This window comes from Hordeum vulgare, chromosome 2H, assembly GCF_904849725.1.
Source record: "Hordeum vulgare subsp. vulgare chromosome 2H, MorexV3_pseudomolecules_assembly, whole genome shotgun sequence".
Classification (NCBI taxonomy): Eukaryota; Viridiplantae; Streptophyta; class Magnoliopsida; order Poales; family Poaceae; genus Hordeum; species Hordeum vulgare.
The window spans coordinates 629,232,860-629,304,948 of NC_058519.1; the positions used below are offsets into that span (position 1 = coordinate 629,232,860).

The following is a 72,089-nucleotide window of genomic DNA, read 5'->3' on the forward strand; positions in this document are numbered from 1 at the left end:
GCATTACATCTCTGGTACTCCCATAAATGTTGAGACCAATATCATCAATGTCATAACTCGAGAGGAGTACATAAGGGATGTTTATCAGCCTGTTTCAGACCCTGAAAATGAAGAGGTATGTGTTTCGGTAAGAAATTGGACTCCGATGCTTTTCCAATAGGAAATTTCCTCCGTTTTGGAATTTTTGGAAAATTAGAAAAATAAAAAGCAGCCCGGAGAGCGTACGAGGCAGCCACAAGCCCTGCCACCGCCCCCTACCCCCTGGTGGCGGAGGGCAAGCTTGTGGGCACCTCGTGTGCCTCCCGGACTCCATTTTCTTGCGGAGCACTCCTTCTGGTACAGAAAAAATTAATATATACTCGCCCGAAGTTTTTGATCTCCGTATCGCGCAATTTTCCTCTGTTTTCGTTTTGAGCTTGTTGTCTGCCGCGGATTTAGGTCAAGATGTCTTCTCAAGATTCATAAGAAGAGATCTATGTGGCCGATGATCGTGCTAACTCTAGGATTAATGGGGACTTGGAACCATACGGCTGGACCACTCATGAGGAAGAGGACTATGAGCCCAAAGGGAAGGAACGAACGAGTTCCGATGAAGAGGAGGCTCCTCTACCTCAACCTGCAATCACCCATGTGGAGTTCAAGAAGTCAAGCCTCCCCAACTCCAGGAGGAAGCCTAAGACCATATTTATCCCCTCTCGTTTCTTGCAGGAGAGTAAGCAGGAACTTTGCCATAGAGTGTTGAAGCTTGAGGAGGAAAATGACGATCTGAGGGAGCAGAACTTTTTGCTCAAGTGGAAATTAGACAAGGTCAAGACTGCTTCGACAACTTCACCACTATCACCACCAAAGGAAGACAACTAAGCATTGGTATGGGCAATCCCCTTGGCTTCTGCCAAGCTTGGGAGAGTTTCCGTGGTATCGTATCACCTTTATATCTTTTGCTTTTACCTTTGTTTTAGTTCTTTCTTTTTCAGTTTTTATTTCTTCTCTTAGAGGAATAATTCTTTAGTTTTTAGTTTGAGTCTTTTGCTTTTGTCTCTCCCCCGATGTATTCGAGCTCACGAGCTATATAATAAAGAGTATCTTTTGCTTTGTGCCATGATCAAAAGTATGAAAAGAACGATAGCATGAAAGATGATGAGGCGATCTTATAGAAAGTGATAACTTCACTTATGACACGTATGATGATTGAAACTTGTTGAGAATAAATTAACATAGACCTCACTCATCGTTACAGTTAATAAGAAGTAATAAGGAAAGAGAGGTTCACATATAAATATATCATCTTAGACACTTTTTACAATTGTGAGCACTCACCAAACTATTACATGCTTAGGAGTAGATGTTGGACAAGGAAGACAACATAATGAATTGTGTTTGCTTGGTTCCAAACAATGTTATATGATTAGAGATCCCTTAGCATGTGACGATTGCTTCCACCTCATATTAGCCAAAACTCCCGCACCAAGTAGAGATACTACTGTTGGGTAACGTAGCATAAATTCAAAATTTTCCTACGCATATTCAGATCTTCCTATGGAGAGACCAGCAACGAGAGAGGGGTAAGAGCATCTTCATACCTTTGAAGATTGCTAAGCGGAAGCGTTGCTAGAACGCGGTTGATGGAGTCGTACTCGCAGCGATTCTGATCTAGTGCCGAACTACGGCACCTCCGCGTTCAACACACGTGCAGCCCGGTGACGTCTCCCGCACCTTGATCCAACAAGGAGGAGGGAGAGGTTGGGGAAGAACTCCAGCAACACGAAGGCGTGGTGTCGATGGAGAGACGAGGTCTCCTGGCAGGGCTTCGCCAAGCACCGGCAGAGAGGAGGAGGAAGAAGGGCGGGGCTGCGCCGAGAGAGAGGGAAAACCGTGTGTCTCAATGGCCAAAAGTGCCCGATATATATAGGGGGAGGGGAGAGGGGGTGCCACCCCTAGGGTTCCCACCCTAGGGGGTGCGGCAGCCCCCCCAGATGGGAGGTGCGGCAGCCAGAGGGGGGAGGAGGGGGTGGCGCACCATCTGGTGGGCCTTAGGCCCACCTGGCCTAGGGTTTGCCCCCCTTTTCTCCCCCTTGCGCTATGGGCTGAGTGGGAGGCTCACCAGCCCACCTAGGGGCTGGTTCCCACCCCCACTTAGCCCACCTTATCTCCCGGGGTCGTTGCCCCCCTTCGATGGTCCCCCGGGGCCACCTCCGGTGGTCCCGGTGGTCCCGGTACGTTACCGGTGACGCCCGAAACACTTCCGGTGTCCGAAACCATCCGTCCTATATATCAATCTTTACCTCCGGACTATTCCGGAACTCCTCGTGACATCCGGGATCTCATCCGGGACTCCGAACAACTTTCGGTAACCTCGTATAACAATTCCCTATAACCCTAGCGTCATCGAACCTTAAGTGTGTAGACCCTACGGGTTCGGGAGACAGGCAGACATGACCGAGACACCTCTCTGGCCAATAACCATCAGCGGGGTCTGGATACCCATGGTGGCTCCCACTTGCTCCACGATGATCTCATCGGATGAACCACGATGTCAAGGATTCAAACAATCCCGTATACGATTCCCTTTGTCTGTCGGTATAGAACTTGCCCGAGATTCGATCGTCGGTATACCTATACCTTGTTCAATCTCATTACCGGTAAGTCTCTTTACTCGTTCCGTAGCACGTCATCGTGTGACTAACTCCTTAGTCACATTGAGCTCATGATGATGTTCTACTGAGTGCGCCCAGAGATACCTCTCCGTCACACGGAGTGACAAATCCCGATCTCGATTCGTACCAACCCAACAGACACTTTCGGAGGTACCCGTAGTGCACCTTTATAGTCACCCAGTTACGTTGTGACGTTTGATACACCCAAAGCACTCCTACGGTATCCGGGAGTTGCACAATCTCACGGTCGAAGGAAAAGATACTTGACATTAGAAAAGCTTTAGCATACGAACAATACGATCTAGTGCTATGCTTAGGATTGGGTCTTGTCCATCACATCATTCTCCTAATGATATGATCCCGTTATCAATGACATCTAATGCCCATGATCAGGAAACCATGATCATCTATTGACTAACGAGCTAGCCAACTAGAGGCTTGCTAGGGACACATTGTGATCTATTTATTCACACATGTATCATTGTTTCCTGTTAATACAATTATAGCATGAACAATAGACGATTATCATGAACAAGGAAATATGATAATAACCATTTTATTATTGCCTCTAGGGCATATTTCCAACAGTCTCCCACTTGCACTAGAGTCAGTAATCTAGTTACATTGTGATGTATCGAACACCCATAGCATTATGGTGTTGATCATGTTTTGCTCGTGGAAGAGGTTTAGTCAACGGGTCTGCAATATTCAGATCCGTGTGTACTTTACAAATATCTATCACTCCACTCTGGACATGGTCCTGGATGGAGTTGTAGCGGCGCTTGATGTGCTTCGTCTTCTGGTGAAACCTGGGCTCCTTGGCTATGGCAATGGCTCCAGTGTTATCATAGAAGAGTGTCATAGGACCCGACGCACTTGGAACCACTCCAAGGTCGGTGATGAGCTCCTTCATCCAAATTCCTTCATGAGCCGCTTCTGAAGCAGCTATGTACTCCGCTTCACATGTAGATGCTGCCACGACTTCTTGCTTGCTGCTGCACCAGCTCACTGCCCCACCATTCAACACATATACGTATCCGGTCTGTGACTTAGAGTCATCCGGATCTGTGTCAAAGCTAGCGTTGACGTAACCCTTTACGACGAGCTCTTCGTCACCTCCATAAATGAGAAACATTTCCTTAGTCCTTTTCAGGTACTTAAGGATATTCTTGACCGCTGTCCAGTGTTCTGTACCGGGATCACTTTGGTACCTCCCTACCAAACTTATGGCAAGGTTTATATCAGGTCTGGTACACAGCATGACATACATTAGAGAGCCCACGGCTGAAGCGTAGGGGACATAACTCATCTTCTCTCTATCTGCTGCCGTGGTCAGCGACTGAGTCTTACTCAATCTCATACCTTGCAAAACTGGCAAGAACCCTTTCTTTGAGTTTTCCATATTGAACTTCTTCAATATCTTGTCAAGGTATGTACTTTGCGAAAGACCTATGAGGCGTCTCGATCTATCTCTATAGATCTTGATGCCTAATATGTATGCAGCTTCTACAAGGTCCTTCATTGAAAAACTCTTGTTCAAATAGGCCTTTATGCTCTCCAACATCTCTATATCATTCCCCATCAATAATATGTCATCCACATATAGTATGAGAAAAGCTACAGAGCTCCCACTCACTTTCTTGTACAGACAGGCTTCTCCGTAAACCTGTATGAACCCAAACGCTTTAATCACCTCATTAAAGCGAATGTTCCAACTCCGAGATGCTTGCACCAGCCCATAGATGGAGCGATGGATCTTGCACACTTTGTTAGCACCCTTAGGGTCGACAAAACCTTCTGGTTGCATCATATACAACTCTTCCTTAAGGTTCCCGTTAAGGAACGCTGTTTTGACGTCCATTTGCCAAATTTCATAATCATAAAAGGCGGCAATTGCTAACATGATTCGGACTGATTTCAGCTTCGCTACGGGAGAGAAAGTCTCTTCGTAGTCAACTCCTTGAATTTGTCGAATACCCTTTGCGACAAGTCGAGCTTTGTAAACGGTTACATTACCGTTTGCATCAGTCTTCTTCTTGAAGATCCATTTATTTTCTATGGCTCACCGGTCATCGGGCAAGTCCACCAAAGTCCATACTTTGTTCTCATACATGGATCCTATCTCGGATTTCATAGCCTCAAGCCATTTGTTGGAATCCGGGCCCGCCATCGCTTCTTCATAGTTCGAAGGTTCACCGTTGTCTAACAACATGATTTCCATCACAGGGTTGGCGTACCACTCTGGTGCGGAGCGTGCCCTTGTGGACCTTCGTGGTTCAGTAGTAACTTGATCCGAAGCTTCATGATCATCATCATTAACTTCTTCTACAGTTGGTGTAGGCGCCACAGGAACAACTTCCCGCGCTGCGCTACTATCCTGTTCGAGAGGGGGTGTAATTACCTCATCAAGTTCTACCTTCCTCCCACTTACTTCTTTCGAGAGAAACTCTTTCTCTAGAAAGGATCCGTTCTTGGCAACAAAGGTTTTACCTTCAGATCTAAGATAGAAGGTATACCCAATAGTTTCCTTAGGGTATCCTATGAATACGCATTTCTCCGCTTTGGGTTCGAGCTTTTCTGGTTGACGTTTCTTCACATAAGCATCGCAACCCCAAACTTTAAGAAACGACAACTTAGGTTTCTTGCCAAACCATAGTTCATACGGTGTCGTCTCAACGGATTTAGACGGTGCCCTATTTAAAGTGAATGCTGCAGTTTCTAATGCGTATCCCCAAAATGATAGCGGTAAGTCGGTAAGAGACATCATAGATCGTACCATATCTAATAAAGTGCGATTACGACGTTCAGACACTCTGTTGCGTTGCAGTGCGCCAGGCGGCGTTAGTTGTGAAACGATTCCACACTTCCTTAGGTGTGTGCCAAACTCATGACTCAAATATTCTCCTCCACGATCAGATCGTAGACATTTAACTTTTCTGTCACGTTGATTCTCAACCTCACTCTGAAATTCCTTGAACTTTTCAAACGTCTCAGATTTGTGCTTCATCAAGTAGATATACCCATACCTACTCAAATCATCGGTGAGGGTGAGAACATAACGATAACCACCGCGAGCTTCAACGTTCATTGGACCACACACATCAGTATGTATTATTTCCAATAAGTCGGTTGCTCTCTCCATTATTCCAGAGAATGGAGTCTTAGTCATCTTGCCCATGAGGCACGGTTCGCATGTGTCAAATGATTCAAAGTCAAGAGACTCTAATAGTCCATCAGTATGGAGCTTCTTCATGCGCTTAATGCCGATATGACCAAGGCGGCAGTGCCACAAGTATGTGGGACTATCATTATCAACTTTACATCTTTTGGTACTCACACTATGAATATGTGTAACATCACGATCGAGATTCATCAAGAATAAACCATTCACCAGCGGAGCATGACCATAAAACATATTACCCATATAAATAGAACAACCATTATTCTCTGACTTAAATGAGTAGCCGTCTCGCATTAAGCAAGACCCTGATACAATGTTCATGCTTAAAGATGGTACTAAATAACAATTATTAAGGTTTAAAACTAATCCCGATGGTAGACGTAGAGGTAGCGTGCCGACGACGATCACATCGACCTTTGAACCATTCCCGACACGCATCGTCACCTCGTCCTTGGCCAGTCTCCGCTTATTCCGCAGTTCCTGCTTTGAGTTGCAAATGTGAGCAACAACACCGGTATCAAATACCCAGGAGCTACTACGAGCGCTGGTAAGGTACACATCAATAACATGTATATCACATATACCTTTAACGTTGCCGGCCTTCTAGTCCACTAAGTATTTGGGGCAATTCCGCTTCCAGTGACCCTTTCCCTTGCAATAGAAGCACTCAGTCTCAGGCTTGGGTCCGTTCTTTTTCTTCTTCCCGGCATCTGGCTTACCAGGAGCGGCAACAGCTTTGCCGTCTTTCTTGAAGTTCTTCTTACCCTTGCCTTTCTTGAAACTAGTGGTCTTGTTGACCATCAACACTTGATGCTCTTTCTTGATTTGTACTTCTGCAGACTTGAGCATCGAGTACAACTCGGGAATGGTCTTCTCCATCCCTTGCATGTTGTAGTTAAGCACAAAGCCTTTGTAGCTTGGTGGGAGAGATTGGAGGATTCTGTCAATTATAGCATCATTCGGAAGTTCGACTCCAAGCGAAGTGAGACGACCGTGTAACCCAGACATTTTGAGTATGTGCTCACTGACAGAACTGTTCTCCTCCATCTTACAGCTAAAGAACTTGTCGGAGACTTCATATCTCTCGATACGGGCATGAGCTTGAAAAACTACCTTCAGCTCCTGGAACATCTCATATGCCCCGTGTTGCTCAAAACGCCTTTGGAGCCCCGTTTCTAAACTGTATAACATGCCACACCTAACCAGAGAGTAGTCATCACTCCGCGTTTGCCAGACGTTCAGAATGTCCTGGGCTGCTGCGGGAGCGGGAGGGTCACCTAGCGGCGCATCAAGGACATAAGCCTTTTTAGCTGCTTCAAGGATGAGCTTCAAGTTGCGAACCCAGTCCGCATAGTTGCTACCATCATCTTTCAGCTTGTTTTTCTCTAGGAATGCGTTGAAATTGAGGTTGACGTTGGACATCTACAATATTTATAAAGATAACTTTTTGGACTAAGTTCATGACAATTAAGTTCATTTAATCAAATTAAGTATGAACTCCCGCTTAAATCGACATCCCTCCAGGCATCTAAGTGATACATGATCCATGTTGACTAACCTGTGTCCGATCATCACGTGAGACGGACTAGTCACCATGGTGAGCAACTTCATGTTGATCGTATTCAACCATACGACTCATGTTCGACCTTTCGGTCTCTTGTATTCGAGGTCATGTATGTACATGCTAAGCTCGTCGAGTCAACCTAGGTGTTTCGCGTGTGTAAATCTGGCTTACACCCGTTGTATGCGAACGTTAGAATCTATCACACCCGATCATCACGTGGTGCTTCGAGACAACGAACCTTCGCAATGGTGCACACTTAGGGGAATACGTTCTCGAAATTTTGAGAGGGATCATCTTATTATGCTACCGTCGTTCTAAGCAATAAGATGAAAAACATGATAAACATCACAATGCAATCATATAGTGACATGATATGGCCATTATCATCTTTGCTCTTTCGATCTCCATCTTCAGGCATCGCATGATCATCATCGTCACCGGCGTGACACCATGATCTCCATCATCGTGTCTCCGTGAAGTCGTCACGCCAACTACTACTATCACTACTACTATAGCTAACCGTTAGCAATGAAGTAAAAGTAGTAAGCACATGGCGTTGCATCTCATACAATAAATTAAGACAGCTCCTATGGCTCCTGCCGGTTGTCATAATCATCGACATGCAAGTCGTGAAACCTATTACAATAATATGATCATCTCATACATCATACATGCAACATCACAACTTTGGCCATATCACATCACATGTCAAACCCTACAAAAACAAGTTAGACGTCCTCTAATTGTTGTTGCAAGTTTTACGTGGATGATTTGGGTTTCTAGCAAGAACGCCTTCTTACCTACGTGACAGCCACAACGATGATATGACAAAGCTATTTACCCTTCATAAGGACCCTTTTCATCAAATCCAATCCGACTAGAGTAGGAGAGACAGACACCCACTAGCCACCTTTATGCACGGTGTGCATGTCTGTCGGTGGAACCAGTCTCACGTAAGCGTACGTGTAAAGTCGGTCCGGGCCGCTTCATCCCACAATACCGCCGGAAAAGAATAAGACTAGTAGCGGCAAGCAAATTGACAAATCATCGCCCACAACTTTTGTGTTCTACTCGTGCATAGAATCTACGCATAGAAAACCTGGCTCGGATGCCACTGTTGGGTAACGCAGCATAAATTCAAAATTTTCCTACGCATATTCAGATCTTCCTATGGAGAGACCAGCAACGAGAGAGGGGTAAGAGCATCTTCATACCTTTGAAGATCGCTAAGCGGAAGCGTTGCTAGAACGCGGTTGATGGAGTCGTACTCGCAGCGATTCCGATCTAGTGCCGAACTACGGCACCTCCGCGTTCAACACACGTGCAGCCCGGTGACGTCTCCCGCACCTTGATCCAGCAAGGAGGAGGGAGAGGTTGGGGAAGAACTCCAGCAGCACGACAGCGTGGTGTCGATGGAGAGACGAGGTCTCCCGGCAGGGCTTCGCCAAGCACCGGCAGAGAGGAGGAGGAAGAAGGGCGGGGCTGCGCCGAGAGAGAGGGAAAACCATGTGTCTCAATGGCCAAAAGTGCCCGATATATATAGGGGGAGGGGAGAGGGGGTGCCACCCCTAGGGTTCCCAACCTAGGGGGTGCGGCAGCCCCCCCAGATGGGAGGTGCGGCGGCCAGACGGGGGAGGAGGGGGTGGCGCACCATTTGGTGGGCCTTAGGCCCACCTGGCCTAGGGTTTGCCCCCCCTTTTCTCTCCCTTGTGCTATGGGCTGAGTGGGGAGGCGCACCAGCCCACCTAGGGGCTGGTTCCCACCCCCACTTGGCCCACCTTATCTCCCGAGGTCGTTGCCCCCCTTCGGTGGTCCCCCGGGGCCACCTCCGGTGGTCCCGGTGGTCCCGGTACGTTACCGGTGACGCCCGAAACACTTCCGGTGTCCGAAACCATCCGTCCTATATATCAATCTTTACCTCCGGACTATTTCGGAACTCCTCGTGATGTCCGGGATCTCATCCGGGACTCCGAACAACTTTCGGTAACCTCGTATAACAATTCCCTATAACCCTAGCGTCATCGAACCTTAAGTGTGTAGACCCTACGGGTTCGGGAGACAGGCAGACATGACCGAGACACCTCTCTGGCCAATAACCATCAGCGGGGTCTGGATACCCATGGTGGCTCCCACTTGCTCCACGATGATCTCATCGGATGAACCACGATGTCAAGGATTCAAACAATCCCGTATACGATTCCCTTTGTTTGTCGGTATAGAACTTGCCCGAGATTCGATCGTCGCTATACCTATACCTTGTTCAATCTCGTTACCGGTAAGTCTCTTTACTCGTTCCGTAGCACGTCATCGTGTGACTAACTCCTTAGTCACATTGAGCTCATGATTATGTTCTACTGAGTGCGCCCAGAGATACCTCTCCGTCACACGGAGTGACAAATCCCGATCTCAATTCGTACCAACCCAACACACACTTTCGGAGGTACCCGTAGTGCACCTTTATAGTCACTCAGTTACGTTGTGACGTTTGATACACCCAAAGCACTCCTACAGTATCCGGGAGTTGCACAATCTCACGGTCGAAGGAAAAGATACTTGACATTAGAAAAGCTTTAGCATACGAACAATACGATCTAGTGCTATGCTTAGGATTGGGTCTTGTCCATCACATCATTCTCCTAATGATGTGATCCCATTATCAATGACATCTAATGCCCATGATCAGGAAACCATGATCATCTATTGACTAACGAGCTAGCCAACTAGAGGCTTGCTAGGGACACATTGTGATCTATTTATTCACACATGTATCACTATTTCCTGTTAATACAATTATAGCATGAACAATAGACGATTATCATGAACAAGGAAATATGATAATAACCATTTTATTATTGCCTCTAGGGCATATTTCCAACAACTACTTGTGCATCCATAAACCTTCAACCCAGTTTTGCCATGAGAGTCCACCATACCTACCTATGGATTGAATAAGATCCTTCAAGTAAGTTGTCATCGGTGCAAGCAATAAAAATGGCTCTCTAATATGTATGATCTATTAGTGTGTGGAAAATAAGCTTTGTACGAACCTGTGATGAGGAAGACATAAAAGCGACAGACTGCATAATAAATTTCTTTATCACATGAGGCAATATAAAGTGACGTTCCTCCGCACTAAGAGGACACGCATTCAAACCTCAAAAGCGCATGACAACCTCTGCTTCCCTCTGCGAAGGGCCTATCTTGTACCTTTACTTTTTGCCCTTGTAAGAGTCATGGTGATCTTCACCAATTCCATATTTTTGCCTTTGTCTTGGCTACCGTCACATGCTTGGGAAAGATCTATATTCATATATCAACTTGGAGTTGAGTACTTATGCTTTATTGTTGTTGACTTTACCCTTGAGGTAAATTGTTGGGAGGCAAAAACTATAAGCCCCTATCTTCCTCTATGTCCAGCTGAAACTTTGACACCATGAGTACCACGTGAGTTGTAACAATTGTGGAAAACAAAGAGATGATTGAGTATGTGGGTTTGCCTTACAAGCTCTTATTTGACTCTTTCTGATGTTGTGATAAATTGCAATTGCTTCAATGACTATGGATTATTGTTGGTTACTTCTCGGTAAGGTTTTTTCTTCACGCTTTGCTTTGTGAAGGAATTGTTACTTTCCCATAAGAATCTTTATGATGTATTGTTGTTCTATGTGTGATCACGATGCCCTCATGTATGTATTATGTTTTATCGACACCTTCGTCCCTCAACATGTGGACATGTCTATGGCACTTGGTTTTCGCTTGAGGACAAGCGAGGTCTAAGTTTGGGGGAGTTGATACGTCCATTTTGCATCATGCTTTCATCTTGCTATTTATTGCTTTATGGGCTGTTATATTACTAGTGGTACCATATTTATGCCTTTTCTCTCTTATTTTGCAAGGTTTATTTGAAGAGGGAGAATTCAGGCAGCTGGAATTCTGGACTGGAAAAGGAGCAAATCTTAGTCCACTATTCTGCACATCTCCAAATGTCGTGAAAAGTTACGTGGATTTTTTTGGGATTATATAAAAAATACTGGGCGAAAGAAGTACCGGAGGGGGGCTGCCAGGGCGCCACAAGCCCTGCCACCGCCACCACCCTCCTGGTGGCTAAGTGGAGGCTTGTGGGCTCCCTGGCGGCCCACTAGCCCCCCTCTTTTTCTATATGAAGGGTCTTGGTACAGAAAAGATCATTCGGGAGCTTTTTCGTGGTTTCGCCGCCATCACGAGGCGGAACTTGAGCAGATCCAATCTAGAGCTCCGGCAGGACGATCCTGCCGGGGAAACTTCCCTCCCGGAGGGGGAAATCGTCGCCATCGTCATCACCAACACTCCTCTTGTCGGAGGGGAGGCATCTTCATCAACATCTTCATCAGCACCATCTCCGCGCCAATCCCTAGTTCATCTCTTGTAACCAATCTCCGTCTCGCGACTCCAATTGGTACTTGTAAGGTTGCTAGTAGTGTTGATTACTCTTTGTAGTTGATGCTAGTTGGATTACTTGGTGGAAGAGTTTATGTTCAGATCCTTGATTCTATTCATTACACCTCTGATCATGATTATGATTATGTTTTGTGAGTAGTTACTTTTGTTCCTGAGGACATGGGATAAGTCATGTTAATAATAGTCATGTGAATTTGATATTCGTTCGGTATTTTGATATGTTGTATGTTGTTTTTCCTCTAGTGGTGTTATGTGAACGTCGACTACATAACACTTCACCATATTTGGGCCTAGAGTAAGGCATTGGGGAGTAGTAAGTAGATGATGGGTTGCTGGATTGACAGAAGCTTAAACCCCAGTCTATGCGTTGCTTCGTGAGGTGCTGATTTGGATCCACTAGTTTAATGCTATGGTTAGACTTTGTCTTAATTCTTCTTTTGTAGTTGCGGATGCTTGCGAGAGAGGTTAATCATAAGTGGGATGCTTGTCCAAGTAAGGGCAGTACCCAAGCGCCGGTCCACCCACATATCAAACTATCAAAGTAACGAACGCGAATCATATGAACAAGATAAAACTAGCATTACAGAAATTCCCGTGTGTCCTCGGGAGCGTTTTTCCTCCTATAAGACTTTGTTCAGGCTTGTCCCTTGCTACAAAAGGGATTGGGCCACTTGCTGCACCGTGCTACTACTTGTTACTTGTTACTTTTTGCTTGCTACGTTTCACCTCGCTACACCATCACTTGTTACCGCTACTTTCAGTGCTTGTAGTTATTACTTTGCTGAAATCCGTTTATCAGAGCCTTCTGCTCCTCGTTGGGTTCGACACTCTTACTTATCGAAAGGACTACTTGTGGGTCATCACAGTGCTCCAGGGATACTCACAATACAGTGCCTCACAGAAATCTCTGAACAAAACGGTGGTTTCTACCACTTTAGGATAGAAAATCAAGAAATCACATACGGTTTAGTTCCATGTAGCTCTCTAGTTTCCATTCTAATCGCCAGCCGAAAAGCAAGTGCATGATCAATCCTATTCGTTTGAAATAAGATAAAGGGCGCAGTTAAGCCTAAAATTTCAGATAAATTGCGCTAATTCACGCCAACGGTGGTCAAATACAACCTAATTTACGGATCTCCTAATCAATTTGAGAGGAAATGATGCTTACCAGGTGGAATTCATGAATTACCAGCCTCTGATTCGACCCAATCATCTCCATGGTCGATGGGCCGGACGGGGCGCCCCCCCGACATCGCTTCCTAATCCTAGATGGGATAGAGGGTAGATGCAGTAGAGGCGGCACGACGGTGGCAGAGGGGGCGGCGCGGAAGCGACTGCATCTGATTCAGGTGAGTGTCAGTTTCGCGGCCCCACTAGTTACCACGTAACGGTCAAAATGTCACTACAAGGAATATGCTAATACACGACGCTATTTTTTCGTCGCTACATCGTCATGGTTTTTAATTTACGACGATCTCACGACGAAAAACCAAGCGTCGAAAACGGAGCGTCAGAAATGAACAGCAGCGATGTTTTGATCAAAATCGTCGTAACTTTTACAACGATTCCTGGATTCTCGTAACCTTTACGACGATCCTAAATCGTCATTGGCAATCTAACTCAGTCCTACGTGGCAGTCCTACGTGGCAAAATTACGACGAAATCAAAACATCATAGTTGAAATCAGCCCAACCCATTTCAATTGATCACATGGGCTGGTTTTATTTTCTTTGGGCTTTTTCTTATTGGGCCTTGGCCTATTTACATACATTTCTAGTATTTGTTTCGATTTTTTTATCATTATAATTTGGGCCCTGGCCTTTTAGTGCCCAAATACATTTGGTCCAGTTTCAGTTTTGGCCCTTTATCATTTTTGAATTCAGCAACTTTTTGTTCGAAAACTTGGTTTCATTTCTATTTGTTGGGCCTTTTTCAACCCAATTATTTGTCCAATATTAAATCCAACACTATTTCATATTCAAATCAAGAAAACTCCAAGTCAAATTAAAATCATCCATCATATAACATCACATAATACATCTCTCAAGTTTACATAACACAATAACTCATCTCATGAATACATTTCCTTACACAGGGAAATAGCAAGAACAAGCAGAATTGACCAATAAAACAATGACACATCTGCTAACAATAGAGTTCATTCCACTCTCCTATGAGACATAGCTTCAGAAATTTTTATGTTGTGTTGATTTGAATGTCCCAAGTATGCATCATCGACATCTTCTCACCACTTTCCTAGCAAGAGAAAAAGAGATAAAACAAAAAACATTAGACCATAACATTACACAAGAGCATAGATCAGTAACTTCAAATCATAAAATATATCCATTATACTAGATGTCAGATTTGTATAAAAGTTGCTAGTTATAAAAAAATATGGAGCTACCAAATTAGCAGAAAATTAGCTCACACTAAATTTGCCTTTGTGGAGCATATGAAATATGAAATTGCAGTGAGTTTCTATCAAGGATGCTTGCAGTAATTGTAACTGTTCTGGAGGTGATAACAGCACAATGTTTCGGTTAGAAAATTCAACTCTAATTATGCAGCCATCTAGTCACATGTTACACTATCCATTTACAGATGCAGTAAGAGCAGAGGAGGTGTAATACAGCAGCAGCTATCTATCTATTTTCCATAAGCAATACCAGCCAATGACATAGCTCACACTGAAACAGATTTAGTGCATGATGTACTATGTAACAACATCATCTAATAAGCAAAACATATGCACATCACGCCCATGCCCCAATCCCCAACACTAGTCATGTAATGGTAGGATCTAGTCCTGTAATAGTCAGACAACAAGATATCAATTGTGAATGGTCGTGTCATCTACAAACTACCACTTTAATTGCATCCCTTAGAATCCTGACAATACAGCCCATCATTACTCTTATATACAAAGAAAAATCCTAAGAAACTGATTTCATAATGTCCATCCATGATTTTATATATAACACAAACATTGTAGAAAAGGTACACAACAGATAGAGCACCACGACCCAGATATGACTAGCAGCCATATGCCAACTTACAGGTGCGCGTCGAAGCGGGAGCCATATTCAGACTACACACTGTCATTCATTTTGCAAATCTGTTACCACTTACCATTCGGCAGATGAGACGCCATTGCTGTTAATCCTTCTTCCCGAACATGGCGACGTCGGGCTCCTATAATTTTATCGTTCCCCTCCTAACCTGTAAGAGGAAAAATGGCAGCTATAGTTAGAGCAGAGCAGGTGCTGCAATCACCATACAATTTGAAAGGAGTGAGCACATAGACACAAATTCATTCAACACAAGAGCACCTAAATGGGAGCATACAGAGAACCAATGTGCCGGCTGACCAATTATATCAGATGTGTAGATATAAATACACAACAGAAGTTGCATCAGTGAAGAAGGGATTCCAAACATGTGTTTTGACCCTGATTTGGCTATAATCTTAGCATTCATGTGTTCCTTTGAATCAACCACCCAAAATTCTCATGCTTTCGCAATCCTCTGTTTTGCACGTGCAACCATGTATTATTTATGTGTTTCTTTTTCTAGCCCTACAGTTTTGGAGCAAAGAAATTCCATGAACACAAGAACTGAATGAATGTGCAAGTGTTGCGCTAATTTGCCTCTATTCCCATAGTGTTAAAAAAGGCCTTACATTTTGAGACAAAGTACACCATCAGAACACCCGCTCACACCGGGTCAGCAATGCCAAACAGTAGGCCATCAGAACATCCTGAACCATTTATTTAGTAAAACAGTCATCAGCACACTTCTTGCATTTTACATTTAGTGAAAAAAAGGACAGAGTCTATTTCACAGGACAATGGTGCATTGTGGTAGTAAAATCAGCAAGCAGGATGACTGATAAACTAGCATGAACTTACTAAATAAATTAGCAAAAGAGATAACTGATAGGAAGTTTGTCAGATCTAAAATGGTGAAGATTTTCAGGTTCAGGCATCAAACAATTGACAAGAAACTGAACGCAAGGCACCCTGATCCATAAGTCAGCAAAGCGCATTATTGCTGGAGGTATGATTCACACATTAGCATGAACACTGGACAGGAGTGAGATGTACGAATCTTACCTCCGATGAACAACCTGGAGCCTAAGGAGAAGACGGCGCTCAGGAGATAAACAAGTCAACGTCAGGAGCCGTACACAAATATTTATGTTTTTAGTTTTTACATAGTAAAAGTTTGTATATATGCTACAACTAGTACTAAGTTTAGCAAACAGATTTATCACTTCTAGCAATGCGTGAAGAAATTGCCACGGCACCAGAACCCCAGTCAGACGGAGCACCCATATACTATCTGTACAACTGACATTCAGATTTTAGAGGGCAGGTGCAACACAACAGCAAGTGCTATATATACCTTCACATCGGGGTCCCTAAGGTTGGCGTGCAGCCACTCGGCGGACACGACAGGCTCGGTCCGCGGCACCGCATGGACGGCGCCCGACGACGCGACGGCGGCCTCCGACACGACCGACGAGGTGGCATTGAAGCGCGTGGAGATCCCGAACCGCGTCATCGACGGCGACAGCGAAGCCCCACACCCGGTGGGCTCGGCCGCACGCGCCCATCCGATACTGCCCTGCAAAGTTTCGAAGAGACGAGCAGCGTCAGGCCTGGCGGATCGTATGTCAAAATGCCAAGCTATCATTTGCTTTTATACAACTAAAATCCTAGTGTACTGAAGCTGCAAAGGCACTGAGTCACACCATCATACAGCACGACAGCACATGTACTGAATTGCAATCAATAATTTATTCTTATTCAGCTAAAATCCCAATGTACTACTGAAGCTGCAAAGACCATGAATCACATCAAACCTATGGCAATTTCATTTCCCTACTGGTTAAACCTAATGCTGTAATTACACTCAAAGAGTTCCAGGCTGTAAAAATTGGGACTTGATCATGCGAATCCGACTGCACTTTGTTGTTTCGACAACACCCACTACTGAATCCCAGATTTAATTTACCTAGTACTTAGCATTTCTCAAGCGTAGCTAGCCGTGACAAGTTACAACAAACTGAGCCGGGCCAGATCGATCAGATCTAGGCGAGAGGAGCAAGGAGAGGGAGCGCACGTACCGGCGCCACTCGCGGAGGAGGATTCCATCATGGGCCCCCATCTGGGAAGGGTCGGGGAGGACGGGGTCGGAGTCGGTGAAGAGGCCGTCGTCGTCCTCGTGGTGCATGCCGTTGCCGTTGGAGTCGAGCATGTCGAGGCGTGCGCGGCGGCGGAGTAGTGGCGGAAGGCGTAGGGGCCGAGGGAGGCCGGGAAGTCGTCGCCGCCGCTCCCGGAGACGTGGATGTCGGCCGCCGGGGCTCCGCCGTCTGCGAAGCTGAGGAAGGGGTCGTCGTGGAAGGGCGCGGCGGCCGGGGAGGAAGCCGGTGAGTCGAAGGCGGTCGCCATGGACGGGCGATGGGGTCAGGATCGGGCCGGCCCTGGCTGCACGGAGGCCCTGGCTGCACGGAGGCGCCCGCGGAGGAGGATCTACGGCCTCGGGAACTCCGCCGGGGCGCCATAGGAGGGGGCTCCCTGTCGTCACGCGCCCAGCCGTCCACGGCGCCGTCGTCCTGGGCCTGGTGCGAGGGGACGGGCGCGGCGTCCTGCTCCATCCCCGCGAGCTAAGGCGAGCAAGAAACTCGGCGAGGGTGAGGAGGACGACGAGGTCGGCGATGGGTGGGAGCGGCAAGGCCAGGACTGGATCGGGAGGGGGCGGGGACGGGGAGGAGGTGGCGGCGGCGAGGAGATGGGGACGAGGGTGCGATGGGGGGAGGGGTCTGAGCTAGGGTTTGTGTTGCCGGTGTTTTTTTTTTCTGTAGATACATCGATGGATGGATGTGAGATCGTAAGGTGGATGGATGGATGGATGGATGGGCGCCATGTCATCAATCCGTGGAAAGAGTTTTGATTGGTTCGAAAAAACAATGAATTAAAATAGTTTTCAGGTACTAAAAATAAAGGAATTTTGTGAAGCGTCTATCAAATTTTTTTTACAAAAGGGCATTGTTTGATGTGATTTTGTGCTTATCTTTTGCTGAAATTTTAAATAAGATGGGTCATTGCCCTTCTTCCAGCTTATCTTTAGCTAGCTTTTGTTTGATTTGGCAGGGTTGTTTGCATGCTTGTTAGGATTATGTGGGTATGTATAATTTTTGAAAGGCCAGGACTCCATCACCACATGGAGCTCGTCGAGATACCGCCCACTTGGTCATGGAGGTCGACGGCACCAAGGGCTCCATCACCACCACGCTCCTCTTGGTCTGGAGCGGAGTGGTCAGCACAACAAGGCGGGTTCACGAGCCACAGCAACGAGAGACACTGCTGCGAGCCATGACGAGCAGCCGGGATACGAACGAATAGAGAAACGGGAACGGTCAAACATGAAGCTAGCTAATTACATAGGTTACTGTAGCTATATTATCGGCTCTCGTGGAAAAGACAAATTTTCGTTGAATCAGCTGGAAGCGTCTCAAATTTGAACTACAGCTATATTATAGTTTGATCTCTATTTTTTCGAAAAATCATTTCTAGGAACACAAGTATCTACTTAATCAGAGAAACATCAAAATATTTTCAAGATTCAACCACTAGGTAGGAACGGTCATACCCGCTGTTTTGACCACATTTTGAAATGGCCATGAAAAAATCAAAAAAAATCAAAAAAATGGAAAACCTTTGCATTGTGTCATTATATGTGACAGAGTTACCAGGAAAAATAATAAACTTGTAATACGACAATTATTTTAAAAAAGTGTTCTTAAAAATGAGCTATCATGTGTGAAGATCTATGGCTTTCAAGCCAAAATATCAATCTTATGGCCACATTAATGACATAGTTTGTTGAAATGATATAATATTATGCACAAGGATGCATATTGGAATGACAAACAATATTGATTAAGGAAGTTTTCATTTTCCTGGTATGTAAAAATCATTTTCCATTTTTCAAGTGTCCAAAATGAACTTTTTTGTGAAGGACCTACCATATATTTGTTTCAAAATTGGACCTAATCATTTTTCTAAAATACTAGGCCATATTTAATGTATAATTGACAAAATGGTTGGGTGTTAAAGGCTTTTATCGATCTCTCCTAAAAAAGACAAATTTTTGTTGAATCAGGTGAAAGCGGGTCAAATTTAAACTGCATCTACATTATAGTTTGCTCTATATTTTTGCTAAAAACAATTTATAGGTACACAAGTATCTATTTAATCGTAGAAACATCAAAACATTTCCAAGATTCAACCACTAGGTATGAACGGTCATACCCGCTATTTTGACCGCGTTTTCAAAATGGCCATGGAAAATTCGAAACAAATTCAAAAAAATGGAAACCATTGCATTGTGTCATTATATGTGACAAAGTTACCAGGAAAAATAATAAACTTGTAATACGACAATTATTTTAAACAAGTGTTCTTACAAATGAGCTATCATGTGTGAAGATTCATGACTTCTAAGCCAAATGATCAATCTTATAGCCACATTCATGACATAGTTTGTTGAAATGATATAATATTACAAGGGTGCATATCGGAATGCTAAACAATGTTGATTAAGGAAGTTTTCATTTTACTTGTATGAAAAAATCATTTTCCATTTTTCAAGTGATCAAAATGAGTTGTTTTGTGAAGGACCTACCATATATTTGTTTTAAAATTGGACCAAATAATTTTTATAAAATACTAGTCCATATTTAATGTACAATTGACAAAATGGTTGGGTGTTAAAAGATTTTATCCACCTCTCGTGAAAAAGACAAATTTATGTCGATTCAGCTCGAAGCGGGTCAAATTTGAACTGCAGCTGCGTTATAGTTTGCTCTTTATTTTTCCCAAAAATCATTTATAGGTATATAAGTATCTATTTAATCATAAATACATGGTGTGGTGCCTTGACGTCGAGGTTTGCATGGTGGTCGAGGGCCCCAACTCCAGAGTGCGTGAACTTGCACGCCAGTCGCATGGTCACCGCCTAACCGTTGCATTGCCACGTGTTCTAGGTGGAATAGTCATGTCTGGTGGGTTGGACAATCCCTCGATAGGTGTTAGCAAGAATAATACAATAGAATAATCTCATGAGGAGACTGAACTAAGCACAAACATGAATTAGCAGCCAAGTGTTTGATTAGCGGTGCGGGTAATTCACATAGACAATGGGCCTAAATTTTGGCTGAGGATGATCATCTACTAAGGAGACTCTCTTGGCAAATTTTTAACTCAAATGGATGAATCTAAGTGGCACTTGCTTTGCAAAGTAACACACTGTGCAGAAATATGGATGTTGAAGCTAGGATCAAATGAATGAATGGATTGACCTGAAATTTGGTGTATAATGTTAATTTCGGCATATGAAGGCACTGTATAAAAATTATACCATTTGGACATGCCAAAGTGACACTTCCTTCACAATGTGCCAATCTGGACAGAAAATGGTAATTAAAACTGGGCTCACATAGATGATTGGATTGAGCTTAAATTTGGAGGAGGATGATAATTTGGGCACATTAAGGTACTGTAAAAAAATTCATAAAATTTGGATAAACAAAAATTGTACTTCCTTCACAATGCTCTCTACTGAATAGAATATTGGGAAAATATTGAGAGAAACTGGCTGAATTATATGAGCTAAAATTTAGTGCAGTGAGGTTATATGGTCAGTATCATCCCGTGGTAAATTTTGCATCAACTATAAAGCAATATAAAACATAGTTGCTTCACAAAATGAAAATATTACCAAAAACAAAGATTGGATGATGAGCTCACATGAATTGTTAGATGTGGCTAAAATTTTATGGAGAGCTACGTTTTGGGCACATAGATGATGTGGAAAAAATTCAACTCATCAGGATATTCCTATCTAGTACTTCCTTCACAAAGCTGTTAGGTGAACACAAACTTTGGAAATTTGCTGAGAAAGACTTACTAGGCAAATCGTTACGAAAGTTTTCATGAGGCAATGATTTGGATAGGAAAGAGTGCCCAAACAATATGAGAGTAATCAAAGAAATAGAAATAGCACTTCCTTCACAAAGTGCTATTCTGAACAGAATAGGAAAATGAATATTTTTGAATTATTTTCGAACTATGGAAGGGAGGGTTTTCACATATTTGAGGAATATATAGTCCAAAGTATTTATGAGAATTTTTCGAGAATTTTCGGAATGATAGAATAGTAGGTTGCTTCACAAACTAGGATCAGGTGGGATAGAATGGACCCACGAGTGACATGTCAACATAGTTAGAACATGTTACGACATTTTTACAATCGTCGTAAAAGTTATGACGATCTCATCTTATGCGGTTACGACGTTTTGACTCACATCGTCGTAATTTATATGTAGATTTGATCCCCTCAAACGGTTTACGACGATCTCGGATGAAATCGTCATAGATTTATGACGAATTCATCAACGACATTTTAAAAAACATCACATATGAGCATATTTCTTGTAGTGTGTGTACTCCGCCCTATGAGGCCCCACTCGTCGGAGTTAACGGTCAAGCCATTGACCCGACGTCAAGGTCCGCTGTGACCAGTTCTGAGGGTTTCGGGAAAGGGAGTGGGGGAAAGGGAGCAAAAGTTAAGAGCGTGGGGGTGAATGAGTAGAACTAACAAACGAGGGGCACAGAAATAAAAAACCCTAATTAAAATTATGACATCAGCCTAATGTAAGCATGACATCAGCAGTCAACAGGTTTGTTGACTGGTTAATATGACCAGTGGGCCCACACGTCATAGGCACATTTATTATTAGGGTTAACTAACTAAATATTAATCATGTTAATTTAGGGGAGGAGCCATGTGCCATTCTGTCTAAAACAATTAATTAATCAAATTAATTAACAGTTTCAATAACTAATCTATTTAATCTTAAACAATATATTAACTAATCAATTAGTTCACTAATTAATTAATTAATTAATTTAAATGCTTATTTATTTATTGAATATTTTATACATATTTTTCTAATCCCTCTCTTTCTTATTGCATTTTAGAGGGGGGGGGGTCCTCGGCCCCCTCTATCATTCACACGGGAAGGGGGCATTTGCCCCAAATCAAATAATTATAGGGGGGCCTTGTTTACAGAGAAAAAATGCCAAGGAGCGAGGTGACGACCCGTGGCCGGAGGCAATGGCGGCCACACCCACCGGTGGCAGGACGAGCCGCGGTCGGCGCGGTGGCCACCGGCGAGCGTGGGCCGAGCGAGGTGAGGGAGGCGCGAAGCGACACATCGAGCAGGGGGCTCTGCTGTGGCAACAAAAGTCCTTCCCTGGCGCTTAGGAATTCTTCTTGTTACTTCTCTGGTTTGCGTCGGTTTTCTCTTGAAGAGGAAAGGGTGATGCAGCACAGGAGCAGTAAGTATTTCCCTCAGTTTGAGAACCAAGGCATCGATCCAGAAGGAGGGCCTCGTCAAGTCCAAAGTACCTGCGCAAACACAAACAAGCTTGCACCCAACGCTTCAAAGGGGTTGTCAATCCCTTCAAGATTGTTTGCAAAGTGAGATCTGAAAGCGGAAAGAGCAACGAAGTAAAAAGTGTAAGGCTGAAAATATGGTGTGGAGTAGACCCTGGGGGCCATAGTGTTCACTGGAGGCTTCTCTCAAAATAGCCAGTATTACGGTGGGTGAACAAATTACTGTCGAGCAATTGATAGAACCGCGCAAAGTCATGACGATATCTAAGGCAATGATCATACATATAGGCATCACGTCCGAGACAAGTAGACCGATACTTTCTGCATCTACTACTATTACTCCACACATCGACCGCTATCCGGCATGCATCTAGTGTATTGAGTTCATGACGAACAGAGTAACACTTTAAGCAAGATGACATGATGTAGAGGGATAATCTCAAACCAATGATGAAAACCCCATATTTTTACCCTTGATGGCAACAACACGATGCATGCCTCGCTACCCCTTCTGTCACTGGGTGAGGTCACCGCACGGTATGAACCCAAAACCAAGCACTTTTCCCATTGCAAGAATCATAGATCTAGATGGCCAGACAAAACCCACAACTCGAAGAGAATTACAAGGATATGAAATCATGCATAAGAGAGATCAAAAGAAACTCAAATAAGACTCATAGATAATATGATCATAAATCCACAATTCATCGGATCTCGACAAACACACCGCAAAAGAAGATTACATTGGATAGATCTCCATGAAGATCATGGAGAACTTTGTATTGAAGATTCAAGAGAGAGAAGAAGCCATCTAGTTACTAGCTATGGACCCGTAGGTCTATGGTGAACTACTCACGCATCATCGGAGAGGTCATGGTGTTGATGAAGAATCCCTCCGTGTCCGAATCCCCCCTCCGGCAGGGCACCAGAACGTGCCCCAGATGGGATCTTGCGGAGACAGAAGCTTGCGGCGGCGGAAAAGTACTTTCGATGGTCTCCTAATTTTTTTGGGAATTTTTGGGAATATATAGGCGCAACCCCTAGGCCAGGGGACGCTCAGGGGGCCCACAAGCCTGGATGGCGCGGCCCCCCTGGCCGCGGGGTGGGGGCTTGTGGGGCCCCTGGGGCATCCCTGCCTTGGCTCCCAAGCTCCCCGATCTTCTTCCGTTCCAGAAAAAATCTTTTCGGGGATATTCTTCCGTTTGGACTCCGTTTCAAAATCTCCTCTGAAAGGGGTCAAAAACATGAAAAAAACAAGAACTGGCACTTGGCACTGAGTTAATAAGTTAGTCCCAAAAAATAAATAAAAGGCATGTAAAACATCCAAAGTTTGACAAGATAATAGCATGAAACCATCAAAAATTATAGATACGTTGGAGACGTATCAGGCTCGCGTGGGGCTGTCGGAGGGGCGAGGCTGCGAGCGTGGTGCGGCGCCGGTTTAGGGCGGTGTGGCGGGGCCACGGTGGCTGGAGGTGCGCGGGGCCGGAGCGAGGCCGACAGTGGCAGTGCGGTGGAGGCCGCCGACGGCGGGGCCTCGGTGCGGGGCGTTCGCCGGAGTTGGGGGAGAGAGAGGAGGGAACGAGGGGCCGAAGCCCGGAGCTCACCAGCATTGCTGGGGATTGGGGCGGCGAGGCTCAGTGGAGAAGGTGGGGAAGAGATGAGGGAGGTCAGCGGGGACGGCCGACGATGTTAGGCGGCGGTTGTTGTTGCCAGTGGGGTGGCGCAGTTGCCACCGGATCTGGTCGGCGAGTGGAGCCGCCAGAGAGGGGAGGACTCGGTGCGGGGGAGGCAGATAGGGAGTGGGGTGGTGGGTTAGGGTTTGGTGGGGGGGTTAAATACCCCGAGGGGTATGGTGGGCCGGTGGGGTGGTTGGGCTGGCTGGACCGGCCTAGTGGGGGGGGGAGGGTCTTTCCCCCCTTTTTCTTGTATAATTTTATTATTTTACTTTTATCTTTTGTTCAATTTTATTTTTAGTGCCTAAAATTACTTTATAAAAATATAGGACTTGCCTAACAATTTTTATGGTAATTTTATAACATCCCACAATTATTTTGGGGAGGTTTAAAATTTATTTAATTATAGTAAAATGCGACAGGTCATTTAATAATCATTTTGGTCCCAGTTTTAATTATTTTGAGGCACTAAAGTACTTGGAAAAATATTGGTTTCAAGTTTTTAAATACCTAGGAATTTATTGCCACCCAAACAAGATTTTTAATTTAAAAATTGCAAAAAATTTAAATTCACTTTTGAAATGAATTTGAGTCGCAAAAAGATTTTTGAATCGGAGTTTGATTCCAACTGTGATCATAATAGATTAGCAAAGGCACTAGCTTAATCTTGACCATCAGTGTAGTTTAACTACAATGATTGTTGTAGCATACTCCTGGGATGTCACAATGACCGAGATGAATCTAGCGCTCAAAGAGTAGAGTGTCGAGCTCAAAAAAAAGAAGGCCATGTTCGAGAAGAGTAAGGTTCTTCTCAAAGAAAAGAAGGTGAAGATCACAGTCCATGCGGGGGACGCCAAGATTTTCTCCTTGAATTTGGAATCATGGGATGCCGACGCACGAATGAATGTGCAAGACGTCCGCTACATGATGTTGCATCGGCAAAGATGAGTTGGAGGCAGTGGACAAGAAGGAGGAGGCGGCGTAGAAGGAGGCAGTGGGTGCCTACACGACGGCGATGACACCTTGAGCTTGGAGGCTCGGATTACCGGTTCGGTAGGGAAGATTTTATTTGCACATACTATCAAACTAATATTCTTTTGTGATCGGGCATGTAAAGACAATACTTGCATAGGCCGGCGAGTGGATGGGAACTTCACTCAACTCCCCTCCCCCGCATGTGCGCGCCTCGAGCATATGTAAGCTTTTCCACCAGACAACGAACCAGGCATGATCCGTGCATCCACGAGGCACATCCACATTTTACTTGTATTGGCCCAGATTAGGTCGTACATACACCATTGCCCTGTTGGAATTATGCCCTAGAGGCAATAATAAATATAGTTATTATTATAATTCCTGTATCAAGATAATAGTTTATTATCCATGCTATAATTGTAATGAATGAAGACTCATTTACATGTGTGGATACATAGACAAAAACACCGTCCCTAGCTTGCCTCTAGTTGGCTAGCCAGTTGATCGATGATAGTCAGTGTCTTCTGATTATGAACAAGGTGTTGTTGCTTGATAACTGGATCACGTCATTGGGAGAATCACGTGATGGACTAGACCCAAACTAATAGACGTAGCATGTTGATCGTGTCATTTTGTTGCTACTGTTTTCTGCGTGTCAAGTATTTATTCCTATGACCATGAGATCATATAACTCACTGACACCGGAGTAATGCTTTATGTGTATCAAACGTCGCAACGTAACTGGGTGACTATAAAGATGCTCTACAGGTATCTCCGAAGGTGTTAGTTGAGTTAGAATGGATCAAGACTGGGATTTGTCACTCCGTGTGACGGAGAGGTATCTCGGGGCCCACTCGGTAATACAACATCACACACAAGCCTTGCAAGCAATGTAACTTAGTATAAGTTGCGGGATCTTGTATTACGGAACGAGTAAAGAGACTTGCCGGTAAACGAGATTGAAATAGGTATGCGGATACTGACGATCGAATCTCGGGCAAGTAACATACCGAAGGACAAAGGGAATGACATACGGGATTACACGAATCCTTGGCACTGAGGTTCAAACGATAAGATCTTCGTAGAATATGTAGGATCCAATATGGGCATCCAGGTCCCGCTATTGGATATTGACCGAGGAGTCTCTCGGGTCATGTCTACATAGTTCTCGAACCCGCAGGGTCTGCACACTTAAGGTTCGACGTTGTTTTATGCGTATTTGAGTTATATGGTTGGTTACCGAATGTTGTTCGGAGTCCCGGATGAGATCACAGACGTCACGAGGGTTTCCGGAATGGTCCGGAAACGAAGATTGATATATAGGATGACCTCATTTGATTACCAGAAGGTTTTCGGAGTTACCGGGAATGACGAATGGGTTCCGGGAGTTCACCGGGGGGGCAACCCACCCCGGGGAAGCCCATAGGCCTTGGGGGAGACACACCAGCCCTTAGTGGGCTGGTGGGACAGCCCACAAGTGCCCTATGCGCCAAGGAGAAGAAAATCAAGAGAGAAAGAAAAAAAAGGAGGAGGTGGGAAGGAAGGGGGACTCCCTCCCACCAAACCTAGTCCAACTCGGTTTGGGGGGGGGAGAGTCCTCCCCCTTGGACTCAGCCGACCCCCTTGGGGCTCCTTGAGCCCCAAGGCAAGGCCCCCTCCCTCCCACCTATATATACGGAGGTTTTAGGGCTGATTTGAGACGACTTTTCCACGGCAGCCCGACCACATACCTCCACGGTTTTTCCTCTAGATCGCGTTTCTGCGGAGCTCGGGTGGAGCCCTGCTGAGACAAGGTCATCACCAACCTCCGGAGCGCCGTCACGCTGCCGGAGAACTCTTCTACCTCTCCATCTCTCTTGCTGGATCAAGAAGGCCGAGATCATCGTCGAGCTGTACGTGTGCTGAACGCGGAGGTGCCGTCCGTTCGGTACTAGATCGTGGGACTGATCGCGGGATTGTTCGCGGGGCGGATCGAGGGACGTGAGGACGTTCCACTACATCAACCGCGTTCTCTAACGCTTCTGCTGTACGGTCTACAAGGGTACGTAGATCACTCATCCCCTCTCGTAGATGGACATCACCATGATAGGTCTTCGTGCGCGTAGGAAAAATTTTGTTTTCCTTGCGACGTTCCCCAACATGCCCTTCCCCGAACCGTCCTAGGCTCCGGGAACCCCACCACTACACATGTGTCGAGAGTTGTGGCAAGAGGGGAACGACCACTGCCCTGACACTACCCTTCTAGGAATCATCGGTGCCACACTTCCAAAGAAGGGCAGGACGCGTGCATGCGACGAAGGAGCACATAGTTGTAGGCTTGTAGAGGCCATCGCTGCACATCACATGCCACAACGGATCCTTCCTGAAATGGGCCAAGGGAACCACCGCTACAAGGCAACGCCGACGTGCCATCGTCGATCGGGGCACCCACCATCGAATCTAAGAGCCATATTCCACCACAGTCAAGGATCACTATAGTCGGCTGCACACGCTTTGCTCGAAGATGGATGGAAAGAAGAGGGTGTAGGGGTGGTACCAGCTTAGGGCTGGGGGTACCACCCGAGTCACCCACTCGGGAGCGCTGCGGGGGCTTTTTTGTGAGTAGCGCTGTTTCTTAGCCTCTGAATATAATGAATGAGGAAGTGACGACGTAGTCTCATATTTTAATTTTACGCGTAGATCATTAATTATCCTTTAATTATATCTGCACCAATTCAACAAAAAGTGAAATCTACCATAACAAACACGCAACATATCTGAGAAAATGCATTAGAACAGCAGGTATCCAATTCGGCTCTGGGAGCATTTGCGCGTACAAAAAAATAGTTTTACAAAAAGAAACACGAAAGTCTAAAATTGGGAGGGGCATTAGAAAGCGGCCGTGCATGCTTTAATCGGCCCGATTTATTAGCGAATGCAAGTTAGGTTTTAAGGTGCTCATAGGATGAGTCATGGGCCTCGAGGGGTCGTATTAGGAATGGGCGCCTGGCTCGCCGCCCGAGGCAACGTGTAGACTAGCCAACAGGGATAGGTGGCGATATATCCCTGATCTTCCGCGCATATATAAGCAAGCCTTCCCGTTCTCTCCTCCTCTCCATCTCCCTCCTCTCTCTCTCCCTCTCACCATCTCTCCAACGAGAGGCAGAGGAAATACAGTGTGTGAGGCCGCCGGCGACTGGACGGCGGCGGCCGGCGGAGGTCGATGGATCGGTCGAAGGAGTGGTGGCAGAAGGCGGTGGCCGTGCCGGTGAGGCGCGCGTGGGTCGTCGTCGCCGCCGCCGCCGCCGCGCGCCTGCGTCGCAAGAAACATGGTAAGACTGACTATTCCTTCGTCACCTCGCCGGTTCGTACCATACATCTTCTCGTCTATTAGACATGGCTGCTCCTGCTTGTGCTTTGACTGTTCCCTTCGTTCAGAGGACGCAAATGGCAACGCTAGCTTGATATCGATCTGTTAATTAGGTAACGAATCGCTGATGGAGTGATAACTCGATCGATTATACCATATGATTCGTATGTATGCATGAGATGAAAAGTCAAAGGTCTGGATATTGATCAAATCATGCAAGCACCTGTTCGTCCTTGGTGTCGAGCACACACGTGATCCTGACGTCTGAACTGATCGTGTGTACGCGTCCAGGATAGCGCAGCTATTACCAGAAGAGAGAAGAGAGAGAGAGAGATATCAGCGTCTCGACTCACGAGGCGTTGGTGGCCGTCGTTTAGTTTGTGCGCAACAGGACACGCCATGCAATCCTCCGTATAAATATCAGATATACTACTCCTATATGCATGCATGCCTCTGCCTTGAAGTTTGTGGCATTAAATTTTTATAAGAATACTTGGACCTGGCACGTGGCCTCGGTGCATCTCATGCAGGCACACGACTGGACTCCATAGTCAGACGACCATACCACACCTGCACGCACTGCGCGTGGGTCCTAGAGGCGTGCCAGACCTTGGTTTTCGTCTGCTTCTTCTTCGTACGCACTTCCTTTGGAAACGATGCCTATTTTATTCAATCATCAGGCTTCACAAACTACGTAGCATTGCATGTATGGATGACGATGGGTTTGTGCAGGGGGGAATGTTTGTGTTTCCCTCTAGTAAATGCTCATTTAAAGTATTCCTTCCGTCACAGTTTACCTATATCGTTAATTTAATTTATATAAAATATATTGTTTAATATAAAAATTATATTATTATAAAATAGAACATCTAAAGTTTTTAATGATATATTTTTTTATGATATATGTCTCTCATTAAGTTGGTTAAATTGATGACCTAGGTATATTTGCCGGGCTTATAAACTGAGACGGAGGGAGTAAAATAAAAGAGAACTTTAGTGTAAATTAATCACGTCGATCTTGTTCTTCCGAGCAAGTTTTCATTTTGGCACAATTGTAGAGTGACGGTAGTAGGAGAGACACGTTTTGCTTGTGCCGCTAATGCAATGCTTGAATTTGTTTCTTAGTTATACATCGGTACAATATCGGAGATGAGATGAAACAATTTTTGGCCAGATAGACACGCGCCGTTTGGCACGTACGTATTTGATCATCAGTTCAGGAGTAGGAATTGGTTGTCGTAGCTCGTAGATATACATGGACGAATGGGTGCCGCACTGTTGGGCGGCAACTGCCACTTCCTCCGTGGTGGCATGCTTCGCCGTTCTTCAGTCCTCCTTGTCTCTTGTGGCCACTGGCCAAAAAATATATCTGTACGTATGTATGTACTGCGTCACCATAGGCGCGTCACTAGCGATGGAATGGGTTAGACAGATAGAGATAGATACATAGGGACCGGACGGTCGAGAGAAGCGGCGGCATGGCCAGCGACACCTGCTCGCCGTTGTGCATGAGCACCGTGGAACTGACCAGATGTAATGTAGGTGTTGCTGATGACTGAAACATTTTTCTTTTGCTCAGATGGCCGGGGCGGCGCGCTGGTGAAGCTGCACGACGACGTGCAGACGTGCGCGTACGAGGACGTGCAGGTCATGTGGGAGATGCTGCAGCGCTCCGAGACGGAGAAGATGATGGCCGGGGCGCCGCCGCCCAAGGGCTCCGCCGGGACGGCGCTCGTCTGGCTCGGCCCGCGCCGCCGCCACCACTCCATCGACCTCCGGCCTCGGTGCTGAGCGCCGGCGAGCCTGTCATCCTCAGATAACGGAGAGAGTCAAAGTCCCCCTGCTATATGCATATAGCTCCTTTCTTTCTCTGCTGCTTTGATGTAAATATTTTTCAGTTAATTTCGGTCAAGAGATGGTACCAGTCTGTCTGTATATATCTTTTGCGGCAGTCCCTCAACTAGCTTCAGAAGTTCAGAACCATTTCGCCATTGCTTCCAAATGGAGAGGGAGTGGCGGAAGAAATTCGCCTACCAGATTTCGCTCCCTGCCACTGGGTCTGCAGAACAAGAAAATATCCAGCTCAGTCATCAGGCCGTGGCCAAAACAAATTTCCAAAAATGAACAAAGTTTGACATCTTTTACTAGCCATCTTCAGTACAGATCTATACCAGCATATGAAGCTGCAGGCATATATACAGAGGGCATCACAAACCTCCAGGGAAAGTCTCAAACAAGGAGAGAGCAGAGTGCTTTAAGGAGCAGGGTTTATTTGCACTTTGCACAGTTCGAAATTGCCTTCAAGATTACTATGCTAGGATACTGTTCTCCTCACACGTAGTATATCTGCAGTGTGGATAACACAAGAGTTAAACCAGTCCAGAGATGAAAAATGGTGGCAACACATATCTTTAGGGGAAAAGATAAGGCAGTAATGTCCAAGGAGAACAACAGGTGCATCCATCCAGTGCTCTGCAACAGCTATTGATATTCCAATACATCATGTTAGCACACCAGGAAAATGACAAGTTCTCCATAAAAGGTTATACATAGTTCCCTTACCATATTTAGCTAGGATGCTGCTGCTGTTGGTGCGCCTCTTCAGGGCTGAAACTAGAAACAACAGGCTGCTCAAGCAAAAAACTCACCCCCTAACATCTATTCTGCAAAATATGAAAAGTACTGCAATAGCGTGTATGCAAGATGAAACGGGAAAGCTTTCCAATCCAATAATAAAGCATGTAGAATTCAGAAGTAAGCGAAGAAAACACAATGTATTGATAATACCTTAAATAACCATCAGGGCCTCAGATAAGCCGGAGGGCAAGTTCCAGATCCTCAAAGTTGATAAGAAATCAGATGAGTCAATAAAGGGAAGGGCCAAGTCCGCAACAGAGGCGGAGAGGAAATGCAACAATATCAATTATTTGAAGTGGAAGATTCATCAAATCATATCAATTATTTGAAGTGGAAGATTCATCAAATCAATCCTGACACATGTATATGTCCAGAAAATGTCCGTTATGATGTATATCTACCATGTGCTGGAGAATACTTGGGATATTGAATGGCTGTAAATGGCAAGATAGCCTCCTGATGCATGTAAATGGCAGAGTTGATTGAATAGGACTTTTTCAGACTTTATATAGCGCGGAAGATAAAGTTCAGGCATCATACTCACAGCATGCATCTATTGACACAGAAAATGTGCCCATTCAAGGTATCGTCATCTATATGCAATTATATGGAATTGAAATTGCATGAGATTTCTTTCCGTTCCAGAAGTAAATATTGGACAAAAAGCGTAAGATAGAAAAACATTAAATACATTAAAGACAGCTTTGAACAAATAATCCATTTGCTTCAGGCGACAACAAGAGAACCGCAATCATGATACACAACTCAATTATGGATACATCTACCATTTTATTTCTGGACTCTAGAGTAAAAACACAAGGAATTAAGACAACACACCAGCCGCCCCTGAACAGACACATGGACGTCAAGGGTGAAAAGAGAAATATTGGATCTAGAATATAACTTGCAAAAAAGTTACAAAGAATTTAAATAAAATTAACATCCATGATCCTGAATTAGTACTGAAGATACTCTAGAAAATTTTGCAATCAATAATGTACATCCTGATCTAGAAACTTACAGAACATTTTCCTATAAGTTACAAGACAGCACTTGCATTTTGCTGTCCTCTGTCCCTTTATGCCAGATGTTACATAGAAGTTGGGACTTATGGATGTAACAGTCTCCACCTCGGGAGTGCTAATGGGCCCTATGCAGCATGAACAGAAGATGACTTCCTTTACTGGGGCATCAGTTATCAGGACAAAAGAATTGACTTTCTTTCACTACAAATCTGGGAGCAGAATTCTGCCTTGATCCCCAAACGTGCATCTTCTATGATGTGACTGCAGTATTGTTACTTCAGCTCGAATGTACATCAGATGGGGCACGAAGAAATACATCGGACAAAATTTCATCTGAACTAGCAAGCTCCATCTGTCAGTCATTTTCCTCCGAAGGACGTAGACATATCTTCTCAAGGAGGACTGGCCAGTCCTCCCCAAGCTGTTGAGGGTTTAGCTGCATGGCTACACTGAAATCATGAGAAGAGATCAAGTGTTGACTTCTGCCATCATTTGTAGCATCTGATTGTCCACTGCTTGACTGCATCTGAACTTGGTTCGGCAACAAAACACCATTAATTTGCTTTCCATGGGCCTGCTGCTTGTATGATGCCCCTTTTCTTGCATCTCTTCGAACGTCAGCTCCTTTTAACTCAACAGATGACCTAATCAGGTTCTTCAAGTACGAGTCCAAACCATTATTCAGAAGCTCGGCACAATCCATTGTGACACCTGCCAGACCCAGTGTTTCTGCTGTTTTCTCCATGCGCTTACGCAGAACCTCCGTGTTCAACAGCTGACCTTGCTCATAACAGCTGCTGAAGTGATCTTCCCCTGCATTAACTGCTGGCGGTAGTAACTTCCTTGATCCACCTACACTTGCTGAACAAAAGGGTATCCCAAGTGGAGCTCGTACAGGACTTTTCGACATTTGAGCAGAATGACCTGCAGCATCGCTCATAATTCTTCTTTGCCTAAGCGCATTTTCAGGCAGCAACTGATCCACACGCAGATGCTTTGCCATTGGCTCTGCAGCTTCACATTGTTGAAAAGACACCGATCTCTTCAACTCAAGTGAACTCAATGCGCCATTCTCTGTAACTGCAGATCCCCCATGAACAACCTGGGTGTGACTGGCAGCAGCCTCCACCCTACCATTTGGGCCCATATGTTTCAACCGATCTTTTAACTGATGATCTTGCAGTGCGCCCATAGACCTCGATCCTTGGACCTGTAACAGCCTGGCATCCCCATTACAAGAATTAAGCGATCCAGCAGCGTGGGAAACCTTCTTGGCCGACGGTCCGACAGACCTCCCAGCATCTGGTGGTGGAGGTGGGCACTGTGCCTGGTAGACATTGTAGAGAACCGCGCGGATGAGCCGGTTGTGCAGCCGGAGGTTCTCCCGGCCCAATGTAAGCAGGCACATCTTATCAAAATCAGGCTTACTGAGCTTCTGCGACAGGTAACCACTCAAGTAGCCGAAGTATCGCCGCGACCGGTCTGGACCAAGCCGCTTCTCCATCTGAGCCTTGAGCTCCCGGAGATCAACGCGACCATTCTGCTGCTGCGGTGGCGGCTGAGGACCCCGAGGCCCCGACGGCTGCCGCTGCTGCTGTGGTGGAGCCATTGACCAAGCCTCCCCTCTAACTGTATCCATACAAGCACCACCACCCCTCCCTGGGAACCTCCCCAATATCAATATGCGATTGGGAGACAGAGCAGAGAAGGCACGAATCCGCACGAAACCCAGCTCGGGATCGAATCGCTAGGGCTTATGCCGCCTCCCGCAGAGCGCGAGGCCGTAGACCAATTCCCAGCTCGCCGGCCGCGGAGGGGATCTCATCTCCAGTGGCAGCGCACCGATTGGCGAGATACGAACCGCCACTCGCCCCGCGCGCGGTGCCGCTGGCCCGAATCGAGCATGCGGGCGGGCCAATTGCGCGTGCCGGCCAAACCCTAGGGCAATGGAGGCATGATCCCGGGCGCCGGCGAGCTCGTGCAGCCCGGATCTCCGGCCGGGGGGAATGGGCGCGAGCCGGCGCGAATCCGAAGGGGGGTTGAGCTGACCTCCGGATTGGCGTGGCCGCGGATTGGACCCGGCCGAGACGAATTGCGCCCGCCCGCCCGCCGGAATCTCGAAGTGGCGCGCCGCCCGCTGCTGCTGGTTGGCGCTCGCTCGGGTCGGCGCGGGGCCCGGGTGCTGCTGCTGCTGCTGCCGCCGCGCGGGGGTGGGGTGGGGTGGGGTGGAGTGGGGGCGGGGGTGGATGGGTCCTTGCTTCGCTCTCCGTAGCTTCCCTTCGTGTTCCTCTCCCTTCCCTTCCCTTCCCTCTCGCAATCTCGGCCTGGGCTTTTTTTCCTCTCCGGGGGTGGTATTTTTTTTCGGCCGTTGAATTGGATTTGATCGAGCCGAGAGAAGCGAAGCAAAGCAGGGGTGGGGACTACCGATACCGATACCGAGCCCTTCCTTCCTTCCTGTGCGTGCGTGCGTGCGTGCGTGTGTGTGTGTGTGTGATGTTGGCCTGGCCTCCTCCTCTCTGCTCACCTGCATCTGCCGCCGCTGATCATTTGATGGCTCAGGATTCCGATTCCGATTGCCGCATCATGATGCAATGAAGCCAGAGCCTGCGTCATGTGTGCTTTCACCGTCTTCAACTCCACATGGGCTACCATACCACAACTCTTTACTCTTTGTGCTCAAGTTTTCGAAAGGCGCTCTTGCCATCAACGACGGATCTAGGATTTCACTACGAGGATGTCATGTTAGAAGTATGTCCAATATGTATGTTTTTTTTTGACACGGTTACAATAGAAATATGTTAGAAGCTGTCAACGAAGAAAATCATGTGTAAACATATACTTGCCTTCCTCTAGCGTCGACAAGGCACCAACCCAGTCGGTGTGTTTTGGTTCTCGAGTTTGCGGTCGATGTAGTCTGTTGCTCCATATACACATGCTCCGAATGCAGTTGTGAGGGCATTGACACCTTCCTGGATCAGCTTAACACCTTATTTAGCTTAACACTAGTCTATTAGGACTTGGAAACAGAGGGGGTCATTATAGGTTTAGCCAATTTTAGAGTTTCGGATGTAAATGAGTATTACACCATTTAGCATTGCAGTACACACAAGTTTAGCATGACCACTACGTGGCAAAATAAAGTTTGCATTCTTGAACGGGTGACATGGTCAAAATAGTATTATTATTTTTCACGAACTTCATTGCAGAAGAACATGACGATGTGTCATTTCGTCAGAGCCAAACAAATATGTGTTGTTTTGTTAGTTCTTTTTAGTAAGAAGTAAGTGTCTTCAATATCTTTAGATCTTCTAATAAATTTCATGTCCATACCAACTCACTCAATCCCTGAGACATGGCAGTATATTCAGCCTCTACAATTGATTTGGAAACAACACGTTCTTTCTTGCTCCTACAAGACACTAGAGTTCCTCCTACGGAAACACAATGGCATGGAGTCGATCTCCTGTCATCCAGATAGCTAGCCCAGTCAGCATCACAATAACCATCCGTGAGAAGGTGTCCATGGCTCTTGTATATCTCGGTCCTTTCCGAGGAAAACCCTTCAAGTATCTCAAGATTTCATATATTGTCTCAAGATGTTCACTTCTAGGCTCATGCATATATCTGCTCACAACACTTACTGCAAATGGAATGTGTGATCAGTATGACACAAGTGAAAGGATCAGTATGGTCGGCTAGAAGGGGAGGTTCAATAGGCGACTAGCAATTTTTAACTTCGCTTGCAAAATTTAGGCTCAACAATAAAATAGGTTGTCTAGATATGCAACTAGTTGGACAAATTATATATGACAAGCACAATAAGTAACAAGAAGCTAGAAGTAAACAAGAAATAATAAGCTTGCACAAAGTAAAAGAAAGAAATAACCACAAGAGCAAGCTAGAAGTAAACAAGAGATAATGAGCTTGCACAAATAAAGGAAAGAAAGACTATCATGAATCATGTCTCTGAACTGAGACATGAGCATTAGATTTCCCTTATCAGAGTACCTCTTGAACAACATGATACACACATTAGAAGCACTCGGCAATGCCTCAACTGACATTGCAATGGCTGGTGTCTATTTTAGACCCATAATTAAAGCGCATGTGTTGCATTATAACTTCATATATCATGTACCATTGAGCCAACTACATGTCCATTATGCATGATTTTTAGTTTACATTCATTTTATCGTAAACATTGCATATGAAAGAGCATGGTGCCCCATGATTGGTTTTGGTAATTGATGGCAATCCCTATGGATTAATGGTTGCATTGACTTTTATTTGAAGGGTGTGTCCATAGGCATTGCTTGAAATCCATTTGTTGGTTTCAAGGTTATTAGAAGAAGATTATGTGTTGACCAAGGTGATATTCAAGGAGTTATCCAAAGATTGGTCATGTGAGTGTTGAACCTATTGCAAGCATGTCTTGAAGAAGAAGATTGTGTGATCATTCATGTTTACCTTCAAGACATCATATTAATGAAGAGCGTTGGAAAGATACAAGGTTGATAAAGACTAAGTACAAAAAGTTATTCACGTTGATCAACAGAGAGAGCGTAGAAGATATACCAAGTGGGGATCAAGTGATCTCATGGTATGGTAAGCATTGTTCATTACGCTTTGTGTACTAACCCATGGTCTTTGTGAGAGTTCTTTTTGGGGTTAGGTATGTTTCCATGGGCGTACATGTGGGATCAAGAAGTGTATGTCTAGAGGAGGGGGATTAATAGACAACTTGACAATTTAAAATCTAACATTTCCCAATTTTAATGGTTGGCAAGTTTTAGCAAATATAGCTAGTCTAGCACACTCTACACATGCAAATCTACAAGTATAACAGCGAAAAATAAAGACATGCACATGTAAATAAGGAGTAGAGATAGGAAGATCAAACGCAAATAAGACACAAAGATTTTTGGCATGGTTCCGATAGGTGGTGCTATCGTACGTCCGTCTGCGTTGATGGAGACTTCAACCCACGGAGGGTAACAGCCGTACGAGTCCACGAAGGGCTCCACCCACAAGGGGTCCACGGAGAAGCAACCTTGTCTATTCCACCATGGCTTACGTCCACGAAGGACTAGCCTCACTCGGGGTAGATCTTCACGAAGTAGGTGATCTCCTTGCCCTTACAAACTTCTTGGTTAAACTCCACATGATTTGGAGGTTCCCAAGCGACACCTAACCAATCTAGGAGACACCACTCTCCAAAAGGTAATAGATGTGGTATGGAGGATGAACTTATTACTATAGTGCTTCAAAAGATAGTCTCCTCAACACTCAATCACTCTCTCACTGAATTTGTCTTGGTAGAAGAGATTGATTGGGAGGAAAGAAACTTGGGGAGGCTAGAAATAAATATTCATATGGTTGGAGTGAAAGATCTTGATCTCAACACATGAGTAGGTGGTTCTCTTTCAGAAAACGAATGGTGGAAAGGTTTGCTTGTTCTGAGTACTCTCTCTACGAATGAGAGGGAGGTGGGGGGTATATATAGCCATCTCCAAAAACCCAGTTGTTACAACATTATTTCCCAACTTGGTGGAACATAAGCAAAAACTCGGTTGCACCGAGTAGTGCAAAACATCTCAACTTTTGGCTTTTTGGTGAGACCGATATAAAACATCTCGGTGAGACCGATTCAGTTGACCTAGGTAGTTCCATTGACTCGGTGGAACTCATATGAAAAACCCAGAAATTCTGATTTTTGTCAAATAGACATTAACAAGGTGGGCACTGTTTTTCATGTGTACCGAAGCGAATCTCGGTTGCACCGATTTGATAGGGTTTAGCTTTGGGTTCTGTCCAAGGAAAACTCGGTATGGCCAATTGTGGAAATTTGGTGGCACCAATTTTGACTTTAGGGTTTTGGACAGAATATTTTGTGGGAGAAATGTTGACGCTTTTGGTGGCTAATCTGTAAGCACTTTGAGCAACCAGATAATCATAGATACATCATCCCCTTTTAATAGTATTGGCTTTCCTATGGACTCAAATATGATTTCTCACATAAATATAAAATGCAGAGTCTTGAAGCTTCAATCTTTGCCAATCCTATTCCTTTCCTTCTTGGTGATCCTCCTCACAATTCCCAGCCACTGCAATTGTAAGTGCATCTAGTGCCCCTTAGTGATTTTGGTGGTTTGAAGACTTATAGGTTAAGTATCTAATGTGCTCTTGAGTGTACACAGGATCTATAAGTCACTGAGGAGTTTGAAATATTTGATGAATATCGACCCCTAAAAATGTATATCTTCGGTTGAAGAAATTGGTCTGAAGCTGAAGAATTGAATCGCGAAGAATCTGCGATGAAATTGATATTCCTCATGAAGATATTGAAATTGAGGAATTCGGTGTGTCCTGAAGAAAATCATTTTGAAGACTTTGAAGCATGAAGATTTACTCTTTCTGTCTTATTTTTTTCACACTTGAGTAATAGGAACACCGTACTGTTAAAGGGGGTCGAAGTTACACGTTGGAATGAATTTCCTCATCATGCTCAACCCAAGCCTAATCCTACCAAAAGACTCAAGTGAGGAATACGAGTGACATGAGGACTCTCACAGTTGAGGGTTCCGACCGTTTCGATAGCCACGCCACATCATTGGTCTTATCCACACCAACGGTCATATTATTTAAGGGCACTAGTGTCAAATCATGTCGGGATGCTCCCAGGCTATAAATAGCCCCCCCATAACCATTAGCTGGTTGGATGCTCCGTTAGAAACTGACACTTTTCATAAGAGCAACCCAATTCCTCAGAGTCTTCGAGCGTAATTCATCTGTGAGGAAAAACCCCAAACACCAAACCACAAACCCAGAACCAAGTGATTGAGCATCACTGAAGAAGTTGTTCCTGTGTGGGACTGAAGCCTTTTACCTTTCAGGACTGTGCATCCTCCAAACGGTTAGACGTCATGGTCTAGAGCCATCGAGCAGTCAATTGTGGATCGCCGAGTGACCAAGTTTGTGAGGGTTTGGAAGTCTGCCCTGAAGACTTAGCACGAGTGTTGGGCGAGGACTGTGTGTTCTTAGCCCAAGGAGAATACGGTAGGGACTGTGTGTCCTTTGGTTTCAATACCAAGCCGCTCCAAACCAGATGTACAACTGTCACAGCAGTTGGAACTGGGTCATCAACTACTGTCTTCGCTGTGAAACGGGTTCTAATTCCTCAACTCCTTACTTTCCTCAGATTATGTGTTGATGACTTTCATTGTTACTGTTTGAAGAATTTGCTGAAGACTTTCTCTGAAATTCCTCAACCCCAAATTCTTCACGCTAGTTAATCCTCATATGTTTTCTGCGTGCCTGCTCACTGTGCAATCAGTTTTCACGTTCCTCACACTGAAAAACTGCTGTTGTGAAACTTTGCACTTCTGATCCTTTACTGTTTCCGCTGTAAGTTAGTCATGAGTGAGGAATTTCCTCAAAAGGAATTTCCTCAGTGATGAAATTCTAAAAATCTCCTATTCACCCCCCTCTAGTCGATATAACGCACTTTCAATTGGTATTAGAGCAAGGTACTCCCTTGTTCTGTGTGATTTTGGTTTAACCACCTGGAGTTTTAGTTATGTCGACTGCAGGCATGTTTAAGGTTACTGCAGCATGTCCTACTTTTGAAGGAAAGAACTTTCCCTTTTGGAAGAACAAGATGCAAATGCATCTACAAGCTATTGACAATGATCTCTGGTATATTGTGGAACATGGCGTCCCCATCATCTCTTCTAGTGTCTCTGCTGTGGATGTGAAGAAATTCAAGAAACTTGATTCTCAAGCGAAGAATATCATCTGTGGCCATCTGAGCCCATGCTAGTTTGGAAGAGTGAGTGCTTTGGGCTCTGCAACACTTATCTAGGAGAGAGTGTGCAAAGTAAATGAAGGAGTATCAACCCAGCGTGACTCTCGTGTTGATATTCTTCGCAATCTCTTCAATCGCTTCAAGAGGCATGACAATGAAAGCTGCCAAGATACCTTTGATCGCCTCACTGACATATCAAATGAACTGCAAGCACTGGGAGCTCGAGACATTACTGATCACGAAGTTGTGAAGAAACTGCTAAGATCTTTGGATTCTTCATTTGATACTTTAGTGCTGATGATTCAAGAAAGACCAGACTACAAGATGCTTGATCCTGCTGATATACTCGAAAGACTCAATACTCATGAATTCCAGCTGGAAGAAAAGAAAGATCTATATGGACCAAGCTATTTTAGACCACGTGCACTGAAGGCTAGAGCAGTTTCCTCATCTGAAGAAGAAGATTCAGATGATAGCGTTGGTGACCCTGAAGAATTTGACAGGAGCTTGCAATGCTCGTGAGGAAATTCCAGAGGTTTACACGACGTGGCCAGTTCGGTAAATCTTCAAGAAGAGACATGAGGAAATCAGAATCTTCATCTGAGGACTACAAGAAAAGAACCTGCCACAAATGCAAGAAGTCAGGTCATTACATTGCTGACTGTCCCCGTTGGGTAAAGGAATCAAAGAAGAAGAAATACAAGGATGACAGTTCTGATGACTCGAAAAGAAGAAGAAATCTTCAAAATCCTCATCTTCAAAGCCCTCATCGCACAAGAAGACTAGTTTGAGAAAGGCTCGGGCACTTATTGGCAAGGAAATGGATTCCGAGGCAGAATCAGAGGAATGTGATGAAGAAGAGGGTTCTGATGAAGACTCAGAATCCGGACTGGCTAGTCTTGCACTGGCAACCACTTTCGTCAGCAAGTCAATCTTCAACCTTGAAGAAGATGATAACACCATCCACACTGATGACTATGTTGATGACTTTGCTCCAACCTATTGCTTCATGGCAAAACGTTCAAAGGTACCGAATGATGCTTCCTCCTCTGATTCAAGTGACTGTGAACCTGATGATTATAAAAAAACCCAGTTACAGTAAACTTGCTATCATTGCCACTAAACAACAAACCGCCCTGGAAAAGCATCAGAAACTGCTAGATAGAAGTGATGATCTGTTGAATGATGAAATGAGTCTTACCCAAATCCTCACTGAAGATGTGAAAAGTCTTCAGTCTAGATTTGATAATCTTCAAGATCGTTATGATACACTCCTCGCTGATCATGAGAAACTTTCCTATGAATTTCTTCAAAAGAAGCTTGATCTAGAGAAGCTGAGGATTTATCATGATGATCTTCGTATGGAAAATGATTCATTACTAGCTCAACAGATCAGCGCTGCTCAAGCTGAATTCATTCCTCCATGTCTTAAATGCATTGAACGCGAAACTCCTAAATCTTCACTAGAATCATCAAATGCTTCTATTGCTACAAATTCTTCAACTGCACCTGTAGTGTCTATTTCCTCACTTGAGGAAAACACAAATGTTACTGATGAAAATGCAGGGTTGAAAGAATTGTATGTGACAGGCATATACAAAAGCCTCAAAGGACATCAAACCCTTTGTGATGTGCTCAAAAAGCAGATCTTGAACAGGAACCCGAGGAAAGAAGGAATTGCCTTTGAGAGAAAATTAAATGCTGATGGATCTTATTGGATACCAGAGCAATATCCCAAAACCTCATGGGTTGCTGCTACTGGGCCTCCTTTTGATCCATCCAATCTAACTGGCTTTTCATGTGAATTATCCTATTCCTCAGATGAGTCAATTGATTCCAACTATAAACTGTTCAAAAATCAATCTGGCAAAGTATTTGCTCGATATGTTGGAACTAACTGTAGGAATGGTCCTCCCTTGAGGAAAATCTGGGTTCCCAAAAGCTGTCTTGAAAATCTTCAGGTGAATGTCCTCTTGACACCACCGATGAAGAATCTGAACCCCAGATCAAATTCCTCAGGAGGATCAAAGTCTTCAAGAGGATCAAAATCCTCAACTGGTCAAAATTATGCTCGTACCCGTGCTAATGCGTCTAACATGCAGGGAAACTACAAGGAATATGAATATGAGCGTTACTCTTCAAATCATTATGTTCATAAATCCTCAAACCAGTTCTCTGCATATTCATATGAGTACTTTAACCCCCCTACTATTAAGAGAAGTGCATTAGCTTCCATGCCACCTTTCTCATATGGTGCTCGCAGGATGATGAATGCTTTACCACCCCTTCAGATGTGGGTGGTGAAGAAATCGAACTAATCACTTCTGCAGGTCAGGTCTCCAGATGAAAATCATCATCTGAAGAATTTGCTGGAGACCTGAGGAAATGCTTGATAGGACGCAAGCTAATATTGATGAAATAGAAATATTTCACACGTCCTTATAATTCTGTTGTGATGAAATTCTTATCTGATGAAATTGATATCATATTCTTCAAATTTGAAGCATGTGAGATGGTAAGCTGTACTAATTCATCTACAGGATGACAAACCCAAGAATACTGAGTGGGTTCTTGATAGTGGCTGCACACATCACATGACTGGTGTTAAAAGCTTGCTGATGAATATGCCACTAACTCCATCACCTCTGAAGCAAATCACATATGCTGACAAAGGTAAAAGCAAGGTATTGGGACTTGGCAAAGTGGCTATTTCCAAGGATAGGCATATGGACAAAGTGATGCTTGTTGAATCCCTTGGATTTAACCTCATGACAGTCTCAATGCTTTGCGATCTTGATATGATTATTATCTTTGGTAGATATAGATGTGTTGTGATCATGGAATCTGACAAATCCAAAGTCTTCGAAGGTGTAAGAAGAGGGGATTTGTACATTGTTGATTTCTCTACAGGTCCTTGTTGGGGAACGTCGCATGGGAAACAAAAAATTTCCTACGCGCACGAAGACCTATCATGGTGATGTCCATCTACGAGAGGGGATGAGTGATCTACGTACCCTTGTAGATTGTACAGCAGAAGCGTTAGAGAACGCGGTTGATGTAGTGGAACGTCCTCACGTCCCTCGATCCGCCCCGCAAACAATCCCGCGATCAGTCCCACGATCTAGTACCGAACGGACGACACCTCCGCGTTCAGCACACGTACAGCTCGACGATGATCTCGGCCTTCTTGATCCAGCAAGAGAGATGGAGAGGTAGAAGAGTTCTCCGGCAGCGTGACGGCGCTCCGGAGGTTGGTGATGATCTTGTCTCAGCAGGGCTCCGCCCGAGCTCCGCAGAAACGCGATCTAGAGGAAAAACTATGGAGGTATGTGGTCGGGCAACCGTGAGAAAGTCGTCTCAAATCTGCCCTAAAAGCTCCATATATATAGAAGGAGGGAGGGGGACCTTGCCTTGGGGTCCAAGGGACCCTCAAGGGGTCGGCCGAGCCAAGGGGGGGAGGACTCCCCCCCCAAACCGAGTTGGACTTGGTTTGGTGGGAGGAGTCCCCCTCCCTTCCCACTTCCTCCCTCTTTTTTTTTTCTTTTCCTTTGATTTCCTTCTCTTGGCGCATAGGCCTCCTTGGGGCTGTCCCACCAGCCCACTAAGGGCTGGTGTGTCTCCCCAAAGCCTATGGGCTTCCCCGGGGTGGTTGCCCCCCCCGGTGAACTCCCGGAACCCATTCGTCATTCCCGGTACATTCCCGGTAACTCCGAAAACCTTCCGGTAATCAAATGAGGTCATCCTATATATCAATCTTCGTTTCCGGACCATTCCGGAAACCCTCGTGACGTCCGTGATCTCATCCGGGACTCCGAACAACATTCGGTAACCAACCATATAACTCAAATACGCATAAAACAACGTCGAACCTTAAGTGTGCAGACCCTGCGGGTTCGAGAACTATGTAGACATGACCCGAGAGACTCCTCGGTCAATATCCAATAGCGGGACCTGGATGCCCATATTGGATCCTACATATTCTACGAAGATCTTATCGTTTGAACCTCAGTGCCAAGGATTCGTATAATCCCGTATGTCATTCCCTTTGTCCTTCGGTATGTTACTTGCCCGAGATTCGATCGTCAGTATCCGCATACCTATTTCAATCTCGTTTACCGGCAAGTCTCTTTACTCGTTCCGTAATACAAGATCCCGCAACTTACACTAAGTTACATTGCTTGCAAGGCTTGTGTGTGATGTTGTATTACCGAGTGGGCCCCGAGATACCTCTCCGTCACACGGAGTGACAAATCCCAGTCTTGATCCATACTAACTCAACTAACACCTTCGAAGATACCTGTAGAGCATCTTTATAGTCACCCAGTTACGTTGCGACGTTTGATACACAAAAAGCATTCCTCCGGTGTCAGTGAGTTATATGATCTCATGGTCATAGGAATAAATACTTGACACGCAGAAAACAGTAGCAACAAAATGACACGATCAACATGCTACGTCTATTAGTTTGGGTCTAGTCCATCACGTGATTCTCCCAATGACGTGATCCAGTTATCAAGCAACAACACCTTGTTCATAATCAGAAGACACTGACTATCATCGATCAACTGGCTAGCCAACTAGAGGCATGCTAGGGACGGTGTTTTGTCTATGTATCCACACATGTAAATGAGTCTTCATTCAATACAATTATAGCATGGACAATAAACTATTATCTTGATACAGGAATTATAATAATAACTATACATTTATTATTGCCTCTAGGGCATAATTCCAACAGTCCTCAACCAGCCACTTGCTTACTAGCAAAAACCTCAGAAGGATGGCTGTGGCACCAAAGACTAGGTCATGCAGGCATGAGGAATTTGTACACGCTCGCGAAGAAGAAGCATGTCATCGGCATCGAATCAGTCAAATTCCTCAAGGATCATCTCTACGGTGCATGTGAATCTGGGAAAATGACCAGATCCAAGCATCCCTCGAAGACTATCATGACCACTACACGTCCCTTCGAATTGCTTCATATGGATCTATTTGGACCTACCCACTATGCCACACTAACCAATGCAACATCTTTATATGGCTTCGTCATAGTTGATGATTATTCCAGATATACATGGGTGCATATCATAGTATATAAAACTGAAGTGCAGGAAATCTTCAAACGATTTTCTTCAAGGGCCTCGACGAACTTTGGCATCAAGATCAAACATATCAGGAGTGATAATGGAACAGAGTTCAAAAACACTGTCTTGATGATTATCTTGATGAACATGGTATTACTCACGAATTATCTGCTCCTTATACTCCTCAGCAGAACGGTGTCGTCGAAAGGAAGAACAGTACTCTGGTTGAGATGGCAAGGACTATGCTTGAAGAATATCAGACTCCTCGTCGCTTTTGGCCTGAAGCAATCAACATTGCATGCCATATCATCAACAGGGTATATCTTCACAAATTCCTCAAGAAAACCTCATATGAACTCATCATTGATAAGAAACCCAATGTAAGTTATTTCAAAGTCTTCAGTGCAAAATGTTGGATTAGAGATCCTCACCATAGCTCAAAATTTGCACCTAAGGAACATGAGGGTTTTATGCTCGGTTATGGAAAGGACTCGCACACCTACACAGTCTTCAACAACTATCACAACAAAGTTGTTGAGACCGTAGATGTGCGGTTCGATGAAACTAATGGCTCGCAAAGAGAGCAATTGCCTTCTGATCCAGATAAGCTGTCTCCTGAGGAAGCAATAAAGCTCAAACCTACTGAAGACATTGTTCCCACTGAGGAAATTGATGAAGAAACCATCCCCATCACTTATGAAATCAAGAAGATGCTCCTGAGGAAATTGCTCCAGAACCACTCCTCAGCCCAGACGAAATCCTCAACCAGCTCATCCGAGGATTGCAAATGAAGTAGAACTTGACAAAATCCTCAACGACATCAACGCGCGAGGTCCTCTCACTCGCTCAAAAGCTTCACACTTAGTTAACTTTTGTGGGCATTTTTCCTTTGTATCTATCACAGAACCCTCAAAAGTTGTTGAGGCTTTCCTGGAACCGGAGTGGATCCAAGCTATGCAAGACGAACTTCTTCAATTCAAGCTGAATGACGTATGGGAGCTCGTCAAACGACCAGATCCTCGCAAGCACAACATCATCGGTACCAAGTGGATTTTCCGAAACAAGCAAGATGAGGACGGTCAAGTGGTGAGGAACAAGGCACGACTTGTAGCCCAAGGCTACACCCAGGTTGAAGGAATAGATTTCGATGAAACTTTTGCACCTGTTGCTAGACTTGAAGCTATTCGAATACTACTTGCTTATGCTAATCATCATAACATCATCTTATATCAAATGGATGTGAAAAGTGCATTCCTCAATGGTAAGCTTGAGGAAGAAGTATATGTTGCTTAGCCCCCAGGTTTTGAGGATCCAAAGAATCCAGACAAAGTCTTCAGACTCAAAAAGGCGCTCTATGGTCTCAAGCAAGCTCCTCGGGCATGGTATGACACATTGAAGGAATTCCTCATGAAGAAAGGCTTCAAACGTGGTTCACTCGATCCAACTCTTTTCACTAAATCCTATGATAATGAGCTGTTTGTGTGCCAAATATATGTCGATGATATCATATTTGGCTGTACTGACAAACGATACAGTGATGAATTTGCTTACATGATGAGTGAAGAATATCATATGTCTATGATGGGGGAGCTGAAATTCTTCTTAGGTCTTCAAATTGGTCAACAACGCAATGGAATCTTCATATCACAGGAGAAATACCTCAAGGATGTTCTGAGGAAATTCGACATGCATGAATGCAAAGGTGCCAAGACTCCAATGCCTACCAACGGCCATCTCGGCACTGATGAAAATGGTGAAGAATTTGATCAGCAGGTATATCGCTCTATGATTGGCTCTTTATTGTATCTATGTGCATCTAGGCCAGATATAATGCTTAGTGTTTGCATGTGTGCACGTTTTCAAGCAAAACCGAAGGAATCACACCATAAGGCTGTGAAGCATATTCTTTGATACTTAGCTCACACACCAAAACTAGGATTATGGTATCCCAGGGGCCCCAATCTTCATCTGGTAGGATATTCTGATTCTGACTATGCTGGTGATCGTGTGGATCGCAAGTCAACTTCCGGTACATGCCATTTTCTTGGAAGATCACTAGTTTGCTAGTCCTCAAAGAAGTAGAACTGCGTATCACTCTCCACTACAGAAGCTGAGTACATTGTTGCTAGTTCATGCTGTGCTCAATTACTATGGATGAAGCAAACCCTCAAGGACTACGACATCAACTTGAAGAATGTGCCTCTCTACTGCGACAATAAGAGTGCAATCAAGATTGCATACAACCCAGTACAACACTCAAAGACTAAGCACATCCAGATTCGTCATCATTTTCTTCGGGACCATGTCCTCAAGGGCAATATCCTCATCGACCATGTGAAGACTGATGATCAACTGGCAGATATCTTCACTAAGCCCTTGGATGAGAAAAGATTTTGCAAGTTGCGGTGTGAGCTAAATATCTTCGGATCTTCAAATGTTTTGTAAAAACATGCACACATCCTAACACTTATGAAAAATTGATGACTTAGATGTGCAGCACATGATGAATCGATTTTCTTCAAGTGATGAAGAATATCACTCTGAATGTGAAGAAATCAACGAAGTAATTGATTCTCAGGGCCCTACGACAATTGTACGCGGCGTCTGTAATCAACATTCTTATATGGTGGGTCACGCCACTGCCCAACGTGAAATTCCTCAAGTTGATTTTCTTCAAAGTTCCATTTCCACAAAACTTGTTTTTCTTCAAAAACACTTGATGACTTTCGTTTGACTAGATAGACGGTGATTTCAAGTCCTCAACAGCATTCACTTATAGCTATTTCTTCAAGTTGATATTTCATCTAAGTCAATGTGATCCGACCCTACTTTCCCTCTATGCTATTCTCATCCAGTCTATTCGATTCTTCATATGTGTTCTACTTGAAACTTTGTTCAAAATCCTCACTGCGTCCTTGTCAGCTGATGATTATGTAACAAAATCCTCAACTCTTCAAAAATGTTTCTTTAATGCACAGTAACTGAACCCCACTTCCCACGTTCGGATAACCACGATCTCCACTATCTCCACCGCCTTGCTCGAGAGCTACACGTGTCCTGCGGAGACGTAGAGGCAGGGGCTGTTTGGTCCGAATTCTTTGCGCCAACAATAACTGCCTGGCTATAAATATGTCCTTATCCCCCTCGGCAAACACTTTTTCGCTCCATCGTTCTCCTGCTACAGCAAAAAGCACCGAACCCTAGCGCCACCGCTGGAAGTCTCGTCGCCGGCGAAGAAGAGCTTCACTGCCTCGACTTCTCCGTCGCCGAAACCACGCCGGAGTCGGACCATCTTCGTCCGCCGCCGCCGTAGACGTCCTCTGCTGCCGGGTTAGGGCGCATTGGACACGCACCAAAGAGCTTCTCTCTACAACTTTCCTGTGTTCTTCATGCGCGCCTTCAAGGGTAAATAAAAACCCTATTTTTACAGCAAGTTAGATCTACTATTTTACATCTGCGATGTGAAATCTGTTTTTCCTCAAGAATTGATATGCACTTGATTCCTCAAACACTGCCTATCACCACACCATTGATGAACTTCACTAAGCATCTAAGATTTTCACGAGATTCCTCAATTGTGCGAATTTTCGGATCTGTACAACTCTCGAACCCAAGAACAATATGCTTAGGCAAATTCCTCAACCACTGGTTAAATTCCTCAACTGTCAAACTTTTTCATTTTCTTCAAATCTGAGAACGCATATGACCTCTCCAAATTCTTCGCAACTATACTCTGTTCACAGGTACACACATGGCAGCTGATGAATCTCTCCGTTCTCATCACATTAACTCATTTGCAGCGTTTCTCGAAGAAAATCTTCAAGTCTCATCAGAATCCTCAAGAATTCAATCTCATCAGCAAAATCCTCAGCTGAAGAAAATGGAGGATGACAGGAAATAGAAGGGAGGGAAGAAACTTGAGCAGAACACAACTTTGGATATCCCTGAGGATATTTAGTTGGACTATTGCACACCTGATGAAAATGAAACAATGGCCAAAAGAAAGATTCGGCTTCAGAAGATAGAACGCCGATGGGCTAAGGAATGGAAAGCATACAGATTTGTAACTGCCAAGTATGCGAAGAAATTCGCCTTGAAGCCTCCTGGCAAACGGGCCCCACTTGAGGCTCATCAAGTAGCGCACCCCTCAAGCCTCAAGACCCTTGATGACTATCCTGATGAAAAGGACAAGCACTTGGCTAAGCTTAAGAAGTAGGCAGATGCTGCGGTGAGGAAATTCAATGAATCCTCAGCTGCTGCTTCAACTGTGGCTACTTCCTCTGCTGCTGAGACCTCTCGTTCAGCAATTCCTCAACCAAAGTCTGGGCCGTCTAAACCAAGGGCTCCAAAGCCTTAAGAGAAACCAGCTCAGGCATCAGTTACAAAACCCTCAGCGCCAAAATCCTCAGCACCACCACAGGTTTCAAAACCAGAACTAAAGCCAGTCGTGAAGCCACTGCCCGCTACCTCCAGCTCCTCACTCCCAGCTGCAACCAGCTCGGAGACAAAGTCTTCACCACCTCCTGTGAAGACTCAGGTGTCTGCTGAAAGAGGAACACAACCAAGCCCCAGCAAAATCATCACAGTCCTGTCTGCATCAGAGGGTAGTGATGAATATGATGATCAAACCCTGCAAACTATAATCAGAAACAAGCAGGAGAGGGTAGCTCAAGCTTCTGGTAGCGCCATTCCTCTGGCCATGGACCCCAAGGTCCTCCTAGACTACATAAACATCTGGTATGAGGACCCCAACACTCCGCTTGATGATTTGAAACTTCCCCCTGGCATCAGCCACATGGTGGCCACATTCATCAACGAGGCCAAGTGGAAGGAGCAGCAAGCCAAACAGGCCAAAGTTGCTAAGCTCAAGAAGGAGAAATTCCTTAAGCAGAATCTCCTTAACTTGACGCCTGATGCACTGGTGTCAACACAAGCTGAGTTGAAGACTTTGACAGATAAGTACTCCAAGCTATCTGATCGTCAGAGTCTCAAAAGCAGTTTCATCAAATTTGCCACTAAAGTTGTTGACGACTACAACAAGAAGGCTGCCCCTCCAGCACCAACTCCTCAGCCTGTGATTGAAGAGCCAGCTGATGAATCTCCTCATGCTGATGAAACTCCTCAAGCTGAGGAAATACCCCAAGAAAGCCGTGTGGATGTACCGATTATTGAATAAATCACCACGGAAAATCCAGCTGATGAATCTGCTACAGCTAGTGAGACTGCCCCTGATCCAGCTGCTGCATCAAAGCAAGCCGATGACTCTGCTCCAGCTGGTTCCTCAAAGCCAGCTGATGAATCTGTCGAGAGAACCCCTTCACCAAAAGCTTCAAAGGTGAAGAAGATGACTCCGTCTGCATCAGATGTGAAGAAGACCAGGGCTGCTGAGAAGGAAGCTAAAAAGAGAAAGGCCTCCTCAGCAAAAGAAGAAACTGAGGCCAAGCGCCTCAAAGCGCTTGAAGATAATGCTCCACTCAACCCTGTGCCCCTCAACGTCGCTCCGTCTTATGAAATGGTCACCTTTGCAGACCAAGAGAAAGGGACAGATGAGGAAATAAAGGATGCCGCATCTGAGGAACACACTGACGAAGAAATTCGTATTGATGACAGTCCTCAGCCCTCCATTCCTCAGGAAGACACTGCACAAGGATCAGCTGCACCAGCCGATGAAACTGCCTGTGTCACCAAGCAAGCTGAGGAAGAGCAAAGTGAACCTATTCCTTCTCCGGAGCAGAACCCTCAACAGGATGCTCCAGTTGATGAAATTCCTCAGCCTGATGCCCAGCCACATCCCATTCCTCAACATGAAGCACAACATGAGCAAGCTCCTCAGCCTGAAGCCCAAGCTGATGAAATTCCTCACCCTGAGGACAATGCTGAGGAAAATGCACCAGACCAAGAAAATGTTTTGTCGTGCTGAACCCAGAGACTGCAATTGTTATCTCCCCTCTAGTTCCTCAGCAAAATCTTCAGCCAATGCAGCGTCAGCCGTTCTCCAAGCGACCGCAGTTTCAAAAGGAGAACTTCTTTGAAGAACGCATGTACTTTATTGGAGAAAATCCCTATGATAAGCCTCAAATCAGACATCTGAAGTTTTGGACGAGGACACAACTGAATCACCATACCTCTGTGTTGTGTGGAAGAAACAAGATATTCCAGCACAGGCATATTCCTCACGTTGAACTTGAAGCAATACCATGCCTAGCTCTAGTCCTAAATGTCCTTCATGAAGCTGGCCTGCTATCAATGTGCTCAGACATCTCTGATTGGAAAAGTGAGCTCATTCTTCAGTTTTATGCCACTCTTCACATATCTGGCGATCCTGAAGACATTAACACCTGGGTGTTTGACTGGATGATGCAAAACACTCACTACAAGGCTCCTGCTACTGAGCTCCTGCGTGAACTGCCAGTATCAATTCCCTCAGAGGAGGCTGTGAAGCTTTACGGTGAGCGTGAACTTCCCAACGGGATGATGGAAGTCCTCATGAAGCCTTTGGCTAAAGGGCAACCACCGAGAAAAACCTTCCTCGTCCACGAGCTCAAATATACACCAAGGTATGTTTACAGAATCCTCTGCAGTGTGCTTGCACCGATCAAAGGCCATGATGATGAAGAAGATGTCGTAGGCATCATGAAGAATATCCTCTTCAACATCATCCATGGTATTCCTATCAACATACATGATTTCTTCTTGAGGACTTTGGCCGACAATGCTATGTGTCCATTTGATCACAAGATATATGCCCCATGGATCATGAGATTCATCAGGACAAGGACATGCATCAACTTCCACGCCGATTTCAACAACCATGTTGGTTATATGCCTCCTATCAAGGTCAACAAGAAGACATTCGAGCCAGTTGAAGAAAAAGGCAAGTCAGTGATTGATGAAGGCCGTAGGCCCCTTGATGGCCAGTTCATCGAGCCGGAAGCTTATTCTTCATGGGATGATACCGAGACTCACCCGCCAAGCCCTGTTTCTCCTCGCGTGATGAATACAAGAGAGCTTCTCCTCAGTCTTCACCAAAAGGTGGATCGCAATCACAAGTGGGTCAAACGCCAGTTCGGCGCCATTGTGAAAACCCTCACTGAAACACAGAACTCTGTGAAGCTTAACCATCACTATCTGGATGAGGTTTTTGATCGCACCTGGGCTACACTTGCTCATCGGAAGACTCACACAGAACTTGAAGAATTGGACTTTGAGCGAGACTTTGACTGGTTGTGGCCTCCCAAGAAGAAGTTCAATCCAATTCCAGTTCCAGACCTTGAAGACAGTTCCTTTTCTTCATTCCGCAATGCTGAATCTGATGAAGAACAGCACGACACTGCCACCGGTCCAAGGAAGAAGACTACTCCCAAGAAGCACCACGCATCTTCATCAACCGCCAAGAAGTGAAGTCTTCACGGGCGTTAGTCCTTAGTTTGTCCCTTTTTGTCTCTTGATGACAAAGGGGGAGAAACTTGAGATTTAGTCTTCAAGCGGGATATTTTGGGGCTTATGAACTATATTTAAGTTACAAACTCTTGGCTCTTTTGAAGTTTTTAGGTAATGAGTTGTAACTTAAGCCCGATGGTACTCTGACGCTTTTGAACGTTTTTCTTCGTATGCTTATTCCTCAAGTTTTAATGCACGCATGCTGGAATTCATCAGATACCATTTCTCATCATGCATCTTCATTTTCTTCATACTATATGTTACATGTATGCATGATTTACAAGACTTAGGGGGAGATCTCCATGATATAAATCATCAATGTGCATTTGCTGTGAAAAGCAAAATCCTCAAGATATGCACATCTTCAGGGGGAGTCTCTCTGAATCTTGATTTCAAATTCCTCAAATGAGTATTTACACTTCATATTTTGATCCCTGTTGAAGACTTAACCTAATTGTTATCAACCACCAAAAAGGGGGAGATTGTAAGTGCATCTAGTGCCCCTTAGTGATTTTTGTGGTTTGAAGACTTATAGGTTAAGTATCTAATGTGCTCTTGAGTGTACAAAGGATCTATAAGTCACTGAGGAGTTTGAAATATTTGATGAATATCGACCCCTAAAAATGTATATCTTCAGTTGAAGAAATTGGTCTGAAGCTGAAGAATTGAATCACGAAGGATCTGCAATGAAATTGATATTCCTCAGAAGATATTGAAATTGAGGAATTCGGTGTGTCGTGAAGAAAATCATTTTGAAGACTTTGAAGCATGAAGATTTACTCTTTCTGTTTTAATTTCTTCACACTTGAGTAATAGGAACACCGTACTATTAAAGGGGGTCAATGTTACACGTTGGAATGAATTTCCTCATGATGCTCAACCCAAGCCTAATCCTACCAAAAGCCTCAAGTGAGGAATACGAGTGACATGAGGACTCTCACAGTTGAGGGTTCCGACTGTTTCGATAGCCATGCCACATCATTGGTCTTATCCACACCAACGGTCATATTATTTAAGGGCATTAGTGTCAAATCATGTCGGGATGCTCCCAGGCTATAAATAGCCACCCCCACAACCATTAGCTGGTTGGCTGCTCCGTTAGAAACTGACACTTGTCATAAGAGCAACCCAATTCCTTAGAGTCTTCGAGCGTAATTCATCTGTGAGGAAAAACCCCAAACACCAAACCACAAACCCAGAACCAAGTGATTGAGCATCACTGAAGAAGTTGTTCCTGTGTGGGACTGAAGCCTTTTACCTTTGAGGACTGTGCATCCTCGAGACGGTTAAGCGTCATGGTCTAGAGCCATCGAACACTCAATTGTGGATCGCCGGGTGACCAAGTTTGTGAGGGTTTGGAAGTGTGCCATGAAGAATTAGCACGAGTGTTGGGCGAGGACTGTGTGTTCTTAGCCCAAGGAGAATACGGTAGGGACTGTGTGTCCCGGGACTGTGTGTCCTTTGGTTTCAATACCAAGCCGCTCCAAACCAGATGTACAACTGTCAACTACTGTCTTCGTTGTGAAACGGGTTCTAATTCCTCAACTCCTTACTTTCCTCAGATTATGTGTTGATGACTTTCACTGTTACTGTTTGAAGAATTTGCTGAAGACTTTCTCTGAAATTCCTCAACCCCTAATTCTTCACACTAGTTAATCCTCATCTGTTTTCTGCGTGCCTCCTCACTGTGCAATCAGTTTTCACATTCCTCACACTAAAAAACTGTTGTTGTGAAACTTTGCAGTTCTGATCCTTTACTGTTTCCGCTATAAGTTAGTCATCAGTGAGGAATTTCCTCAAAAGGAATTTCCTCAGTGATGAAATTCTAAAAATCTCCTATTCACCCCCTCTAGTCGATATAACGCACTTTCAGCAATATTTTGGACTCATTCTGAAATGAACTGGGTAGAACTATTAGTCCAGGAGATAAAGTATGTTCATGAATTATCAAAACCTCCAAGGGAGCATATGTGCTTTCAGTACATCAAAAGGATGATATCATATAATCCATGGAGGATAACATCAAGTCGTGATCGTCATTTATATTATGGTGTGCAAGTTCTAGCGGAGCATCATGAAGAGATCATGATTGATGCTTTCCGTCCATTCTCATGATAATGGACTTGTGAAGATGTTCCGAAAAGAGGCTCACCCATGGTGGTGTATTGGGAAGCAATCTACTAGTCTTTATCAAGCCAATGGAATCAAGAAAGGTGGTCCAACTTGAGGAAGTCAAGATCAACATCATCTATCTCAAGTCGAATATGCGAAAGGCGAAGGTTTAACCTTGATAGGTTTTTATTTTACCGGTCTCATGGTGTTCGTTGGGAGACCGAGTTATAGGATCGATAGTCGTACTATCAAGGAAGGATCTCGAGTGAGTAGCTTGATCGTATGGTTCGTAGATAACTCAACCCATTCCATTATTGGCATCATCATCTTTCTTGGTTCTTGTTTGGCTTCCTACTTTGTGAGTTTTGGAGCTTATGGTCCTCATCTTGACAAGCTCAAGTTCATCGAAAATGGATTCCATATGCATCATCTTTGCGTTTTCGGTGTTGGAGATTTTGAATGGTCATATTTGGGAAGGTTATCTTCCTTATGCCATTGGCATTTATTCTCCATTTCTAGTTCTTAATATAACCAACAAGCAATGTTACTGTTAGGTGTGTACAAACGGTTTGTAACCCCTGCCCGCAACGCAATTCCAAACCGTCACCTTGCCTATGTGGGCGATAGGGGGGGCCATCTTACCCGACACCGAAACATCATATGCGATGGCGCGAGCAGCTGCTGACGATTCGCCTAACGTAAGCGTATGCGAAGTTGTAGCCTATCCCACATGCCACACTTTAACCTTATGTTTGTGATCAACCACACATCCGAGACAATGGCATAGATATATTCGTGGGCGAAATATTAATATCCCAAACATTTTATCCCATGACTTGTTTGCGATAGGTACATTATGTCACATAGTCCGAAACTTTTAACTATGTGTGGTGGTTCTAATATCGTCAACGTGCCAATTTAATAATCATGTGCAATAGCTATTCTGATTGCACACGCTCTTCGTATGTCAACTGTCTTCTTATAGTCCTACATTAGACACGCGCTCAGGTTTGGAACTGTTTGTGATATTGACGCCAACCGCACACAGTTACGGCATGCAAACGCATGTGTGACCATGTGTTGTAAAGATGATAATCACACACGTTATTCTTCAAACAATCATTTGTAATGTATGACACCATTGCACACGGTTTATTCGTTCTAATTGTGTGCGTTGTAATTTATTACCTAATAGCTTATTTTCGTTAATTTATTATTAGAATTGGAAATTTCAAAATTTTAATTATAAAATGTGGATTTCACATCCATCAATGCATACCCTAATTGCAATGGTTGAGCAGCCAATGCATAAATCAAAAGCTCAATACATGTTCGATGGTTACATAGTTTGGCAGAAAATTAATTATAATGAACCACAATATATAGTACTAGAGGTGGTAAAGGTGAAGAGAGAATTGTAAATCCTTTTGGCTATCAATGGTGTCGAAGAATCGGAATACCCATAATGTGCCCTCCGCCATGCCAAAGGTGCGCATAACTTTTGTCCAACCCCTTGTGATGATCGCCCGTCCATCCTTCACCGCCTTCAAGAAGACTTCTAGACCATTATCATGGTAGCATGAATTATATACTATAACATTCATTGTCTGCACTCCGGTCAGGTAGTTTGGAAGGTAATCTTGAGTAAATTCCTTCGGAAACCAGTGAAAATAGACAACTTTGAGGTATTCATGTCTAATAGTGTAACTTGTTCTCGGCAGGAAAAGAAGGCAAAAAATTACTTACCATCCTAAAGTTCACTAATGTCCTGGATAAAGTGTAAATAAATAGTTTCCAATCATATGTCTCTTCTGCCTAATTTTTTCTCTTAGTTTCCTCATTTGATGCATGTTCATATTTATCTCATTGCCCCATACGAAAGGGGGTACAAACATGGATCAGTGTCGCTGACATATGTAGCTACAAGCAACAAATATATGTTACTTCCTCTGTCACATAATATAAGAGCATTTTTTACACTAGTGTAGCGTCAAAACACACTTATATTATGGGACACAGGGAGTAGAACCTAAGCTGCAATTGCACAAATGATGTAAAATATTATAAGACAATGGTATGTGAATAACCTCAATGGTAAACAACAGTATCACGCATTGTAGCCCTATATAAGCACATAGAAAAGCATGTTAAATACAACAAAGTTAACATCCACCAAAAGTAGCAAATGTTAATTAAACGACAATATCTCGAGTGATATTTTATTTGCGAGGAGTAACACGGTAGCAAAGGGACGGGTGATACGTCCCAAACGAATCTATAATTTTTGCTTGTTCCATGATCTTTTGGGCGATATTGTGATATGTTTTGCTACACTTTTATATCATTTTACACATATTTGGACTAACCTACTAACTCAGTGCACCCAGTGCCAGTTTCTGTCTGCTCATGTCTATTTTGCATGGGCTTTTACCCAATTTTCTGAAGCCCGAAAAAATCCAGAAAAAATATATATAAAAATCAGCAAAACAGAAACTTCGAGATCACTAAAGGAGGGCCAGGGGCCTCCCAGGTGGCCTGCTGGCGCTGCCAGGCCCTAGGCCGCGCCAGAAGGTCGCCTGGGTGGGCCCCACCTCCTCCGGTGCCCTCCTTTGACCAATATTTAGTGTTCCGTGAGGAAACCCTCGCAGACTTTCTGGAATCGCGAATTTCTCCATCGTTCTGCCGTCACAACGCTTCCAAGATCGGGAGCGTCAGGAGACCTCTTCCCGGCACCCTGCCGGAGGGAGGATTGACCTCCGGGAGCTTCCCCACCGCCATGGACGCTTCCCAGACGTGTCGTCAGTAGTCCTCCTTGGACCATGAGTCCATGACCAGTAGCTATGTGATGTCTTCTCTCCAATCTTGTGCTTCAATGGTTAGTCTTTGTGAGCTGCCCTACATGATCAAGGCATCTATGTAATCCTGTTGCTTTTGCTATGCTCGGTTTGTTGGGATCCGATGGATTTTGAGATTATGTTTAGATTGTTATGAGTTATATATTTGATTATCCATTTATATTATGTTCCTCAGTGATTCATGCATGTTCTCCGTTGCTTTTTATTACTTCAGCCAAGTAGTAGATCGTAACTCCAAGAGGGAGCGTTATGCATGATTGTTGATTCGGGCCCCTCGATGTCTAGCTTGAGTGACAGAAACATGAGACTAGGGGATGTGCTGGTTGCCACCAGGGAGAAAACAACGGTGGTTGTGACCATGGTTGCAAGGATTGTTTACCTTATGCATAGCTCGTTAATGAAGTTGTCCGTTGCTTTGAGTTTACACTTTGGGTGGGGCTCACAACTTAATACCGGAGAGATGTTCTCGATAGATATCTAATACGTCTCCAACATATCTATAATTTTTGATGGTTCCATGCTATTATCTTGTAAAACTTTGGATGTTTTGTATGCCTTTTATATCTTTTTTGGGACTAACTTATTAACTCAGTGCCAAGTGCCAGTTCCTGTTTTTCCGTGTTTTTGACCCTTTTCTGAGGAGAATTTTAAACGGTGTCCAAACGGAATAAAACGTCCGAAAAGATTTTTTTCCGGAACAGAAGATACGCACGGGACTTGAGAACCAAGGCAGAGGCCACCAGGGGACTCCACAAACCCCCTAGGCGCGACCTGTGGCTCGTCTGCCCTACCTCTTCCGCCTATAAATTCCCGAAAAATCCAAAACTGCGAGAGAGATCCACGAAAATACTTTTCCGCTGCCGCAAGCTTCCGTCTCCGCAAGATCCCATCTGGGGCACGTTCTGGTGCCCTGCCGGAGGGGGGGTTCGGATACAGAGGGCTTGTTCATCAACACCATGACCTCTCCGGTGATGCGTGAGTAATTCACCATAGAACTTCGGGTCCATAGCTAGTAGCTAGATGGCTTCTTCTCTCTCTTGGATCTTCAATACAAAGTTCTCCATGATCTTCATGGAGATCTATCCGATGTAATCTTCTTTTGCGGTGTGTTTGTCGAGATCTGATGAATTGTGGATTTATGATCAAATTATCTATGAATTTATTTGAGTTTCTTTTGATCTCTTATATGCATGATTTCATATCCTTGTAATTCTCTTCGAGTTGTGGGTTTTGTTTGGCCAACTTGATCTATGATTCTTGCAATGGGGGAAGTGCTTGGTTTTGGGTTCATACCGTGCGGTGACCTCACCCAGTGACAGAAGGGGTAGCAAGGCACGCATCGTGTTGTTTCCGTCAAGGGTAAAAAGATGGGGTTTACATCATTGGTTTGAGTTTATATCTCTACATCATGTCATCTTGCTTAAGGCGTTACTCTGTTCGTCATGAACTCAATACACTAGATGCATGCTGGATAGCGGTCGATGTGTGGAGTAATAGTAGTAGATTCAGAAAGTATCGGTCTACTTGTCTCGGACGTGATGCCTATATGTATGATCATTGCCTTAGATATCGTCATGACTTTGCGCGCTTCTATCAATTGCTCGACAGTAATTTGTTCACCCACCGTAATATTTGCTATTTTGAGAGAAGCCTCTAGTGAACACTATGGCCCCCGGGTCTACTTCACATCATATTTTCAGCCTCACACTTTTACTTCGTTGCACTTTCCGCCTTTAGATCTCACTTTGCAATCAATCTCAAAGGGATTGACAACCCCTTTATAGCGTTGGGTGCAAGCTCGTTTGTGTTTGCGCAGGTACTCTGGACACTTGGCTTGATTCTCCTACTGGATTGATACCTTGGTTCTCAAACTGAGGGAAATACTTACTGCTCCTGTGCTGCATCACCCTTTCCTCTTCAAGGGAAAAACCAACGCAAGCTCAAGAGGCAGCAATATCTCAAGGTGGATGATTAGTAAGTAGATGCTGATTAATAAACGGTCTACTTGTCTTGGTGTTCTGCCCATTACTATTGAACCTCTAACTATCAAGGAGCATAATTAGCATTGCGGTGCGATCATAATTCTGTCAATTTCCCAACTGTGATTTGTTTACCCTAGCATAGTTGTTTATCGTCTTTTTAGAGAGAGACATCACTAGTGAATATCATGTGACTCCAGTCCATATCACCATCATTGTTTACACCTCCATAATTTACCGCTTTCATTTACTTTTTCGTTGCAATCACTATTACCTTTCCGCTTGTGTTTTGATCCTTTGCAAACTACAAGGCCGGAGAGATTGACAACCTCTCTGTACTCATTGGGAGCAAAGTTATTTGTTGTGTGTGCAGGTCCACGTCTTCTACTAGAGCCAGGGTGGAAGACACCTACTTGTTGAGTCTAGGAGTCCTCCTGATTTGATAAACCTTACAGTCTCCGTGTAAGGGAAATTTGTTGCTGACTACATTTCCACCTTCCACTTGGGGTATCCAATGAGGGGCTAGAAGTATATACATCATCTCGTCATCAAGCGAATTTCTGGCGCCGTTGCCGGGGACTCCACTCTTTAAGATAGGGGTGTTGCACACCATCTTTTACCTTTGCTTTTTAGTCTTGTTAGTTTGCTTTCTAGTTTTTTCTTTAGAGTCCTATACCAAAAACTACAAAAAAATAGTTACTTTGCTTCTAGTTGTCAAGCATGTTAAGGTTTGATGCTTGGAAGGAATCTGAGGTCCTAGATTTCCATCAAAGGAATGGATAAAATGTGAAGGAAGCACGGGATAGAATTTCTGAAGCACACAAAAGAGTTATGCCTTGGATACCTATTAAAATCGTGCTTAGATATTTTTTATCATGGTCTCTTTATATGGTGCAAACACTCTCTTGATATTATAGCTAAAGGAGATTTCTTAGAGTGTGATGAGGCTAGAGCTCTTGACATCATACATGGTCTATCTAATAATGTTGTTTATAATCATGTTATGACACTATTATAGATAGACTTGCTACTATTGAAGGGAAAATAGATGCTCTAGACTTAAGAGAAAGAGAGAAACCCATGGTTGATAAGGAACAAATTTTGAGAATAGACGATGACTGGTAACCTTTTGTTAGAATTAGCATCTCTAACCAAGACTTCCTTGCCTATTATGATATGGGATCCATGGTTTGTACTATGACAAAAGTTGTCTATGATTATCTCTGGTTGTAACGACCAAGATGCGGTCCTTTCCGATCTGGGGGTCGAGGCCCCCGAATAGGAAAGAAGCACATCTAAGCGTTTCGCAAGCAAGTAACATAGCACAAATAATAACAAAAAGTAGACAATTCGGGATTCAACTGTCTTCTTATTAATAACTCAGAGTACAACACATATACAAACAAGGTAGTTCCGGTACGGACTACAAAACATGGAAAATGCTATGCTACCCTGCTGCAGGCCCACGATCACGACCACGCCTCAGTCCTCTGGATAGTTCACGTCGAGGCGGTCTGTCTCCTCGTCGTACTGCCACGCCAGCTGGGTGCCGTCGGGATCATCTGTCTCTGGGGTACCTGTACCTGCTGGGAGTTCGGAGGAATCCGTGAGCCACGGGGACTCAGCAATCTAAGACCTTGGTGCCAGAACTAGACATGTTATTGGGTAGGGTAAGGGAGAAGTGTATCAGGCTGCAGCATCCTATGCTTGATTAAGTGGCTAACTTACGCGAAGTAATTGTGAAGGTGGTCTACACTAGCGGTCGGGATTACTTGATCACTAAGTGATCCTGAACACCTACCTACGGCATTCATAACCCCACCGTGTTCCCGATCGAAGAGAGATTTTCGAGGGGATAGTCACGGTTACGCACACAGTTGGCAGTTTTATTAGCTTATGTTTGAGTTCTCTAATACCGGATGTTAACAAAATATTCCAAGTTGCCACATAACCGCGGGCAAGGCTTTCCGAAAGATTAAACCCTGCAGGGGTGCTCCAACTAGTCCATCACAAACAAACACAGGCCGCAAAGGCATGCTCTATCACGAATCTCGTGATCTCGTCGGATTCCTTAGAGGAAAACCTCAACACTTGGGGAAACCAAAGCTTCACTGGGATTCCTATACGCAAGATATACCGCTAAGGTAAGACAAGGCTAGCAGGACCTCCCGACGTGTCGACGACCCTGATAAGAGCCGCGTATCTCAGTCTCAGGACACGCCGGATGAGCGATGGTTACCACGCCAAAATATCGAGTTGCCCCGGGGAGCGTAATAAGCTGCTCTGGGTTGGACCAACACTCATGAGGAGCACTGGCCCGGGTTGTTGATTAAAGACCTCGGGGTAGCTACTCCCTATGCAGATTATCATTAAGTTGTTAGCAAATTAACACCAATGTCGGGTCCTGCTGGACAAGCTTTAGCACTACGCGATTTATCGAGGGGGTCCCCATAACAACCCCGAACGTGTTAGGAGTGATCATTATGGAATCAAACACCGGTAGCCGGTAACTAAGGCGGCAATAACGGAACAAAGCACCCGGCAAAAGGCTACGCCTCCTGTCATTTACCAAGTATATAGGTGCATTAATTAAATAACAGAATTTAAGATAATGATATCAAGCTCATGTTATCACATGAGGCAAAGCACCTGCAACTAGCAATGCTAACATTAGTAGCTGAGCAAGCCTACTTAGCCACACAAGTTTTGCTAGGAAGGAGAACGGTGTTTGGGCTCATGGCATAAGTAGAGGCAATTTAATTTCAGTGGTAGGCAGCGAGCAATATGACATGGAAACGAAACTAACATAACAAGTCTAGAGATGGAATCAAGGTCATATCATCTTGCGTGTGATATCCTCAGCTTGGAATGGTTCTGGATCGTCCTGCACGTACTCTCCTGATTCCACGTATTCGTTCTCCGATCCCGGTGCTACCCAACATAAGAATAACAGCCAATGAACAGCAGCACCACAAGATGCAACAATCACATGATGCATGAGATGAAATTTGAGCATGCACCACTATTTCTATCACTAGCACAAGCAAAATAAACTACTGCAAGTTTCTGGACAGAACTGTACACTAAGCTATTCTAACATGCATGAGGATGCAAGAACAGATGTGGCCCGTGAAAACGGTGCAAAACCATATAAAGAACATTGCAAACGGAGATACTGATCAACGGGAATCAACGAAACAAGATATGAAGCTCTACGTGGAAGATTCAACACCACACTCACATTTGGCACAAATCTGGTATTCCCAGGTTGCCAAAACCTGTAACAACCCAACATGAATGGATTGGAGCAAGGAAGAACACCACAACATCAACTAAGCACACACATTGACCAAAAAGACAAAACTACATAATCTGCCATAATCTGCATCTTAGCTCTTTGGGAGCTACATGCAACATAGCTACAGGTCTCCAAACATGACAAATAATATATGTGGCTGTTACCCACGAAGAACACTACAAGCACCAGCAAGAATCACAGTAAAAGGAATTAAACTCTAGAAGATACAAGGCCACAAACTTTCCCAAAACCATCAGATCTCAGGGACTTAGTGAAAATTCCTGCACCTGAGTTTCTGTCTCTGTTGTGAAGCTTTTTTACAGCAACCAAAACACAACCTACTGGACTCCAAATGATTTTCAATTTGACAGGAAGGTTCAAAAACATACCAGGTTCAAAATCCTAGCACTGAACTAAGGCTAGATATCAACAGAATGACCAGCACATCCTCATCTATAGGGGAAGAAAATGTTTCCAGAATCCCAGACTTAGTGAAATTTCACAGTTCACTAATTTGGAATTTTTCAGCCACATGCCCACTTTGTCTAGGCATAGTTTGCACACACATTACACCAAGTGATAATTGACACCACTATAGTGTAGAGCAAAACCCGTACTACTAACACACAAAAACTCATGCCCTTGGGCTCCACCTATTCCATGGAATCAAGGCTCAAACTTGCAACAAAACTGAATATGTCAACTCCATAAGGTATCCTACTAAGACAACGACTACCAAGGTTGGGTTCATGTACACAATGACAAAGTGACATGGGGGTTTGAACCCCATGTTTGTGTCATGCACATCAACATCACAAGCACCTCTACCAAACTATCCCCACACACAAACACCTTGCCCTCTCACATATAGACATGTGAAGGTGCATAGTTTTGCAAAGGTGGGGAAGTTACACACACACACATATACTCCACATCATCCACAAGCACATGTTGCTCAAGATCAAATCACATACCTACACATGCTAATCATAGCTTGCATCACATGGCCACCATACACACATCATAACCCCCATAAGATGCACTTACATATGAAACTCTAGTCATCACACACACTTCACAAACACTTGAACCAAAGTATAACATGAAGGTAAAATCTACTAAACAAGTAAACTTGGAAGCAACACATACATGCACTCCACTAAGCTTGCAAGCACAAGATTATACTAGCAGATGAATCTACTTATGCATCATCTCATTGTGCCATTCACTCACAAGGTGCACACACAACATGATACTTGCACACACCTACACATCACCATGTGCACACATACTCACACCTCTAATGCATTGCAGGAAGTAAAAATAATTGCACTCCTTGTAATGCCCATTATTTAGGCGCAAGAAGTAGCAAAGAATAGCAAGGAAAACAAAAATAAGAAAGAAGGAAGAAAATAGCAAAAGGGGGCTGGAAGGGATTCGAACCCTATACCACCTAGTGCACCACACTGCATTCTACCACTCTTCTGCTGGCATTGTTTTGACAGAGAGAGAGGAACAGAGCAGGTTAACCCCTCCCTGCTGCTGCTATCGACCAGAGAAAAGAAAACCCAAAAAAGGAAGGAGGTGCGCCACTTGGGACTCGATCCCTGCACCTCTCGGTAAATCACGGGGCTCTCTGCCACTGCGCTACGAATGTCATAACTGACAGAGGAGGGCACGCGAGCAAGGTATACTACCCCTACCGCAGCTCTGCCCTGCACGCACAGAGACGTGCTGGCGACAGGGAAGGGACACCAGCGCCTCGCTGTGCTGCTACTGCTGCTCCACTGAAGGAACCTACCGATCTGGGACGGCGCTACGAGGGGGGAGGGAGCCCCTGCTACCTCAACTCTCCTGCAAACCCGCCTACAGAGAACCGTCACGCCACAAGCATCAAAGCCACTGCTTGCTACGGCAGAGGAGCACAGCGACAGGGTGACCGACGGCTGCCTCGTCGAGCTGTAGCTGCTGCTGCGCCACCGGAGGCCGAAGCAAAATGAGGAGAAGAAGGGTCCTACTACAACTACGCACACAGCCACGGGGCCATCTCGGCAAGGCCGCGACTACTTCGCCACGAACGTGGACGTCTACTCTTCCTGTGCCAACTAGCAGAAAAACATCTACACAGCTTGCCGGTGCAACTCGGGCAAGCCTCGAGCAGGAGGCTCGGCGCCACTACCTAAGAGTAAACAAGGAGGAGGAGAGGCACGGTCTAGCTCACCTTGTGTCGAGAGGAGAGGCGCCCGACGTGGAAGAAGAAGAAGCGCGCCTACTGCTGCAGGTAAAAGCCGCTGGCCGAGGAAGAAGGTGCTCGTCGGGGACGTCGAGGAAGAAGCCCCGGCTCCAGCTCCACGCGAAAATGGAACCCCTCCTGGGTCCTCTTGCTTGCGCAGCTGCGGGGAGGCGACGAGGTGGCCGCTATGCCGGAGACGAGCTCGACCCGGAGCTGGTCATGGTGTTGGGGACGACGAGAGTCTCACTGGCGGCGCTGGAGGGAGAGGATGAGGGAGAGGAGGAACCCTAGAGTGGTGGGGAGGCTGTGGGCTCCTTATAACGTCTCGGGATGCGAGCTTGGAACCACCAGATCGATGGGAAGGGAGATCAGTGGTGGAGCGTTGATCGTACACAGTGACGTCGCCAGGAGGAAGACGAGGGACGGCGTGTGGGCTTCTGGCGCAAAGAGGCTTGGGCCAGGGAGGAATTGGGCCACAAACGCCAGGGAGAGAAGAGGGAAACCTGGCCCTTGACAATTTAAAAACACCACCACAACAAATAAATCCCCAAGAAAAACTAAGGCCTAAGAAAAATAGAAACAAATACTCGTGGGCACAAGGGAATTATGCCCCAAATTTCTAAAATACCAAAATGATATTTTGACAATTAAAATAATTGCCAATCAGATTAAAATAGTCTGAAAATAAAGGAAAACCCCAAACAAAATAAGTTGAAATACCCCTCTGCTTCATACCCACATACCAACTAAAATGCTCTAAAGGTGTAACATTTTTATAACAACATTGGAGCAAAAGGATTTGAACTTGGGAAAAAAATAAAAAGGGTTTGGAACTACACAAGGGGGTTTGAAAATAATGCCAAGCACCACACCCTCATTACTTCACACCACATCATCACATATGCATCAACACATGAAATCACAAGATCACATAAATCACACCTAGCAAGATCACATGCAATCATATCAAGACATAGCATCATAAGGTATGGCAAGGATGGTATGACATGGATGCATGCATGCAAAAGAAGAACACAAGGTGACACATGAAATCACACATGCATAGATAGCTGTCGTGACAAAGTCAAGGTGGTCCCACATGGAAGGTTACAAAAAGGGAAAGTTTTACACTTGGGGCACTACAAATTCTCCCACACTACAAAGAAGATCTCGACCTCGAGATCTAAGACTGAAAGAAATCGGGAAATTCGGAACGGAGGTGATCCTCACGTTCCCACGTAGCCTCTTTATCGGAATGGTGTGACCACTGTACTTTGAGAAACTTGACAGTCTTGTTACGAGTCTTGCGCTCAGTTGCCTCGAGAACCGCAACTGGATGCTCACGATAAGAAAGGTGAGGCTGAAGGTCGATATCTTGAAGATGCACAGTGCGCTCGGGGGTCTTGAAACACCTCCGAAGCTGAGAAACATGGAACACATCATGGACATTTGCAAAGGTTGACGGAAGCTCGAGCTGGTATGCAAGGTCGCCCCTCTTGCCGACCACTCTGAAAGGACCAACAAAACGAGGCGCAAGCTTGCCTTTGATGCCAAAATGTTGCATACCCTTCATAGGCGACACCTTGAGATAGACAAAATCATCAAGCTCATACGACATGTCATGATGCTTGCTATCGTAATAGCTCTTTTGACGGGACTGAGCTGCTCTGAGGTTGTCGCGAATGATCCGACACATCTCCTCAGCTTCTTCTATCATATCATGGCCAAGGATCTGACGCTCGCCTGTCTGGGACCAGTTGAGCGGAGTACGACACTTCCTGCCATAGAGAATTTCAAACGGAGCCTTGCCAGAACTAGCTTGATAACTGTTGTTATACAGGACTCCGCGAAAGGCAGACAATCCTCCCACTTCATGCCAAAAGAGATAACACAGGTTCTCAGCATATCCTCAAGAACTTGATTCACTCTCTCCACTTGACCACTAGTCTGAGGATGGAACACTGTGCTGAAGCGGATCTTTGTGCCCATAGCAGACTGAAAGGAGTCCCAGAACTTGGAAGTGAAGATACTTCCGCGATCTGACGAGATCATCATAGGTACGCCGTGCAAAGAGACAATCCTGGAGGTGTACAACTCTGCCAGCTGAGCTGCTGAAATGGACTCCTTGACTGGAAGGAAATGCGCTACTTTACTCAATTTGTCGATGACGACGAAGATAGCATCATTGCCCTTCTTGGACTTCGGAAACCCGGTGACGAAGTCCATCTCAATGTGATCAAACTTCCACTCGGGAATCGGCAAAGGCTGCAAGAGGCCCGCTGGTCTTTGATGTTCTGCTTTCACCCTTCGACATACATCACACTCGTTTACGAATTGTGCAATTTCACGTTTCATACGAGTCCACCAGAAAGTCTGCTTCAAGTCATGGTACATTTTGGAACTTCCAGGATGAATAGAGAGCAGAGAGTTATGAGCTTCTTCCATGATCACCTTCCCTAGATCACCTTTCGGGACGATAAGGCGGTCCTCGAAAAACAAAGTGTCCCTGGCATCAACAGTGAAACACTTATACTTGGGAAGACTCTTTCCCACACCAATCTTGACCTTCTTCACCATAGTGTCAAGTAGCTGAGCTGCTCTGACCTGATCTTCCAAGGTAGGAGAGATCTGAAGGTTCGCAAGAAAACCCTGAGGAACCAGCTGAAGATTGAGCTTCCTGAAAGACTCAGAAAGACCCGGCTGGAGAGGTTGCAGAATCAGACTGTTGCAATATGCCTTCCTGCTCAATGCATCTGCCACAACATTTGCCTTGCCTGGCATGTACTCAACACTCGGATTAAAATCCTGGAGCATTTCCACCCAACGTGTTTGTCGAAGATTCAAGTTAGGCTGAGTGAAGATATACTTGAGGCTCTTGTGATCGGTGAAAACTTCAACCTTACGTTCCAACAAGAGATGTCTCCAAGTCATCAAGGCGTGCACAACAGCTGCTAGCTCGAGATCGTGCACAGGATAGTTCTTCTCCGCAGGCTTCAGCTGCCTGGAGGTATAAGCAACCACCTTCCTATCTTGCATCAAGACTGCACCGAGACCCTGGAGAGAAGCATCGCAAAAGACCTGGTACGGCTTGGAATCATCCGGATGGGCCAATACCGGAGTGGAGATAAGCTTCTCTTTGAGTGGATTGAAAGCCGGTTGACACTCTGGAGACCAAACATACTTGACACCCTTCTGAAGAAGACTAGAGAGCGGCTTGGCGATTTTGGAGAAGTTCTCAACGAATCTTCTGCAATATCCGACAAGACCGAGAAAGCTTCGAAGCTGCTTCACATTCTGCGGCGGTTCCCATTCAACAATGGCTTGAACCTTGGACGGGTCAACCTTAATGCCCTCGGCAGAGATAATATGCCCAAGATAAACCACTTCTTTTAGCTAGAACTCGCACTTGGAAAACTTGGCATACAACTTGTATTCTCTCAGTTTATCAAGCACCAACCTGAGATTTTTCTCATGTTCTTCCTCATCCTCAGAAAAGACCAGAATGTCGTCGAGATAGAGCAAGACAAACTCATTATTGTATGGTGAGAAAATATAGTTCATCAATCGGCAAAAAGTCGGAGGAGCATTAGCTAGACCAAAAGACATGACCGTATACTCATACGAGCCAAAACTAGTCCTGAATGCCGTCTTCGGAATGTCTTCCTCGCGAATGCGAATCTGATGATAGCCCATTCTGAGATCAAGCTTGGAGAATACTTTAGCACCTTTCAACTGTTCGAACAACTCATTTATGTTCGGAAGTGGATATTTGTTCTTGATTGTCTTCTTGTTCAATGGGCGGTAATCGACACACAACCGGTCCGAACCATCCTTCTTCTTGACAAATAGAACACCACATCCCCACGGAGACGAGCTTGGTCTGATCAAACCCAAACGCTCCTGCTCATCGAGTTGCCTCTTGAGTTCCTTCAACTCTTCTGGACCCAGCTTGTACGGCCGTTTGCACACTGGCTCTGTGCCTGGCTCAAGCTCAATGACAAACTCAACTTCACGGTGCGGAGGCATGCCTGGTAACTCTTCAGGAAACACATCTTGGTATTCGCAGACCACAGGAACTTGCTCAATAGGATTGATCTCACCCTTTTCATTTAAGGAGAACAAACGGATTGTGTCATCGCGTGCCGCGAATATAATCACATCCTCCGAAGAGTGGGTAAGTTTCACTTCTTTAGCTTCACAATCAATTGATGCCTTGTTCATGGCCAACCAGTCCATACCAAGGATCAAATCAATGTCGGACTTGCCCAAGACAATAGGAGACGCCAGAAAAGAATAACTGCCTATCTTGACAGAAGCATCCGGAACCCTCATGTACGAACTCATGCGCATGCCCGGAGAAACCACACGGAAGGGACTATCCAAATGAATTGCAGGAATTTCATGCTTAGCTAAGAAAGGCTTGGAGATGAAGCAATGTGAAGCACCAGAATTGAATAACACTTTAGCAGGAAAATCATTGACGAGGAGGTTACCCATGATCACATCCGATGAATTTTCTGCCTCAGCTGCATTCACCATGTTGACTCGCGCTGATCTGGGGTTGAACTTGACAAGAGCGTTGCTTGGAGGTTTGCCTGGAGGAGGAGGTGGCAGACGGAGCTGAGAAGTGCATTTGTTGGCATAGTGACCCTTCTGCCCACATTTGTCACAAGTGACATCTGCTGGCTGCCGGAACTGAATCTGAGGAGGCCCTTGCTTCTGATGTTGGTATCTCTGCTGGAAGCCAGGGTTGGGTGGGTGGGAAGAACCACGTCCACCTGAGTGCTTCGGCTGCTGCGAGTGCCGAGGAGGAGGAGGAGAAACCCAAAACCTCTATTGCTTCTGAACCACCTGAGTCGAGGAAGAGCTAGAATCTCTGAAGCGCTTCTTGGAGTTCTCCACCCTGAGCAAGGCTACTTCTGCTCGGAGAGCTAAGTTGTAAAACTTGTCAAACTCCTCAGGATCGTGCAAAGCAAGCGCTAACTGCAAATCCTCCTTCAAACCACCCCCGAACTGATAGATCTTGCTCTTCTGATCCAGGACATCCTGCAACGCGTAACGGGCCAGCTCGTGGAACTCAACATTGTACTTGTAGACAGAATTGCTGCCCTGCTTCAAACGCCTGAACTTCTCATGCATCTCCTCAACAAAACTGGAAGGGATGTAGTGGGACCTGAAGTCACGACAAAACTCGTCCCAAGACATCACCCTGCCACCTCTGGAGTCCTTAAGCTGCTGCCGCCAAATAGAAGCCTGCCCCTTCAACTGAAACGTTGCAAACTTGACATAGTCCTCCGGACACACATTGCTACACTCAAAATGCTTGTTCATATCACGGATCCAATCTTCCGCATCAAACGGCTGGTCGCAAGAAGTGAACGTCTTAGGCTGGTTTGACAGGAACTGACTCAGATTGGCGAAGTGATTGCCACCCTGCTGGAAATTGCCCTGCTGATGATTGGCTCTCTCCTGGATCAACTGCAACAGCATCTGAGTGTTTGCATTAGTAGCTGCCATCATCGCCCGCGCGCGGTGCCGCTGGCCCGAATCGAGCATGCGGGCGGGCCAATTGCGCGTGCCGGCCAAACCCTAGGGCAATGGAGGCATGATCCCGGGCGCCGGCGAGCTCGTGCAGCCCGGATCTCCGGCCGGGGGGAATGGGCGCGAGCCGGCGCGAATCCGAAGGGGGGTTGAGCTGACCTCCGGATTGGCGTGGCCGCGGATTGGACCCGGCCGAGACGAATTGCGCCCGCCCGCCCGCCGGAATCTCGAAGTGGCGCGCCGCCCGCTGCTGCTGGTTGGCGCTCGCTCGGGTCGGCGCGGGGCCCGGGTGCTGCTGCTGCTGCTGCCGCCGCGCGGGGGTGGGGTGGGGTGGGGTGGAGTGGGGGCGGGGGTGGATGGGTCCTTGCTTCGCTCTCCGTAGCTTCCCTTCGTGTTCCTCTCCCTTCCCTTCCCTTCCCTCTCGCAATCTCGGCCTGGGCTTTTTTTCCTCTCCGGGGGTGGTATTTTTTTTCGGCCGTTGAATTGGATTTGATCGAGCCGAGAGAAGCGAAGCAAAGCAGGGGTGGGGACTACCGATACCGATACCGAGCCCTTCCTTCCTTCCTGTGCGTGCGTGCGTGCGTGCGTGTGTGTGTGTGTGTGATGTTGGCCTGGCCTCCTCCTCTCTGCTCACCTGCATCTGCCGCCGCTGATCATTTGATGGCTCAGGATTCCGATTCCGATTGCCGCATCATGATGCAATGAAGCCAGAGCCTGCGTCATGTGTGCTTTCACCGTCTTCAACTCCACATGGGCTACCATACCACAACTCTTTACTCTTTGTGCTCAAGTTTTCGAAAGGCGCTCTTGCCATCAACGACGGATCTAGGATTTCACTACGAGGATGTCATGTTAGAAGTATGTCCAATATGTATGTTTTTTTTTGACACGGTTACAATAGAAATATGTTAGAAGCTGTCAACGAAGAAAATCATGTGTAAACATATACTTGCCTTCCTCTAGCGTCGACAAGGCACCAACCCAGTCGGTGTGTTTTGGTTCTCGAGTTTGCGGTCGATGTAGTCTGTTGCTCCATATACACATGCTCCGAATGCAGTTGTGAGGGCATTGACACCTTCCTGGATCAGCTTAACACCTTATTTAGCTTAACACTAGTCTATTAGGACTTGGAAACAGAGGGGGTCATTATAGGTTTAGCCAATTTTAGAGTTTCGGATGTAAATGAGTATTACACCATTTAGCATTGCAGTACACACAAGTTTAGCATGACCACTACGTGGCAAAATAAAGTTTGCATTCTTGAACGGGTGACATGGTCAAAATAGTATTATTATTTTTCACGAACTTCATTGCAGAAGAACATGACGATGTGTCATTTCGTCAGAGCCAAACAAATATGTGTTGTTTTGTTAGTTCTTTTTAGTAAGAAGTAAGTGTCTTCAATATCTTTAGATCTTCTAATAAATTTCATGTCCATACCAACTCACTCAATCCCTGAGACATGGCAGTATATTCAGCCTCTACAATTGATTTGGAAACAACACGTTCTTTCTTGCTCCTACAAGACACTAGAGTTCCTCCTACGGAAACACAATGGCATGGAGTCGATCTCCTGTCATCCAGATAGCTAGCCCAGTCAGCATCACAATAACCATCCGTGAGAAGGTGTCCATGGCTCTTGTATATCTCGGTCCTTTCCGAGGAAAACCCTTCAAGTATCTCAAGATTTCATATATTGTCTCAAGATGTTCACTTCTAGGCTCATGCATATATCTGCTCACAACACTTACTGCAAATGGAATGTGTGATCAGTATGA

The 72,089-nt window shown here is 45.1% G+C and overlaps 2 protein-coding genes and 1 long non-coding RNA gene across 3 annotated transcripts; 1 reads left to right on the plus strand and 2 right to left on the minus strand.

Moving 5' to 3' along the window:
- The first annotated feature begins 28,010 nt into the window (after positions 1–28,010).
- On the plus strand, positions 28,011–30,260 carry LOC123428069. Its single transcript, XM_045112234.1, has 2 exons — positions 28,011–28,265; positions 29,883–30,260. Exons 1-2 carry the CDS (start codon positions 28,157–28,159, stop codon positions 30,092–30,094), a joined length of 321 nt encoding a protein of 106 aa, XP_044968169.1. The 5' UTR covers positions 28,011–28,156; the 3' UTR covers positions 30,095–30,260.
- Positions 30,261–30,273: 13 nt separating this feature from the next.
- LOC123428070 lies at positions 30,274–31,242 on the minus strand. Its single transcript, XR_006622473.1, has 3 exons — positions 30,866–31,242; positions 30,449–30,784; positions 30,274–30,362 (listed from the first exon to the last, which is right to left on the minus strand). It is a non-coding gene; the product is annotated as an uncharacterized LOC123428070 (long non-coding RNA).
- Positions 31,243–31,896: 654 nt separating this feature from the next.
- On the minus strand, positions 31,897–34,275 carry LOC123428071. The gene has a single exon (XM_045112235.1). The coding sequence runs from the start codon at positions 33,602–33,604 to the stop codon at positions 32,321–32,323; it is 1,284 nt and encodes a 427-aa protein (XP_044968170.1). The 5' UTR covers positions 33,605–34,275; the 3' UTR covers positions 31,897–32,320.
- Between the last annotated feature and the right edge of the window lie 37,814 nt (positions 34,276–72,089).

Excerpts from the sequence above, each read along its gene's own strand:
- LOC123428069 (XM_045112234.1), top strand. The coding sequence starts at position 28,157 with ATGGATCGGTCGAAGGAGTGGTGGCAGAAGGCGGTGGCCGTGCCGGTG. Across the intron at positions 28,266-29,882 it reads CCTGCGTCGCAAGAAACATG|ATGGCCGGGGCGGCGCGCTG; the intron begins GTAAGACTGACT and ends TCTTTTGCTCAG.
- LOC123428071 (XM_045112235.1), bottom strand. The coding sequence starts at position 33,604 with ATGGATACAGTTAGAGGGGAGGCTTGGTCAATGGCTCCACCACAGCAG.